Source organism: Lolium rigidum, chromosome 4, assembly GCF_022539505.1.
Source record: "Lolium rigidum isolate FL_2022 chromosome 4, APGP_CSIRO_Lrig_0.1, whole genome shotgun sequence".
Classification (NCBI taxonomy): Eukaryota; Viridiplantae; Streptophyta; class Magnoliopsida; order Poales; family Poaceae; genus Lolium; species Lolium rigidum.
In genome coordinates this window covers 205,664,242-205,726,408 of record NC_061511.1, presented here as the reverse complement: position 1 = coordinate 205,726,408, position 62,167 = coordinate 205,664,242, and the positions used below count along the sequence as shown (strand labels likewise).

Below are 62,167 nucleotides of genomic sequence, written 5' to 3'. Positions count from 1 at the left end.
ATTTATGAATCTTTGACACTTTGGGGACTCGTTGAAGGGGAGAAGGAATAACTCTTATTGATAACTCGGTTATAATTCCTAAGGGAATAGCCGAGGGTGTGCATACAACCATTCTTGGAAGAACAGTATCCACTGATTATCTTGTTATTGAATGTGTAGGAACGGGACAAATCACACTTGAAAGATCCCTGCTGAAACTATTGGGAGCAATCATAGATGTGGGAGAAGGCACCCTAAAATTCACCTCTACACCCGGAGGTAGACATGTATTCCCTAAACCAAAGAGTAAGAAAAATAATAAGAAGGGTATGCATAAAGCCCAAGGTAATGTTGATGCTTCATCTCTTGATAACACTTGATTCACACTTTCGCGCATAGGCGAAAGGCGTTAAGAAAAGCGCTTATGGGAGACAACCCATTATTTTACTTCTGCACTTTGTTTTATATTTGAGTCTTGGAAGTTTTTATTACTGTAGCAACCTCTCCTTATCTTTATTTTATTGCATTGTTGTGCCAAGTAAAGTCTTTGATAGTAAAGTCAATACTAGATTTGGATTACTAGCGCAGAAACAGATTTCTTCTTGTCACGAATTTGGGTATGGTTCTCTGTAGGTAACTCGGAAAAATCTGCCAATTTACGTGCGTGATCCTCGGATATGTACGCAACTTTCATTCAATTTGGGAATTTTCATCCGAGCAAGTCCGGTGCCTCTAAAAAATTCGTCTTTACGGACTGTTCGTTTTGACAGATTCTCGCTTTTTATTTCGCATTGCCTGTTTTGCTATGTTTGATGGATTTCTTTGTTCCATTAACTTTCAGTAGCTTTGTGCAATGTCCGGAAGTGTTAAGAATGATTATGTCACCTCTGAATATATGAATTATGCACTGACCCTCTAATGAGTTTGTTTTGAGTTTGGTGTGGAGGAAGTTTTCAAGGGTCAAGAGAGGAGGATGATACAATATGATCAAGAAGAGTGAAGAGTTTAAGCTTGGGGATGCCCCCGTGGTTCATCCCTGCATATTTTAAGAAGACCCAAGCGTCTAAGCTTGGGGATGCCCAAGGCATCCCTTCTTCATCGACAACTTATCAGGTCACCTCTAGTGAAACTATATTTTTATTCCGTCACATCTTATGTGCTTTACTTGGAGCGTCTGTTTGTTTTTATTTTTGTTTTGTTTGAATAAGATCGGATCCTAGCATTCTTTGTTTGGGAGAGAGACACGCTCCGTTGTTTCGTATGAACACATGTGTTCTTAGCTTTATCTTTAATGTTCATTGCGAAAGTTGGACTATTTCTTTCATTGCTATATGGTTGGAAACGGAAAATGCCGCATGTGGTAAATGGTATAATGTCTTGAATAATGTGATACTTGTCAATTGTTGTGCTCATATAGATCATGTTTAAGCTCTTGCATCATGTACCTTGTACCCATTAATGAAGAATTACATAGAGCTTGTTAAAATTTGGTTTGCATGATTGATCTCTAGAGTCTAGATATTTTACGGTTAAGGTGTTTGAACAACAAGGAGACAATGTAAAGTCTTATAATAGCTACAATATGTTCATATGTGAGCTTTGTCTGCACCTTTTATACTTGAGTTTGCTTCAAACAACCTTGCTAGCCTAGCCTTGTATTGAGAGGAATTCTTCTCGTGCATCCAAATCCTTGAGCCAAATACTATGCCATTTGTGTCCACCATACCTACCTACCACATGGTATTTCTCCGCCATTCCAAAGTATATTACTTGAGTGCTACCTTTAAATTTCTATTCTTTGCCTTTACAATACATAGCTCATGGGAAAATAGCCTTAAAAACTATTGTGGTGAAGAATATGTACTTATGTGTCTTATTTCTTAATAAGTTGCTTGTTGAGCGGTAACCATGTTTATGGGGACGCCATCAACTTTTACCTTTGTTGAATATCATGTGAGTTGCTATGCATGTTCGTCTTGTCTGAAGTAAGGGCGATTTTCATGATCAAATGGTTTGAGTATGCATACTGTTAGAGAAGAACATTGGGCCGCTAACTTAAGCCATGATTCATGGTGGAAGTTTCAGTTTGGACACAAATCCTCAATCTCTTATTAGAAAATTAACTGTTGTTGAATGCTTATGCATTAAAGAGGAGTCCATTATCTGTTGTCTATGTTGTCCCGGTATGGATGTCTAAGTTGAGAATAATCAAAAGCGAGAAATCCAATGCGAGCTTTCTCCTTAGACCTTTGTACGAGGCGGCATAGAGGTACCCCTTTGTGACACTTGGTTGAAACATATGCTATGCAATGATAATCCGTGTTAATCCAAGCTAATTAGGACAAGGTGCGAGCACTATTAGTATACTATGCATGAGGCTTGCAACTTATAAGATGTCTTATACATAACACATATGATTTATTACTACCGTTGACAAAATTGTTTCTTGTTTTCAAAATGAAAAGCTCTAGCACAAATATAGTAATCCATGCTTCCCTCTGCGAAGGGCCTATCTTTTACTTTATTGTTGAGTCAGTTTACCTACTTCTTTATATCTTAGAAGCAAACACTTGTGTAACTGTGTGCATTGATTCTTACATGTTTACTTATTGCACTTGTTATATTACTTTGTGTTGACAATTATCCATGAGATATATATGTTGAAGTTGAAAGCAACCGCTGAAACTTATATCTTCCTTTATGTTGCTTCAATGCCTTTACTTTGAATTTATTGCTTTATGAGTAACTCTTATGCAAGTCTTATTGATGCTTGTCTTCAAAGTATTATTCATGAAAAGTCTTTGCTATATGATTCATTTGTTTACTCATTATCTTCATCATTGCTTCGAATCGCTGCATTCATCTCATATGCTTACAATAGTATGATCAAGATTATGATAGCATGTCACTTCAGAAATTATCTTTGTTATCGTTTACCTACTCGAGGGCGAGTAGGAACTAAGCTTGGGGATGCTTGATACGTCCCAAACGTATCTATAATTTCTTATGTTCCATGCTACTTTTATGATGATACTCACATGTTTTATACACATTATATGTTATTATTATGCATTTTCCGGCACTAACCTATTGACAAGATGCCGAAGAGCCAGTTGCTGTTTTCTGCTGTTTTTGGTTTCATAAATCCTAGTAAGGAAATATTCTAGGAATTGGACGAAATCAATGCCCAGGGTCCTATTTTTCCACGAAGCTTCCAGAAGTCCGAAGAGGAAACGAAGTGGGGCCACGAGGTGGCGACACACCGAGGCGGCGCGGCCCAAGCCCCGGCCGCGCCGGCCCTCGTGTGGGCCCCTCGTGACTCTTCCCGACCTGCCCTTCCGCCTACATATAGTCTTCGTCGCGAAACCCCCAGTACCGAGAGCCACGATACGGAAAACCTTCCAGAGACGCCGCCGCCGCCAATCCCATCTCGGGGGATTCGGGAGATCGCCTCCGGACACCTGCCGGAGAGGGGAATCATCTCCCGGAGGTCTCTTCATCGCCATGATCGCCTCCGGATCGATGTGTGAGTAGTCCAACCCCGGACTATGGGTCCATAGCAGTAGCTAGATGGTTGTCTTCTCCTCATTGTGCTATCATGTTAGATCTTGTGAGCTACCTATCATGATCAAGATCATCTATTTGTAATGCTACATGTTGTGTTTGTTGGGATCCGATGAATATTGAATACTGTGTCAAATTGATTATCAATCTATCATATATGTTGTTTATGTTCTTGCATGCTCTCCGTTGCTAGTAGAGGCTCTGGCCAAGTTGATACTTGTGACTCCAAGAGGGAGTATTTATGCTCGATAGTGGGTTCATGCCTCCATTAAATGCGGGACGATGACGGAAAGTTCTAAGGTTGTGGATGTGTTGTTGCCACTAGGGATAAAACATCGATGCTTTGTCTAAGGATATTTGTGTTGATTACATTACGCACCATACTTAATGCAATTGTCCGTTGCTTGCAACTTAATACCGGAAGGGGTTCGGATGATAACCTGAAAGTGGACTTTTTAGGCATAGATGCATGCTGGATAGCGGTCTATGTACTTTGTCGTAATGCCCTGATTAAATCTCATAGTACTCATCATGATATATGTATGTGCATTGTTATGCCTTCTTTATTTGTCAATTGCCCAAGCCGTAATTTGTTCACCCAACATCTGTTTATCTTATGGGAGAGACACCGCTAGTAAACTGTGGACCCCGGTCCTATTCTTTACATCTGAAATACAATCTACTGCAATTGTTCTTTACTGTTCTTCGCAAACAATCATCATCATCCACACTATACATCTAATCCTTTGTTTACAGCAAGCCGGTGAGATTGACAACCTCGCCGTTACGTTGGGGCAAAGTACCGTGATTGTGTTGTGCGGGTTCCACGTTGGCGCCGGAATCCCTGGTGTTGCGCCGCACTACACTCCGCCACCAACAACCTTCAACGTGCTTCTTGGCTCCTACTGGTTCGATAAACCTTGGTTTCTTTCTGAGGGAAAACTTACTGCTGTGCACATCACACCTTCCTCTTGGGGTTCCCAACGGACGTGTGTCTCACGCGCATCAAAGGGCGGTGCATTAGCATAGGTTCACCCACACAACACTTATCAAAATAATGAATATTAATCAGCTATATGAAGCGAAAGCACTAGACTAAATTCCCGTGTGTCCTCAAGAACGTTTGGTCATTATAAGTAAACAAACCGGCTTGTCCTTTGTGCTAAAAAGGATTGGGCCACTCGCTGCAATTATTTCTCTCGCATTTTACTTACTCGTACTTTATTTATCTGCAATATCAAAACCCCCTGAATACTTGTCTGTGAGCATTTACAGTGAATCCTTCATCGAAACTGCTTGTCAACACCTTCTGCTCCTCGTTGGGTTCGACACTCTTATTTATCGAAAGTACTACGATACACCCCCTATACTTGTGGGTCATCATTGTGTACCTTTTCCTTTTGTCCATGTCTGGGAAAAATTTATTATAGTAGTCATCAATATGAAGACGGAAAAAATCCCTGCCTTACACCATCAATTAGGATTTCAAACTAAATATTTCTGCAGGGATGAACTCAACTTGCTTTTGGGATCTCTTATTTGGTGATGCCTTTGGAGAGATATTGGTACAAATGATAATCAAGTAAACTGGGATTTCTAAATCTTGGTAAGCTTAGTCTCTTGGCATTTTTGTGGTCATTATATAATGGTAGCAAGTCCAAATCCACTTGAGTTTGCCGACCTCTGTCATTACTATTTGTAGATATGATCCAAGTCATATATTATCTCCCATGTGTACGTCTCATTGCAAGAGACTAACTGCCGTTTGATGTAAATAGATCAATCTATCTTGTCTAATTTCTGTACATGTCCTGGTTGTAGTTGAAGAAGAGTGTTATATCCCTTTGGGCGTCCCTAAATTAGCTAGGAAATTAATTAGCTTTTGCTCAGTAAATAGTGATCATGTATGTTCCAGGAGTTGAAATTGTCATGTACATCCAACTATTTTTTATCGCAGGACATTTAATATAATTGCTTATGTAGCAGTGAACTAAGATATATGCTGAAGTAGGAGCAGCACATCCATCAGAATTCAAGGTGAGCAGAGCAGCATCTCCTGAGATTACTGTCCTAATTTAGTGAAGTTTTTTTAACCTTCTGGTAGTGATAGTTGGGTAACAGAAATACTGTCCCAACCACAATTTGATTGCACGAAGAGCTTTTTGCATCAATGAACTGGTACCGCAGATCGACCAAGGGCAATCCGGCAGCAGGTGGCAACCAGCATGGCAGTTTCATCCATGCTCTAGGTTCTTGTTGTCTGCTAAACCTTTGGTTTCTGCTATACCTTTGCTGGAGGTAATCAAAAGCATCACTCCTTGTGCTATTCCTTCATATTATTTGCTTTTCCTGCCTTGTAAAGTATAGGTGGAAAATGGCACTAGGATTTTGACTCCTTGTAAACTACATCTGGACCAAAGTAAGCACTAAGTAAATGGCTGCAAATTCCGAATTTCTGATACTAATTAACATGTGGTTTTATCTTTCAGCTAGACGGTATTAACGTGATCTGCCTTCCACCAACAAATTCTGATGATTAATATGTGGAAGGCCAGAGCATTTAACAACACCTCTAGATGTACGTACACACATGTACGTACACGCAGCTTCTTCTTCGGTCGACAATGCTAACTCATGGTGTGCCGATAGCTGGAGAGGGTGTTTTTGAAGATCTACGTGGATTCTTAGAGCTTGTCAATGTTCCGGTGCAAGTTAACTATCTTACACGTATTTAAATTTTGTGTAACTGATCTTCAACCTTCGCTTTGGAGTGATATGTCCCATGTAATACGCATGCTTTGTATTGTGCTTTGGTCGAATTTTATATGAGGTTTCACCTACAAAATGCTATATTGTATCTTGTACCTGCATGTTACTGCATATTCGTCGAAAATGTATTAATTTTTTTAATACCAAAATTCATACTAGTGATGGGCACAATAATAGACCAGTCACTAGAGAATCCAACATGGATGCGGTCTTTCATCATGCTAGTGACATGCATCTTTTCTGCCTGTCACTATAACACATACTAGTGACAGGCAATGTTCCTATCACTAGTGACAGGCGGTACCAGTGACTGCATACTAGTGACAGGCACCTTGCCTGTCACTGAAGAGCAAAATGTGTCTGTCACTAGTGAGGGTTTCTGCAGTAGTGTACCCTGGCGATGTTGAGGGCGAATCCACCCCAAGGAAGAGGGTTCCTGCGAAGGTGATGTGGTATGCTCCTATAATACCATGGTTGAAATGTTTGTTCCAAAATAAAGAGCATGCCAAGTTGTTGTGATGGCACAAAGAGGACCGTAAGAAAGATGTGATACTGAGACACCCCGCTGATGGGTCGCAGTGGAGATAAATCGACAGAGAATTCAAGTCATTTTCAGATGACGCAAGGAACTTAAGATTTGGTCTAAGTACAGATGGCTTTAATCCTTTCGGGGAGCAGAGCTCCAGTCATAGCACCTGGCTAGTGACTCTATGTATCTATAACCTTCCTCCTTGGTCGTGCATGAAGCGGAAGTTCATTATGATGCCAGTGCTCATCCAAGGCCCGAGGCAACCCGGCAACGATATTGATGTGTACCTGAGGCCATTGGTTGAAGAACTTTTACAGTTGTGGCGTGAAGAAGGTGTACATGTGTGGGATAAGCACGAACAAAAGGAATTTAACCTACGAGCGTTGTTGTTTGTAACCATCAATGATTGACCTGCTCTTAGTAACATTTCAGGGCATTCAAACGAGGGATACAATGCATGCACACACTGTTTAGGTGAGACTGACAGTATATATTTGGGAAACAAGAATCTGTACCTGGGGCATCGTCGATTTCTTCCAAAACAACATCACGTAAAAAAAAGAGGAAAGTATTTCAGAGGTGAGGCAGATAATCGAACGAAGCCTACCCGCCCTACTGGGGATGTTATATATGATATGGTCAAGGATTTAAAAGTGATCTTTGGAAAGGGTCCTGGCGAACAATCTGTTCCGCATGATGTTGACGGACACGTACCCATGTGGAAGAAGAAGTCTATATTTTGGGAGCTACCCTACTGGAAATTCCTAGAGGTTCACTCTGCAATCGACGTTATGCACGTGACAAAAAATCTTTGCGTGAACCTGCTAAACTTCTTGGGCGTGTATGGGAAGACAAAAGATACACCGGATGTACGGCAGGACCAGCGAAGTATCCACAAAGGAAAAAACCTAAATCTAGAGAAATATCAAGGTCCTGCCAGCTAGGCTTTTACCAACTGTTTACTGCTAGACGACTCCTAAGTTCGCTTGATGATATTTCAGCATATATAGAAAATGATATATTTTTCCAACATTGCAGATGGTAGGTTTGCTTATATCGTACTTGTAGAAAATCGAATCTGAAAACGGGACTCTAAGTTGCCATTGCACCTTTTTTTTCTGCGCTTCACGGACGGACAGGATGAGTTGATGGTCGTGTTTTTGATCGAGTTGTCTGTCGGTACCGTCGTTCGTAAACTCGACGAGATAGTGGTCGTCGGATCCGTAGTTGTTCTTTTTCATGGTGCCCGCCGTGTTGTTGAGTTGCCGAGAGAAGAAGCTGTACACGCTCTAGCCGTGGTTGGGGAATGGGGACCTGGCAGGTGCGAGAGGAGCAGCCGTCTAAAACTAGTTAATTAGGCATCTCTACCACCGACGAGTGGAAAATACCGGTTCAGAAGTCAGAACACCTGGAGAAAGGAAATAACGGCCGTAACATCCTCCAATGGAAGAGATCGAAAAGAAAAAAAATCCTCCCATGGAAGCCTAGAGGGGTCCCGACGTTGCTGCCCCTCATGTCTCGCCGCTCGCCCCAGCCACCCTCCGCTTACACTACAGCCGGAGCGCCTCCAAGTCATACACCCTCGTCCTTTCGGATCGCAAGGGAGGTACACCTCCTCGGAATAATTAGGGTTCCTTAGGATTTTCTTTGTTAAACAGATTAGGATAGACCTAACGCAGCAACAACAATCATCATAGTTAAACTAACAAGATTGTCCGCAGTGATAAACTTGCACACAAGTTCTTTTTTATTTATTTTGCGAATGAACTTGCACACAAGTTCTAGCTAACAGATCATAAAAAGTACCATAGTTACAATAACATAGTGCTGGGAAACAGGTTGACATCTGCCATCCTTGGTTCTCCCTCAAGAAAAAACCACCCGCTTCTCCTTCCCAGCCTTCTTCTCCTCTTTATGTTCCTTGAGAATCCGCTGTGAGAACTCCTCCAAGCTGAGCAGCACTTTAACAGAAGCACCACCTATAACCAAGCCAACGGCAATCCCAACTGACCTTATCACATTGTTAAAACGTTTTGCTGCACGCATGAAGCGCCTACAGGCAGGTCAAATGAGATTATTATAATGATCAGCTAATATATATATGAAGTCAAACACAAAAGTGGCAGAAAAAGGGAGGAAGCAGCAGAGCATTTCATCAATTTACACATGTCTATGCAAATGGAACATACAATCTGTGTATGTTCCGATGTTGTACCATTTAGGGTCAGCTGGTCTAGGCACGACTTGTGCAGAAAGTTCCCGGAGCAGGAGCCTGTTGTGATAGTCAGTAAGGGGATAATTCTCCGTCAGAGATATCAGATCATACAGCTCCTCCTTCCTCTCCTGGATTTCGTCCTCGTGCTGGAAACACGTAGAAAACGAGGATACTAATCACACCAACATTTCATGTCACGTCGACGACAAAAAGAGTCGGTTTTGGACGTTTACCTGCTTCGAGCTGCTCATGAGCCTTGCAAGGAAGGGGCGGCGCAGCGCATCCACACACGAGGCCTGCGATCGCTGGAGCACGGCATCGGCCGCCGGCGCTCGCTGTAGCAGGGCGGACCCAGCAAGCCTCCTCGCACCGGATCGAACAATCGCGGCCATCGATCTCCTCCGGTCTGCAAAATTGAGAGGTTAGGGGGAAGCAACACGGGCGACGACGGGGCAGGAAAGGAAACATCGACGGCGAGCGTATACCTCGCGGATCTAGGTTCCTTAGGGTTAGGGCATGTATAACCTCACACGTTTATATAGGGCACGTGATTTTTTTGGTACAGACTACCTCCGGCCCTAATAAATTGACGCACCCACCCGCTAAGCACATGCACGAGCAGCTCTTCCTCCGCGTCGATTAAATTCGACCGGAGTGAGTAGGTGCTATGCATCCTCCAAAATTCGTGGTAGTTTTAGATATTGAAAGATGATTAAGTATTATACTCGTATAAAAATATTTGGGCACGAAATGATTCTCATGATATTCGGGCAAAATAACATATAAGAGTGTCTCCACTAGGGGGACCCTTAAAGGGATATGGGGGGGTGCCGGCGCTAAATATCATGCCCAGCCCCCCCCCCCCCCCCAATTACCTTTTTGTGCCGGTGTGGCCCAAGAACTTAGGTTGAACCCAATTCCTCAGTGAGACTCAGTGTGTAACTGCCGCGGAAGAGCAAACGCTGGAAGGGCAACCGTGATCGAGGCGTCTTCCCCATCACAGCAGGGCTTGAGGCGGAGGAGACAGCAAAGGAGGTGGTGAAGAAGAAGAAGAAGAATAAGATGAAAGAGAAAGCCTAAGCGAAGGCGGAAGGATGACTCGTCGGAGGGGAAGACGGGCTTGTTGGAGGCGCCGGCAAGCAATTCATCCGAAGAGGTGATGAGTAGGAAGCGTCGCCAACACGATGACGCTTCAGGGCCGTCCAAGAAGAAGAAGTAGTAGTTATTTCTATAATTTGTTTAATGTTATAAATTAATTATTGGTCTACTAAAATTTGTGTTGCTTGAAATTTGTTTAATTTTATAACTGCTAGGTTCAGCCGGAAATAGCATAACTGCTACGATATTCACCCTGTAGTGTTGCGTCTGCCCTAAGAGCGCGCATTGCGGATACCCAGATCAGCAAGGTACGCTCGCCGTCGATACTTGCTCCGGTCTTTTTCCCCCGTCGCCGGTGTGTTGCTTCCCCTAAATCCCTCAATTTTGCAGACCGGAGGAGATGGCCGCGGTTGTTCGATCCGGTGCGAGGAGGCTTGCTGGGTCCGCCCTGCTCCTGCAAGCGCCAGCTGCCGGTGCCCTGATCCAGCCAAAGCCGGCGGCCGGTGGCCTGATCCAGCGATCACAGGCCTCGGGCGCCTGTCTTGCAAGGTTCATGAGCACCACGAAGCGGGTAAACGTCCAAAACCTACAATTTTCCGTGTCTCGACGTGAATGTTGGTGTGATTAGTAGCGCGTCATGTGTGATACCCTGGTTTTGTATTTCTATCCAGTATGTTCGTTGTGAACCACCTGAAACCCTGGCCAAAGCAAAGGAGGTAATCCTACTGAAGAAGGAGGAGTTGTATGATCTGCTAGCCAAGTCAGGGACTACTGACCGTCAGAACATACATCTGCTGAAGATTCTTTCTGTACAAATCAAGCCGAGGCCAAATGACTCTCAGTGGTTGGTACACTCTCAAACCTATGCAGTCCTGTGATGTGTTTTGACTTGACAGTAGTTGATCCATTCTTGTAATCTCATTTCACCTGCCACCTGTAGGCGTAAGACGTGGATATTCGAAGTGTTTCAGGATGTGGTAAAATCATCCATTCCCCTCACTGGTACCCTCCTAGTTGGTCTTGTTATGATTGAGCTGCACTTATTCAACGATGCTTGTAACAAGAGAAGACTGCAACAAGTGGCTGCTGCACAAGAGAAGGTGGCTCATGCTTGATTACCAACATCAGATTGTTTTCCCGTAATCGTTTGTCTTAATTTCTGGGACTGTTTATCATCTGTTAGCTAGAACTTGGCTGCTTGGGATTGTTTATTCTGTGTTGGCTAGAATTTGACTGCTGTCTCTGGGATTATTTATGCTATGTCAGCTAGAACTTGACTGATATCCCTGTGGTGCTGTGTATGTTATTCCATCTATCTATTTGATTGCATCTGAACAAATGAATGTGTGAGCTCTGGATTGCCTATCTTGTATGCTGCTGTACCTCTGAAGCTGCGTTTTCTAACTGCACATCCAGCCAATTTGTGTCTCTAGATTATCGTATATGTTTCTTTAGGCTCTATCTATGCATACTCTAGCTTTATGCTGATAATCAAATGCTACTCCATCTGTCCCATAATATAAGATGTTATTACATATTGCATATTGGTTGTAGTATCATCTTATATTATGTGACTGAAGGAGTAACACAGAGTAACTACCGAAACAAAAGGGTAAAAATGCTATCTTTTGAAGACTAGGAGTACTACCAACATCACGTGTTTTTGTTGTTTTTTTTCACTTGGAGTGGATCTCTGCATGAAGTTGTCCTCACTGGATCTCTTGAAGAGTGATCTTTTATGTTCCTGCAATGCTCTTTTATGTTCCTTCAACCAGATTTAGCATGGTGATGTCATTGACTCAGCTTCAACAAGATATACTTAGCAATAGGCTATTGGACCATTAGGTGATCAATGGTCTCAAGTTGTTGATCTCAGAGCATTTTTCTGACAACTGCCCTAGAAACAAAACTTAGGCAGGATGATGAACAAGCGCTCATTCTTGAAACAAACATGTTCCCGAATCCCGAGCAGCACAACTGCTTGAAAGTTGAAACACAGCTGGCAACGACTCGCGAGTTAGAAAGCCACCAGAGGCTTGGAACAGAACTGATAGTTTCAGATATTTGTTGGTTCAAGCTCTGGTCCAAAGGAACACACCGCTGGAGCTCACGCGAGCAAGATGGCCAACGGTGTATGGATGTACAGAAAGCCTGCAAGGACTAGTCGTCATGTGCTCGCTCCAGAGGCACGATGTGTCCGAAGCCGAGAGGAAGCTACTCTCGTAGCTACCAACCAAGATGATGTCTATCGCCCCCTTTTTGTTTCCAATAAATAGGCTAGAGTCGTTGTAACCCAGAGTGCCCTGCAACAATCAATCAACTGCTCCCCCAGTATTCTTCATATATCTATTCTGATGAGCCCATGTGTTTCATACTAGAGAATTACACAAGGACTAATATACCGGATTTGGACGATTATGACGTTGTCAGACAATAGAAAGCACCAACATCATCGCGGTTTCCCTTCCTATGCCTCCAGAGATGGCTCGATCTTACCCCTTTCTTTCGGGTATGGACCTATGAGCTTATCCAAAACCACATAGTTGACAGAAAACACCCCTGCCAACATGATAGAATCACTGAGCATTTTTCCTATCCGGTGTGTGCGCCTACATGTCAGATGGCATAATAAGAATTAAAACCATACAATCTGTCATAGATATAAAGGAAAAAAGAGAGTACAATGTGTAGATGTTCGAGGCTATACCAGCGGAAGTCATTGGTTCTAGGCTCGACTTGCCCAGAAAGATCCTCCAGCAGCTCAGCATTCTGTCGCGCTGTGCCATGAAAAATCTTCTTCTCCTGACACTCGTAGAGAACACTGTACATCTCCTCTTTCATCTTCTTGACTTTCCCTACCAAATCCTTTTCCCCATCAACAGCAAGGCCCTGCAGCAGCTCATGCATTAGCACAAAATGAGTTTGTATTGAGAATAGAGATTTGGTGCGCACAGGCACCAATGCTCTTGGTTACAAAAAATTCTGGAAAAAATGCGTATTTAGCTAATGATGTATCACACAAACGTGCAAAAAATCAATTTTCAATACTCCAGAAAAATGACGAAAGTGTAGATTTTCAAATCTCTAAAACATATCAGTTTTTTTCTTTTTTGTCCAGCACAACATAAAAATATGTTAGGGTTGAGATTTCGCATGATTGTGAGATGTAGCAATGACAAATCTCCAGAATTATTTTCAGATTTTTTTATATAACTTGCAAAAAATATTTTTTAAATGATGAGATCACTGGAGCTCAAGAGCCAAAAGCACTTCCCGTTGAAATTCAGATAACAAATACTAGGAGAAGATTCATGGATGTTGGGACATTCTAAGGGTCTGGTTGAACACATGACACAAAAATAAGATTGTAGACTTTAAACCATTGCCTAATACAGCAAAATTTAGATTTGTCAAAATTTAGATTAGGATTAGGGTAGTACAATTCTGGCTTGGTTGAACAACTCGGGATGATTTTTAACCCGTGTATATATGTGTGCCCTAAACTAAGCTCAGTTTCGATGGAAATCCAAAACGCTTGCTTCCTCTCGCACATCATGTGTCTCTACTTTGATTTGCCGCTAGTTTCTTTGTTCTGGTTCAGGCGAACAACAGCAGAGGAAAAAATCAAACCTTGGCGTCGCTGCTTCGTCCGGCGCTGAAGAGCCGCCGCTGCACCTCCGCCGGCGGGCGCTGCAGCGCGCGGCCGCCAATCCTCCTCGCCGCGTGTCGAAGGGCCGCTGACATGGCTGATTCTACGGATCCTCGCCGCGCCTTGCGTTCGTAGGTGTCTGTACAGGCACGGAGGGGGAGGGGTTAGCCTTATATGTGCCCGCGCGAGGCGGTCGACGGCACTCGGAGTCCGTCTCCGTCTCCGTCTCCGTCACCGGCCACCAAATCGGGAGATCGATCGAGATTCGTTACCTTGCAAGTATATCAGAGTTAGGGTTCGTACTCGCCGCCGTCCGGGGGATGCTGTACACCGACCTGGTCGGCGTGTACGGGGCACCGCACACCCCACCGACCAGGTCGGCTGGTTGGGCCGCGGCCCATTAAGAGTAGGTAAGTTTTTTCTTTTTTGCTGTTTCTTTTCTGTTAATATTTTCCTTTTTCAATATCTAACTTTAAAAAAAAATTCGGAGAACAAAATTTCAAAATCTGTTCAGATTCGAAATTTTAAAAATATTCAGATTTTGATTTAATTTTTTTTCGAAATTTGAACACTTTCGGGTATGGATATAATTTAAATTTGAACATTTTTAAATTTGTAAAATTTATTTTTTCCAAAAATTAACATTCTTAGTTATGAACATTTTTCGAATTTGAACATTTTTTCAAATTTGAACGCTTTATATATTTGAACGGATTTCAAATTTGAACGCTTTTATAATTTGAACTTATTTTTTTGAATATTTTTCAAATTTGAACGGATTTTAAATTTGAACGCTTTTATAATTTGAATATTTTTGTATTTGAATATTTTTCAAATTTCAATGGATTTCTAATTTGAACATTTTTTTGTATTTGAACGGTTTTCAAATTTGAATGTTTTTAAAGTTTGAACATTTTTTTAATTCTGAACTATTTGCAAATTTAAATTTTTTCTGAATTTAAACTATTTTCAAATTTGAACAAAAATAAAAATAAACAGAAAAGAAACTAATGAAGCTAGCATTCCTCAATAGATTCAGCTAGCTTCTGAATCGAATCCATTCACGGACATGCCTAGTACAGCTAGCACTCACGGACATGCCTAGTACACCTAGCTCCTGAATCGATTCACTTTGCTTGGTTGCTTTTTATAGCATCTCCAGTCGCGTCCCCAGAGCGTCGACGTGTTTTGTTCGTGCCGCGTTTGAGGGACGTTGCTCCCCAGCCGCGTCCCCCAAACGTCCCCAAATAAATATTGGTGCACGAAAATAAAAGTTTTCATTCAATTTTGATTATATATTACAAAGTTTGAATGAAAACTGCTAGCTTTCATCTAAACCTAGCCTACTGACCGCCCGACGGTGCGTTCGACGGCTCGCCTCGGCGTCGCCTGCCCTCCGCCGCAGCTCTTGCTGCGCGCGCCGCCTCTCCGTGCGTAGGGCGGTGGCCAGACGCCGCTGCTCCAGCACCGCGTCGACGTCGGCCCTCCCCTGCTGCATCGCCTGGAGGGAGAGCTCGACGGCGCGACGAATCTGCGCTTCTTCGCGGGCACGGGCGTCGTCCTGGAGCTTCTTCTCTGACTCGAACGACTCGACGAGCGTGCGTTGCTGATCGGCCGTTTCATCCGGGTGTGGCCCGTCGTCGTCGGACCACTCGAACTTGTCGTCGTCGTCCTCCACCTCGGTCTCCTCCGTGTCGGCCTCCTCCTCCTTCATTGGCGCCTCCTCCTCCACATCTGTTGGCGCCGCCATCATCGCCGCCGCCAACATGTCGGCCTCCGCCGCCAACTGGTCCGCCCTCCTCCCCCAGATCGCCGTCAGCGCCGCCTCCCGATGATGACGCTCCTCCGCCGCCAGCTGCTGCTGGCGCTCGATCGACTCCTGCCGCCGGCGCTCGATCGCCTCCCGCCGTTCACGGTACAGCGCATCCCGCTCATCGCGCTGGCGCTCTTCAGCCCACCGCTGCTCCATCTCCTCCCGGTACCGGCACCGTCGTGCCTCTTCTCCCGTCGAGGCGTCGAACGCCGCAACGGTGTCGCACTGCTGCTCGTGCCACGCTACTGCCGTCGCGGCCTTGTCAGCAGCGGGGCCATGGGCGCAGAACGCCGCTAGATCTGCCGCCTGCGCCGCCTCACGCTGCTGGTCGAGTGCCTCCCGCCGCTGCTGACGGTGTGCACGCCAGTTCTGTATCCCTCGCCGCCGCCGCTCTTTTCGGGTCGTAGGGTAGGTGTCGACCTGCGATTCCGGGACTGGAAGTGGAGGAGACGGCGGTTGAGGGAAGTGGCCAGCGCCGGGGCGGTTCGCCATTGCCACTGGTGGTGGAGGAGATGGCGGTGGAGCGACGAGGGTTGTGTTTGTGGCCGGCGGGGTGTGGTGGCTACCATTGAGCCGGGAGGCCTTTTTATAGACGCCGGCGTCGGGTAGAAAGCGCGGGAACAGGCGAGAAGAGGCGGGAAGATCGCGCGGGAACGGGCGGTGGCGTGCGAACGCCGGCGACGCGTGGAGGCTGCGCAGCACCGACGAGACGTCTCATCTGCCCCTCTGTCGCCATTAAGGCAAAGATGCCGCCGTGTGTCACTGCGCGCGAATAACTTCCGTCGCGAGGTAGGCGACGGTTAGGTTAAAATTAACTGTGCCGCTGCCGGGTCGGCCCCGCCACTCCCCGCCTCGCTTTTCGTTGTGTCCGGCGTGCCCGGAGCATCCCCTGTGGGACGGGGACGGGCTCGGGGCGCCGGACACCGTATCGGGCCGCGCCGGACAAAAATGGGCTTTGGGGGACGCGGCTGGAACGCATTTTTTGTCCGGCGCGCCCCAAATTGCTTTGGCGGACTGATGCGTGCAATTAACACACGTCCGTTAGGAACCCCAAGAGGAAGGTGTGATGCGTACAGTAGCAAGTTTTCCCTCAGAAAGAAACCAAGGTTTATCGAACCAGTTGGAGCCAAGAAGCACATTGAAGGTTGATGGCGGCGGAGTGTAGTACGGCGCAACACCATGGATTCCGGCGCCAACGTGGAACCTGCACAACACAATCACAGAACTTTGCCCCAACGTAACAGTGAGGTTGTCAATCTCACCGGCTTGCTGTAACAAAGGATTAAACGTATTGTGTGGAAGATGATGATTGTTTGCGAAGAACGAGTAAAGAACAATTGCGACAGATTGTATTTCAGATGTAAAGAATAGGACCGGGGTCCACAGTTCACTAGTGGTGTCTCTCCCATAAGATAAACAGATGTTGGGTGAACAAATTACGGTTGGGCAATTGACAAATAAAGAAGGCATAACAATGCACATACATATATCATGATGAGTACTATGAGATTCAATCAGGGCATTACGACAAAGTACATAGACCGCTATCCAGCATGCATCTATGCCTAAAAAGTCCACCTTCAGGTTATCATCCGAACCCCCTCCAGTATTAAGTTGTAAACAACAGGCAATTGCATTAAGTATGGTGCGTAATGTAATCAACGCAAATATCCTTAGACAAATTGACAAGGGATTAACTTATCAATGCCTACGGGTTGTAGACTAGGGTTTAGTTGGAAGTAGAGGGCAAGTAGATCTCGAAGGTTTCAGCCGAAAAGTACTCGACGATTATGAAACTAGGGTTTGAGAAACAATGATTCGATGCTTTCTTTGTCCCTCGACTCCCCCTTATATAGGAGGTGGAGCCGAGGGATTCGTATTGTACAAGTTACAGAGTCCGGGAAGGTTTCTAACTCCTCCCGCAAGATTACAAATAATGCTTCCTATTACAACTCTAGCTTTCCTTAACAATATCTTGGGCTTCCGAATCTTCTTATTCTTCGGGTAGTGGGCCTTCAATAAACCCCGGGTACTATCTTCGGCAGGCCCATTGGGGATGCCTATGTCGGTAGCCCCGAGATTTTGCTTGAATCGTAGAGTCGGGGAAAATCTCCACCGTTTATTTTTACTCGACAACTTAAAACTTTTCTATATTTCTTCACATAAATTTCTATATTGTACAGGGATAATGGTAGTTGGGGCTAGTTCATCCGACGGATCAGGTACTAGTTAACTGCTCTAGTGGCAATCCGCAAAAACCTACTTCAAAATCACGTCCCTGGACATGATCTCGGGATACTGGTGTAAACTTCGACAGGTGCCGCTTAAGGTCTTACCATTCTGTCGAGTCCCGGTCATATTTATCGGGTACCTAACGCGTCCGTTAGGATTTTTCTTCGTATCTGTTGATACGGATAAAAGTAGCAAACCGACGTCAGAGACGGCGCCACGCCTCACAGAACGGATCTGGGGTCTTACCTTCGCAAAGTTTTGCGGCATTCAGAAATTGATCGCAACTTTGGCGTTCTGAGAATATATTGTCGAGTGCTTATTCGGCTGTTGGAATGGCACATTTTATTGAGTCAAAGATGACTTATATTGCTCTCCCGATGGGAGTATATGCCGAGTTATTTATAACTCGAAATATACTCTTTTGCTCTTCTATCTTTCTTCTTTTCATTCATTCTTTCTTTTTTATAATTTCATCGGGCACGCGAACAGCGTTCCCGATGGGAGTAGCCCCGAGGCTACAGCCAAGGACTTGTGCTTGGTTGTAGGCTCCACGTCTTATGCCGCTATATTTTCTTTCTCTCCCGAAGTTTTATAATTTCTCGGGTGCGCGAACAGCGCTCCCGATGGGAGTAGCCCCGAGGCTATGAACAAATATTTGTATTTGATCATAGGCTCACGCCATTTCTATTTTGTCTTTCTTGATCTTTTCATTTTTTCAAAGTAGCCCCCGAGCATTTGACCAAAAACTTGTATTTGATCAAAGGCTCTCCAATATTTTTGCATGTCGCCTTTTGATGCAGCTGTTGAGTCGAATTTTTCTCTCTGCCAAGGTGACGTTATTGCTGACGATAGCCACGATTGCGAGTCCGAAAATCGCGAGAAGTTTTCTCCCGCTGCCTTGCGGGCCCAAATTATCCATTATCTTGACACGTCGTGTAAGTGGGGGACACACGTCCTCCGCTTTTCCTGGCGCACGTACCGTAACTTCTCCAGTGTTAAAATACTTTTTTACCCTTGTTTCCACGTGGTTATCATCTGCCGCACACTTTTTCCATCCAACGGTCCGCCGCTTCGCCGCACCTCTATATAAGATCTCCTTCTTCTTCCTCGAGCACTTCCGCTCGCGCCGTTCTCCTGCTCTCCTCTGCAAAACCTCCTCCTGCGCCCCACAACTTCCTAAGCTCATCTTCTCCAAGCTGCATTCCTGCGCCATTGTTGATGCCACCGCGTCGGTTGATCAAGCACAGCACGCCTGAATCGTCAATGGCTGCCGCAGATCTGGGAAGCGCGGAGTGGGAAAGGTCCAAAATTTCCACCCAGGACATCAATCTCTTGAAGAAGCTAGGGATTAGCAAGAAGCCCAAGGCGCTGTGCTTCCCTAGTGAAGAAAGCTACCCAACCCCTCCAATGGGGTATCGGGTAAGTTTCGTCGACCATCTCATCCGCGGTCTTTCCGCCCCCATTCATCCTTTCCTCCGTGGATTGCTTTTTGTTTATGGCCTTCAACTTCACCACCTCACGCCCAATTCTATCCTCCATATCTCCATTTTCATCACCCTCTGTGAGGCCTTCCTTGGCGTCCAGCCTAACTGGGCGCTATGGAAGCGCATTTTCTTTTGTCGCCGCAATGGCTCTCCCAATGTCGCCTATAATATAGGCGGCGTTGTTATTTCCGTTCGCCCCACAGTCGATTACTTCGACGTCAAACTCCCTGACTCAGTTCAAGGGTGGCGCAAGAAGTGGTTGTACATTAGGGAGGAAAACCATGGATGTGCTGAAGACAACATCCCTCCTTTCGATGGTGCCGAGAAAATCCTTCGCCGCCGCTCCTGGGATGCAGAGGCTACCGAGGAAGAAAAAACATCGACAGAGGCCTTGATGACTCGCATCCGTGAGTTGCAAAATACTCGCGGCAAAGAGTTGTCAGGTATCCAAATCACAGCGTATTTTCTTAGAACCAGAGTGCAGCCTCTTCAGGCTCGCAAATACCCTCTCTGGAAGTATGTTGGCGACAAGGACGCAGATCGGTTGTCAGCGGATTTGGAGGTCAAGGACTTAGAGAAGCTTGTCCGAAAAATCTCCTCTCTCAGCAAAAAAGATCCTGTCCCTTCTTCTTGTCGTGTAAAACCGTACAGCGCCACCAATGCGCTTCCCAAGGTAAACTTTGTCGATTGATTTGTTATTGCCTTGCTATCTTTTTGTAACTCCTTTTTTGACATCTTCCCCTGTTTTTGTATAGAACCATCCAAATCTTGTCTCGCTTCCTCCCCTTCCTGAAGGTGGAGAAGTCGAGGAAAGGGCCGTTGTCACCGACGACAACCAAGATGCCCCCTCTTTTGTGAATGAACCCGCAGATTCTCACAAATCTGCGGGATCTTCTGAAAAGGAGGCTGCCTCTGAAGGCACTGCATCGGCACAATCTCCTCCTCCTGCTGTTTCTCCAAAGAACAAAAGGAAAAGGAATGATGTCGAAGATTCCGGCACCTCCAAAGCCGAAGAAGCTGTTCCTTCACGTCAGAAGGCAACTTATGATCCATACCTTGAGGCCCTCATCAGTTCGTAAGTCACTTTTTTTATTTTTGTACTCGAAGATTTTTGTCTATCTTGCTTTTTATGCTGCCAACATTTAATCGCAGTGATGATGAGGGAGAAGTACCAGCTTTTGATGTGGCTGCTCGAACGAGTACGTCACATACTCTAGTTGTTTCGGAGACGCCAGTTGAAGGAGAGGAATCCTCGCCTCCTCAACAAAACGTCGGCGCTCCTACTCCTCCTTCAAGCCCCCTTGTCCCTTCACCGAAAAGGACAAGGATTGAAACAATCCCGGAGCCTACCCTCCAATTGAGTAGCTCCTCTAACCCTCTCTTGGATGATGTAAGTTCTTATTTTTCTTGTCACTGTCTATATTTCCTCTGTTTGCTTCTTTATGCCATCATATTTTTCCCATACCGACATTTTCTTTCTTTGTCCTTCTTTGACAGCCTATGATCAAAGAGCTTATTCGCATCGGTGCCCAATTCATTGGGTACCGTGAGTATGCCAGCAAGACTGAAGGTAATAATTCTTTGCTGGCTCTTGTTTATAACTTCTTGCTCCTGTTTTGTTGCAATTTTGACGATCCTTGACTATTTTGGCAGAAAAACTTGCGGAAGCCAACAAGCTTGTCGACACGCTTACTCAGAAATTAGAGCAAAGTGAAGCGGCTCGCAAGAAGGCTGAACTTGATGCTGGCAATGCTAAAGCGGAGGCTGATAAGGCCAAGGCAGAAGCTGCTGGTGTCAAAGATCTTCAAAAAAGACTTGATGATGCCGAAACTGCTTTGAACGAGCACAAAGCCGCGCAGGCTACTCGTGAAAAGGCGATCATCAAGCGCTTGAACGCGCAGAACCGGCGCTTTGTCGGTAATTTTGTCGATCCATTCTATTTTTCTTAGACCTGCTCTCTTTTTTTTTTTACTTTACTTACTGTCGACCAACATATATTTTTTGCGACAGGTAAAACAAACCAAGAATTTGAGCTTGAAGATCCTGACAACGATCCTCTTCTTGATGCGCTCTCTGTCCTTGAGTTTCATGGAACCGAAGCTCGCGAAGGCATTGAACATGCTGACGCAGGATTGTCACGGCTGTTCCCCTATTTCTTCCCGAAGAAAACGGAACCCAAGACTTTCCTTGCTCTTGCCAAGGACTTCAATCCACCAGAAGATCTTGGACTGAAGATGCGCCAGGAGAACATGAAGATTGCTGTCGAAAGCACTGTTGCCTTGGTCGCTGATAGCCAACAAACTATCGACTGGGCGAAAGTAGGCGACACAGAACAGATAGAGCAAACAAAATGGCGATCGTTGATCAAGGCGGCAAAGCCCAACACGAAGAAAATCCTGTCCTATCTCGGGATCAAGCCATCTTCAACTCCTAGCTCATCAAAGCCGGAGGTCTAGTTGAATGCCCCTTCTTTTTATTTTTTCTGTTTCTTTAGCTATTGTCGCCATATTAGCTTTGGCGACAATTATCTTAGTAGTCCTTTTGAAGAACTCCTTTGTAATATCCATGTAAATTTCTTGAAGATCAATGGAATTCTGTCTTGTGCAATCCTTTGATATTGGAATTTTCTTTTCCAGTTGGTATTTGATAACTACTCTGCCAATCCTCATTCTGCCGATACTTCTCCTGCTTCCTCCTTCTCGAAGAAAACACTAGTCAATGATAACCTCATCGAAGGTTCTTCAAGACAACATTTGTCGCAAGATTTGCAAGAACTGCGCCAACAACTCCAATCCATGAAGAAACAAACTCTTGCGATGATGGAACAATCTCGACAAGCATCCGAGAGAGAGAATATTGCTCTTCAACAAGCAAAAGAAGCCATTGCTGCAAAGGATGCTGCTGTTGCTGAGGCTACCGAAGCTTCTTCTCGAGAAAATTATATGCTTCAGCTAATGACTGACGCCAGCCTGGACATGACAGGTATGTTTCCTGTTCATAACCATGCTGGATGTTGTTTTTGCTATTTTTCCTTCCTTGACAATTTATTTGCTGTACCAGGCTCATTTTTGGATACTGCTGCCGAAGATCAACGTGTTGAAGCTCGAGCCAATGTTCTGCTCAGACTGGCTGCACAACATGGTTCTAACTTTTGGGTTACTCCTGAGCGTACCCGCCAAATTGTCAGATTCCAAGATCGCGCGGCTCAGGTCCGTGACTTCCTTGACTTCTGTACGAAGACTTTATTTTTAGTTTATGGAACCATGTTCCCTCGCAACAAGATGCCAGAAACTCTTCCTGCATTAATGGAAAAATTTCGAGATGCTCCTCGAATCCATGGCTTTGTGCGGGCTCAACTCTCTGCTGGCGCAAGATTTGCTATGATGATGATAAAGATTTGCTATCCAAAATTGCCCATGAATCAAATTGTTCCCACGTGCCTGGCTAAAATGTCGAAGAAAAAGAGAAACATGGGCAAGATTGATGATCTGGTGACTCCTGTAGCCGAAGATATGATGGATGAACTTCTTCGGATGGACGCTGAGTTCTTTGTGAAGGGTAGCTATGCCGAGCATAGTACTCGTCCTTCCAATGAACGAATAACCATAGACCATGTGCTAGGTATCCATTGAGGGTTCTTCCTTGTTCTTGCTGTAATTTCACCGTTGATACGTCTTTGTAAACATGATCTATATTGTAAAGCTGTCAACTCTGTAAATATGTATTGTTTCTATTTTTGATCGTCGAGCCCCCGAGCCTTTGGCTGGAGCTTATGCTGTTTTGTTATCCCGAAGATTTTTCTCTTATTGCGAGAAGATATATATATTTTGCTGTCGATGGGCACGAGCCCCCGAGTGTCTTGGTGGTGACGTTCTATATTTTTGTTGCGAGGTTTTTAGACCAAAGCAATAAAATTTTGACGAGTACACTATATTTATAATTGTTAGCTTCCGATGTTCTATTTGGCGAGGTATTCTTGTACCAAGGCGAAATATTTCGGTAAGTCTAGTTTATCTATATTGTATATATTTTGTAACTTGAAGGCATTGAGCCCCCGAGCGTGTCGAAGAATAAGAAGTATATCTCCACTATCTTTATTATATTGCAGCACCGCGAGCCCGCCTCATTAAAAACCTTTCCGGCCCCACTCGGTGCCCCGAAAAGGAAAAGAGTGCGTCCGAAAACTCGCGGGCGTTTCGGTACATTGTATTTTTACAAAGGAGGACTATATTTCGACTCTAAGCGTAGAACCGCCCGAGCTGCGCCACGTTCCGGGGTTTTTCTCGGGAACCCCTGTCTTCTTGTCCTTGATCCTGTACGCTCCTCCGTCGATGACTTCCGTGACGACGTAAGGTCCCAACCATGGTGACTCGAGCTTCTCAGTACTTTGCTGGTTGAGCCGTAAGACCAAATCGCCGACCTGGAAAGATCTGGGCCGCAATCGTCGACTGTGGTAATTCTTCAGGTCTTGTTGGTACTTGGTAACTCGTGATAGTACTTCATCTCGAGCTTCATCGAGTGCATCCATATCATCCTCCCGAGCTTTTCGTGATGTTTCCTCGTCATACTCTGTTACTCTTGGAGAATCGTGCTCTATTTCAATTGGTAATACTGCTTCGGCTCCGTGGACGAGGAAAAACGGAGTTTCTTGTGTCGCCGTATTTGGTGTTGTTCGGATGCTCCACAAAACACTTGGCAATTCTTCTGGCCAGGTATGTCGAGCCTTTTCAAGCGGTCCTAGCAGACGTTTTTTAATGCCGTTGCGAGATGATACCATTGGCTTTTTCGACTTGGCCATTGGTTTGTGGATGTCCTACTGACGCAAAGTGCAATTTAATGCCTACTTCTGCGCAGTATGCCTTGAACTCCTTAGCTGTAAAGTTAGTGCCGTTGTACGTGACAATGCTATGAGGCACTCCGAACCGAAAAACGAGGCCTTTCACAAACTTTATTGCCGATGCTGCATCTGGTGAATTTATTGGCTTCGCTTCTACCCACTTGGTGAATTTGTCGACAGCAACCAACAGGTACTCATATCCTCCTGGCGAAGCTTTGTGCAACTTGCCTACCATGTCGAGTCCCCATTGGGCAAAGGGCCACGACAATGGTATTGGCATCAGTTCTGCCGCCGGAGAGTGAGGTTTTGCGGCAAATCTCTGGCACGCGTCGCAGGTTCGTACTATCTCTTTTGCATCCTCGATTGCTGTCAACCGGTAAAATCCTGCCCGAAAAACCTTGGCTGCAATAGCTCGACTGCTTGCGTGGTGACCACATATTCCTTCATGCACATCCTTTAGGATTATCCTTCCTTCTTCGGGTGTGACGCACCTTTGCAGGACGCCTGAAATACTTCGCTTGTATAACTCCCCTTTGACCACTGTGAAAGCTTTGGATCGTCGAATAATTCGCCTTGCCGCAACTGGATCGTCGGGTATTTCCTTCCTGAGGATATACGATATGTACGCTTGCATCCAAGGAACTTCTACCATCATCACAAGCTCTTGGTCCTCTTCGTCCTCCACGGCTTCTTTGAGGGGCGCCGAAGTTTTTTCTTCCTTTGCTTTTTTCTGCGCCTTCTTCGGCTTTGTGGATCTCTCCGCTATTTCTTCCCAAAATACGCCTGGCGGGATTGGAAGGCACTGCGACCCGATGTTTGCGAGAACGTCGGCTTCATCATTGCTCAATCTACTGATGTGATTTACCTCGCATCCATCAAACAGCTTCTCAAGCTCATTGTACACCTCCTTGTATGCTATCATGCTATCATTGACTGCATCACATTGGTTCATAACTTGCTGAGCCACCAATTGTGAGTCGCCAAAGATTTTTAGTCGAGTTGCGCCGCAAGCTTTCGCCATCTTCATCCCGTGTATGAGGGCTTCGTATTCTGCTTCATTGTTGGATGCGTTTGGGAACGTCATCCGTAGGACATATTTTAACTTGTCGCCTTCAGGTGATATAAGTATCACTCCTGCGCCAGCTCCTTCTACTCTCTTGGATCCGTCAAAGTTCATGGTCCAAGTTCTCGACAAATCGGGGGGTCCCGTGTTTTGCAGCTCCATCCACTCTGCGATGAAATCTGGCAAAACTTGCGACTTGATTGCCTTTCTTTTTTCATACGTGATGTCCCGAGGGGAAAGTTCTATTCCCCAAAGGGAGACACGCCACGTAGCTTCTGGATTGTTCAGTATATTTGAGAGAGGTGCTTCATTGACTACTATTATCGGGTGTGCCGAAAAATAGTGGCGCAACTTTCTTGCCGTTGTAATCACTCCATATGCTAGTTTCTGGTACTGCGGGTACCGCTGTTTGGAAGGCGATAAAACTTCACTAATGAAATATACCGGCCTTTGCACTCCATGGAGTTTTCCTTCTTCTTCTCTTTCGACAACTAGCACCGTGCTAACCACCTGGGGTGTGGCTGCGATGTACAGCAGGAGAGGTTCCTTTTCCTTCGGCGCCACCAAGACTGGTGGTGTCGAGATTGTGCGTTTCAGATCCTCGAAAGCTCTATCGGCTTCTTCGTTCCACTGGAATTTCTCCCCTTGCTTTATTAAGGCGTAGAACGGTAATGCTTTTTCTCCCAGCCTGGCGACGAATCTGCTTAAAGCTGCGACTCGCCCAGTTAATTGTTGTATTTCTTTCAACTTTGTTGGCTTCCTCATTGTTACGATGGCTTGTATTTTGTCGGGATTTGCTTCAATCCCTCTTGCTGAAACTAGGAACCCAAGAAGTTCTCCTGCTGGGACGCCGAAGGAGCACTTCGTCGGGTTCAGCTTGAGGCAGAATTTGTCGAGGTTGTCAAAGGTTTCCTTGAGATCCTCGATCAGCGTCGTCCCCTTTTTTGACGTTATGACGACATCGTCGATGTATACTTGCACATTTTTTCCAATCTGTGTCGCCAAACACTTCTGCATCATCCTCTGATATGTTGCTCCCGCGTTTTTCAAACCAAAGGGCATTGTTCTATAGCAAAACACGCCGTAAGGTGTGATGAACGCTGTTTTTACTTCATCTTCTTCTTTTAATCTAATCTGGTTATAACCAGAATATGCGTCCAGGAAGGAAAGACGTTCACATCCTGCCGTGGAGTCGATAATTTGGTCGATCCTCGGGAGGGGAAAGTGATCCTTTGGACAATGTTTATTGAGACACGTAAAATCGACGCACATGCGAAGGACTTTAGTGTTTTTCTTTGGCACCAACACTGGGTTTGCCACCCATGTGGCCTCTGTATGCAGCTCTTTGATAAAACCAGCTTCTCTCAGTCGATCAATTTCTGACAGCATAGCCTTGCGATTTGGTTCCGAAAAACGTCGCAAAGGTTGTTTGATTGGTCTCGCTAGTGGATCCAAGTTTAGGTGGTGCTCGGCAAGTTCCCTGGGTACTCCTGGCATGTCAGCTGGACACCATGCGAAGATTTTCCAGTTCTCACGGAGGAACTCGACGAGCGCGCTTTCCTATGCGAGGTCCATGTCGTTTGCGATGGATGTCGTCTTTTTGGATCCGTCGGGTGAATCCGCACCTCCTTAGAATTTTTCTCGGTGTTGAAAGTTGATTCTTTATTTGGCCTTCCAACGTACGGCAGCACGTCGTAGTCAGTCATGAGCCTTGACGCCAAATACTCAGCTTGCATCCCGAAAGTTTCTGATATTCGATGAAAATCCTTATCACATTTATCGGCTAGGGCGAAGCTTCCTTTGACTGTGATTGGTCCCTTAGGTCCAGGCATCCTCCACAACAGGTACGTATAATGTGGTACCGCCATAAATCTAGCATATGCCGGTCGTCCCAACAGAGCGTGGTACTGTGACGGGAAATCTACGACTTCAAACTCCAACTTCTCGATTCTGTAATTTTCTCGGGTCCCAAACTGAACGTCGAGATTAATCTTCCCCAGCGGATAGCTTGGCTTCTCTGGTGTGATACCGTGGAATCTCGTGTCTGTTGGCTTCAAGTTTGCTAGGGATATGTTCATCTTCCTTAATGTATCTGCGTACATAAGGTTTAAGCTGCTGCCGCCATCTATAAACACGCGAGATACGTCAAATCCTGCGATGACCGCTGGTAGTATGAGTGCTGACTGCCCTGGTCGAGGAACTTGCTGTGGATGATCCGCTATAGTGAAGCCAATGTCTTGCCCTGACCAATTAAGGTACTCGACTGTTGGTGGAGGCATTTTCTCTGCCATGAACACCTGCCGCGAGATTACTTTCTGAGTTCTATTGGATGGCCTTCCCTTCTGAATCATCGAGACCGCTCCGTTAGAATTAGGATCAACGTAAGGCGGTGGTGCAGGTGCCGCCGCTATTCTGAGCTGATGTCGATTGTCGTCCGTAATCGCGGGAGGAGGTGGCAAGTGAACCTCACTTCTGGGTTCTCGAGGATTTCTTTGCGCTGCCTGAGCATTAGCATGCCCTGCATATCTCAGCATTGCCTGGAAATTGCGACAATCCTTCTGCAGATGTCCCGACTGTCTCTTTCCGTTGCTGTCGAGGAAAAAGTGCATCTGACACGGCCCGTTCATCATTTCTTCGGGAGACACGAAAGGCCTCTGGAACCTTGGCCCGCTATTTTGCCTATTGTTTCGAGATTCATCTCTATTGTCGCCTCGTTGCTCATTACTTCTCTGGTAATCATCTCTGTTGTTTCCTCCTGCACTTGCTCGGAAACCAGCCGAGATTTGTCCTGGAGCATCATAGCTCGAGTACTGCCGAGGAAATCGTCGCCTTGGTTGATAATTTCGACCGCGGTCTTCCTCTGGCGACCTATGCCGTTTGTTGTGGACAGCATCTTCTCCATCTGCCCATCTGTTTGCTATTTCCATTAATGCGGACACTGTCTTTGGATTGGTCCTTCCCAAATCCTCGACAAAATCTCCACGCCTGATCCCTGCGACAAATGCATCTATTGCTCTCTCGTCAGATATATTTTCTGCCGAGTTTTTGATGATGTTCCACCTTTGGATATATTTTCTCATTGGCTCGTCAGGCTTCTGTCGACACGCCCGTAATTCCTCTAGAGATGCGGGTTTCTTGCAGGTGGACCGGAAATTCTTGACGAATATGTCCTCGAAGCTATCCCAGCTGTCGATAGACCCTGGAGGAAGCTTTTTGATCCAAGATCGTGCGGCTCCACTTAAATGCACTTGGATGCTTTGCATAGCTGTTGCCCTGGTCCCTCCAGTTAGCTTCACCGTCTCGAGGTAATCAACTAGCCAATCCTCTGGATCTTGCAGGCCGTCGAATTTCTTGAAGTTATCAGGCAACTTAAATCCCGAAGGGACTCGAGTTTTTCGTACTCTCCTTGTGAAGCACGGCAAACCGCACATATCCTCGTCGTTTAATTCTGGGGAATGCCGATGTTCCCTTCTGCTTTGCCGTGCTCTGTCTACCCTTGCTTGTGCTGCCGTGTCTCTTGCTCCACTTGTTCCTTCGACAGTTGCTGCTGCTGCTGCCGCAGGTCGTGGACTATTTTGCCTTGCTGCTCCCTCTGGCGGTGTTGATGCAAACGCCGTTCCCATGGCTTCGGCTCCTGCCACTGCCATGTTGTATAGTGCCTCCCTTGGATCTCCTGGAGGTGGCCTAGACGCAAGGATAAAGGCTTGTGTCGCCATATACCCAGCTTCTGGTGTCTTGGGGATAATATTTCCTCTTGTGTCTATCGACATAAAAGACATGTCGAGGTTTTGAACCAGGTGCTCTCTTTCTCCTTCGGGTATATGTTGCAATCTTGACCTTGCTCTGTTCCGAGCTTCTCTGTGGCTATCTCCCGAAGTTCCAGATTGTCGACTTAACTCCGCTCTTCGCCTGCTTGAAGCGGAGGCTGCCTCCTTTCTTCTATTTAAAGCATCTGTCTGTTTTTGCAATTCCCTTGCGGCTCGTGCGAGCCTATATTGATATGCTTGCAACTCTGCTGGCGTGGCTGTTGTAGCCATTGGTTCTGAGCCATCCATAGCTCTTGCGGCTCTATCCCATGCTGCTTGCGGGAGTTGAACTCTATCGCGAGGCTCAGGTCCGACGTATTTACTGCCTAGACCTTGTCGCAGATTAGAGGGATCGACGTATGGATTTCCCAAATCGTCGAAAGCCTCAGATGTTTCCTCCTGGTCACGGCTTGGCTCTCCGATAACATAAATCTGATGATACTTTGTATTCAGATCTATGTTGGGTTTGGTGACACCATCATTAAGATTGGCGAAGACCTTGCCCACTGTGGTAGATTTGTCGATGAAGTTGTAGCTGTCGACACTGCTTGAGCCATCGCTTATATAGGAGTCCGCAGATGACTCAAACGACATGTCGCTGAAGATCTTGGCGAGTTTTTCTCTTGCCCTAGTGCTGATGAAGCGTGACGACGAAGTTTCTTCCTCTCTTGATTCGGTTGACGATGTATAGCTTGAAAAATCGGAATCGACCGCCGACGATCCCGATGAAATCGGAATTTCGACACGATACGATCCTTCTTTCTCGACGCGAAAGTGAAATCTTCCGAACGTCATCTCCATAGGCTCCTCCAGATATGCATATGCATCCAAACGGGAGGGCGGGTGAGGAACAAAATCGACAAGACCAGTTGCGATCTGTTTACCTCGATCCATTGCGTTGTTTGCGGTTGATGAAGTCGACGATCTTGAACGTGCCATCGAGATCGGATCCTTGACGCCTCTAATTCCCACAGACGGCGCCAATTGACAAGGGATTAACTTATCAATGCCTACGGGTTGTAGACTAGGGTTTAGTTGGAAGTAGAGGGCAAGTAGATCTCGAAGGTTTCAGCCGAAAAGTACTCGACGATTATGAAACTAGGGTTTGAGAAACAATGATTCGATGCTTTCTTTGTCCCTCGACTCCCCCTTATATAGGAGGTGGAGCCGAGGGATTCGTATTGTACAAGTTACAGAGTCCGGGAAGGTTTCTAACTCCTCCCGCAAGATTACAAATAATGCTTCCTATTACAACTCTAGCTTTCCTTAACAATATCTTGGGCTTCCGAATCTTCTTATTCTTCGGGTAGTGGGCCTTCAGTAAACCCCGGGTACTATCTTCGGCAGGCCCATTGGGGATGCCTATGTCACAAAGCATCGATGTTTTATCCCTAGTGGCAACAAAGACATCCACAACCTTAGAACTTTCTGTCACTGTCCCAGATTTAATGGAGGCATGAACCCACTATCGAGCATAAATACTCCCTCTTGGAGTCACAAGTATCAACTTGGCCGGAGCCTCTACTAGCAAAGGAGAGCATGCAAGAACATAAATAACATATATGATAGATTGATAATCAACTTGACATAGTATTCAATATTCATCGGATCCCAACAAACACAACATGAAGGATTACAAATAGATGATCTTGATCATGATAGGAAGCTCACAAGATCTAACATGATAGCACAATGAGGAGAAGACAACCATCTAGCTACTGCTATGGACCCATAGTCCAGGGGTGGACTACTCACACATCGATCCGGAGGCGATCATGGCGATGAAGAGACCTCCGGGAGATGATTCCCCTCTCCGGCAGGGTGCCGGAGGCGATCTCCTGAATCCCCCGAGATGGGATACCTGGTTTTTATATGGCAGCCATCAATACAAATAAATGGCCTGCAACCCTTCGGAAATCCTCTGATGCAAGCATCGTAGGACCAGTATAATGTTGAAAGATGTTCCTTTGCTTCTTCTTCTCCAGTAGCTTTACTTGGAGTTGTTGACAAAAAGAACTTTGAGCCAGGGTTAGAACTAGTTAGCTCCTTACCATAATCTCTTAGAGAACTGAATTGCACAGCTTCATCACCATGAATAATTGTCAGTGCCATGTTCCTAGCCCTGGTTAGCTTCCACCTATTTGGAGACATATTGAACTCTCTTTCAACTTTGGCAGCAAATGTTGCGAGATCCATTTTTTGATTATCCCTAAATTCATTGATGAAATATCTTGTAAGAAATAGAGCTGTCAAGGCCTTAAGCTCGAAAGTTCCCTCACAAGTGTGCTTTTCCGTATACTTTCTAACTGTTAGAGCTTCTTTTCTTGAATCAGTTGATGCATTTAGCCTCCATGTGCAACCTTCTTCACACACTGCATTTATCCTTCCAGCTTCATTTCTAGTTTTCCTCACTTTCACTCTATTTCTAATGCTATATGCAGCCAGAGCATGTCTTAACTCATTTGCATTACCAAAAATCATTCCAATTTTAAAAACTGGACTTTCCATGTCAACTTCTGAATTGAACTCACTGAACCTGTATTTCAAATATTCTTCTTCTTCTATTGTCAGCCTCAAATCTTCATCTCCCAAGATCTTGAACAGCAAGAGGCTCATTATTATCATTAACCTCTCTGTACACGACTCAAATATGTCATCATCCCCATCCTCTGCATCCTAGTCACTATCGTAGAATTCCGAGTCTGTCTCACCATCCTCGTCTCCATCTACCACTTCTTCACCATCTCCATGTACCACTGCTTCACCATCAATCTGAGTGCCCCCGCCTTCCTCTTCATCTGCAGCTAATCTTGTATGAGATGTGGTTGCTTCAGTTACCGATGTTGGTATATTTTGGAGGTTACTGATAGGACGTACTGCTGCTCCTCCATTGACAAGCACATCATCTCGGAGTTTCCTTAGGAAATTTGTGTGATCAACAATCAAACAAACTACCTTGTTGTTAGTTGATGCATTTATCATTTGCACTATATCTGCATCCTTTTCAATACACACTAACCCATCTGTGATATCCCTTCCAGGCAAACACCAATACACATGCACCCTCGCATTCAGTTCATGTCCTAGCTCTGACAGAATATGATGTATCCATAACAGCGACCATACTTCAGCACTACAGTTGTCAAACAAGTCTCTAGTTCCATCTACATACTCAGATTGCTACCAAGTCCACAGAAAAATCCATTGTGCTTAACCTCCACAGTAAACAGATCAGGATTTCCACCTACAAAGTTCAGATAACACAACAAAGTTCAGATAATGGATAACAAAATTCAGAAACCGTATGCAATTTTTTGCACAAAATTTTCTACTTTTCCATACAGATGCGATGCAACAACAGTAGTTCTTAGCCAGAACTAGATATACACACAAAAATCACAACCTTTACTCCCTGATGATCATGAACAATGGCAGAAACAGGGCACACATAGAACGGAAACATGGCACCAAACATCAATTCGAGCATGCCATAACACACATATATGGGGCCATATGAACATCTAGGGGCGCTGAATCTGCCATCCGACGAACCCTAATCGAGGTGATCATTTGCTACAGAAGAACCCTACCTAAACCTCACGCAATCCAACTACGCCGCCAGAGAGAACATACGAGATCGACGCAGCCGCGGAGGAAGGAAACGGCGTACCATAGTCCGGCGGATCTTCTCTCCAGAGGTGCAGCCGCGGAATCCCCTCCATGGATGATTTTGATCCCCTCCACGGATTCTCCTCCACGCGAGTCTGACACGACGTGAAGTGTACGAGGTGAGGACTATGCAGTTACGATCGGCCTGGAGGGAGATTCTTGTGTATTTACGTCCGCCTATGTGTGGATGATTTTGATCCCCTCCGCGGATTCTCCTCCACGCGAGTCCAACGCGACGTGAAGTGTACGAGGTGAGAACTATGCAGTTACGATCGGCCTGGAGGAAGATTCTTGTGTATTTACGTCCGCCTATGTGTGCAAGTGCTCTAGAAACAGTTCTCAAAACTTGGAAGGGGGTATCAGTAAAACAACAAGCGACGCGTCAATGCTTTCGTGGCCACCCAACAGCTGATTAGGACTAAACTGGGCCCTGTTCACGGACTAAACAACTATGTGTATCAGTCCATGACATTTTGCAACTAGTTGTATGAAAGTGCACCCGCAAGACAACTTCATGTACCTCCAGTGCTATTAACTCTTCAAAAAAGCCAAGAAAGGCCGAGCTGCAGCCTGCACAGTGCACACGCACCATAAGGAATCAATTCGTCGACCTTTGACTACTCCAATGATTATTCTCCTAATGCCTCCACTTTCCAGAATAACGCTGCAGCTCGTTGCCATATGAAGGTAGCGAGTATTAAGGCCGCACATGTACCTTTCTTTCTCCCATTCCAAACAATTATGTTCTCCCTATCGTCAACTACTTGAGACTGCATACGTTCTTCCCTCCTATTCTCAATTCTGCCTGGTAGCTCTTCTTTTCTCCTAACTTTTTTGCACGGAAAACTGATCAAGATGCTCACCTAGTTCTCCTTTTGTGCTTGATATCTAGAGGTACTAAGTAATTCGTGGGAGAGATAAGAGAAAGAGAAACAGGAAAGGATCATTCAAATTATTTTCAAAGTGTGAGATCTTTTTGTTCTTTCTACGGATCCAACCACCAACATCCAGATCAAAGTCATATGCAGGTGCATCCATTCCTTGTGATGCCATTTTTGGGCAATTTGTGTGATGATGTCTTCTAGAAAGACACAAATCTCAGGAATTGGTACATCTATTCAAGTGTTACAAGCGGGGCGGCAGAAGCCTCTCATTCTGCAGCTTCGCGAGCTCTTGCCTGCTAGCTCCTCTCTGTTCAAACACAAATCATAACTTCAGTTGATCATAACTTCAGTTGGGCTGAACAGTTGCTAATAGCCAAAGTCGTGTGAGAATCTTACCTCGATACTCAGTGAGTGATGGCGTTCTCTTCTGGATGAACAGATTCTTGCCCCACGAACTCCTCTTCACCAGGATCAGCTTCTTGCCCCACGAACTCCTCTTGCCCCATGAGCTGCTGGTCTCCAACTTGCTCTTCAAATCTGCAAACAGAAATGATTCATTTAAAAAGCATTCACTGACAGAATGTATAAGATGTAAAGCTATGGTTTATTACCAGCTTCCTCCAGTTCCTTCACCAAAGTTGCCTCCATGAAGGTATGCTTCTTGCCCCATGAGCTGCTGTTATCCCACTTGCTCTTAACATCTGCAAACAGAAATGATTCATTTAAATAACGTATACACATGTAAAAAATGTCATTTTGAAAAAAATCAAAAAAGGATATATAAGCAATGGTTCATTACAAGCTTCCTCCAAGTTAGTATTGACGTCCATGTATGGTTCTCCGAGCCAAGCAAAGGAAGACACGTTGGTCATCCTGCAAGACAGAAAGCCGAAATCAAGATTACCAGACTGTTAGAAGATTGTTCCTAAGACAACTAGAGCAATCGAGCTTCTGCAAATATAGTTGGCGGCAGCAAGAGATAACTAAATTTCCAGCTAGCAGCAATGGAGAAACGGACACACCAGATGAAACCTACCGCAATCAATAATACAATAATAACAGGAAAAAGCTAACAAATAAAACTAAAATTACTCTTTGTTGAAATTACAAATTTCGAGCCGCAGACTAGTTTCAGCATTATATTACTGTTGGACAAGTGTGCAGATGGATCGATTAAGAGTAACAGTCTGTTAGACAAGTAACTGTCAGTTCACGAATCAACCTGAATGTGGCAAATGTGAACTGTCGAATACCTGGGAGGTGCTGTGCTGGTACCAGTGCCATTGCCCTGTTGAGTTTCTGCCTTCGATTTCACAGTGAACAGGAATATGGAGACAACATCACTGTAGCCTGAACAGAAACAATGCATGCCAGGTCACAAAATACTATACAACATCAGGATGCAGAAACCACAATATTGGTATACGTACCTGAATACGGGCAGACAAAGTACGTGGTTCCATCAGCATACTTATCAACTAGAAATACTAACCACGTCGCAGCAGAGAGAGCAAAGATGCGGAAATCATTCAGAAGCTTGTAAGCAGATTTTAAAAGGGTGGCCTTCTTTTCCAGTTCTTGCAGCAACTCCCAAAGCTCTTCATGTTCATCCTTGTGCTTCCGCTTCTTCGCAACGACGTATTCCTTCGTACGCCGATCAACACGCCTAAGCATCCTAGTCAGAGCGCGAATTTGAGCACTGGACGCACCACGTCCAAACATACCCATAATCCTACAAGTAGAGAGAAACTGTAATAAGAAGCAGAAAAGCCAGTTGTTGGGTTGAGACTAAACCACCACCTAACTGAACAAGAAAAGACAAGTGCATTTGCAGATGGTGTTGAATGCGTGAGCAGCTACAACATACACGCAGACAGAGGAATCAAGATACTAAATCCGCATTGGAAACATTCTGATCCTAAATTCTATTATATTCTTCTTAGTATAGGTACCACACCTACAGGTAGGGTGGTGCATCGTAACACAAACAGAAGAATATAAATAATCTAAATAGTGGCAGATACAGCCTGAAATGGATCCATAGTCTCATGATTACTTTCTGTTCTTAGGTAAAGGTATGGCAGTGCAACAACCTTACAAGCAGAATACAGAAATCGAAATAGAAACGGACATGATTCTCCTCATTTCATTCAGTTCGATCCTTGCAACATATACAACTGGACAACTCCTATTCAGCTAGACTGACCATCAACATGGCAGGGACTCGTCCTATTCTATTGTCGCGAGATAGAGATACCACATGTAAAAGCAGGGTGGAGCAACTGAAATCATCAACCGAGTAGGAAAAGGTAAGGGATCAGTATCCAGCAGCGTACCACTTTTCAGCATCCCTGTCTTTCCGGTACTGCTTCAGAATCGCATCCAAGTCATCAGCCGCCTCTTCGTCGTCCAGATCGGGCAGCTCGTCAGGAGCTGCAGATGGAAATCATGTGAGACAAGAGCACGAGAGCTCTGTAGACAGGTATACCTAGAAGGAAATCGATCCGAACCGTTAGCGAAGATGATCCCCGCGGCCGCGAAGGCGGCGAGCGCGCTGTACCCCAGGAACCGAAATGGTCGGCGGCCGCGTCCACCGGCGCCCGCGACGCCCACCGGCGCGACGGAGGTCCCGAGCACGGCCGTGGAGGCGGCGGCAGCTGGGGAGGCGGAGAGGGCGGCGGCTGCTGGGGAGGCGGAGAGGGCGGCGGCGGCGGCTGGGGAGGCGGAGACGGCGGCGGCGTGGGAGGAGAACGCCCTGGCCGCGGTGAGGAGCACCAGCATCGCCCGCGCGCGCGCCATGGCGGAGAGGAGAGGGGGCTAGGGTTTCAGGGAGAAACCGCGCCGATCGATCGGGTTTGGCGGAGGCGGAGACGGGGGTTTTATGTGTGGGCTGAGCCCGCAGCTGTGGAATTCCGTCATGGGCCGTCCAACGGAATTGGGCCGGCGAAGCAGAATCGAATGGATGCTGCATTGTTTCCTTTTTTTTTTCCTGAAAGAAACGATACAGAGGGTTCAGCAATCAGCAGAGTAGGATCATCTGCTCGTCAGACAGGGGAAGGACGACTTGGGCTTACCGTCGGAGGACGACGGAGGCGCACCGGCGGAGGATGGCCGGAATCTTTCCTCCTCCTGGGGTGCTCCGGCTGCCCATGTAGCGCAGCGAATCGAGCTGGAGCAGCAGCCTTACTGAAGACCGTGGCCATCCTCTAGGACAGACTCAAGACAGGGAGACACAAGGAGGCTCGTCGTCGGCCTGTCCGCCGGAGGAGGCTCGTCGCCGGCCAAGACCAAGAACTACGAGATTTGAGATGAGTTTGGGGAGGAGAGGATAGTGAGACTCTGTCCTGGTCAAAGGACGGGCGGGCGGGCGGGCGTGTCTATATATTGGCCGCCCACCGCTCGACGCGGTAACAGCGTCAAGGTTTCCATCTGAAAATATACTCAACGCTTTCCTTTTAAAACTCGCGGATTAGCAGGCGTTTCCAACAAGACGAGAGATATTCGCGCGATCGTTTCCTTTTACAACTCTGATGATTGAAGACGATCCTGGTTTATGGTAACGGATCCGTTAACTTCCTCGAAATCCGGCGGGTGAATATCAAAACCGTATATAGCTCCTTTAAAACAAAAAAAAATCTGGCCACTTGGTGCTAGGTTCCAATTTTCAGATTAACAACTCTGGCCACTTGCACTACTCTCCTGGAGTAGATTCCAAGCTGAACAGCTCGACAGTGGCTCGGCAGTGTTCATCGACACGTCGACGCAACGTGGGGCGGCGCCCCTACCACGTGTTCACTCTTCCTATCTCGATTACTACTATGAAATGCATGCATGCCTTTGGCCATCCTCTAGTAGTTGCCTATTTTTGAAGCAATCCTTTGTTTAGTTTCCTATTATATACGGCAACTATTAATTTGATTCCAGATTCTTGGCAATCAGTCAGTAAACAGTAGTACTAATAATCCTTTGCGATTCTATTCTTGGCAGCAACGGCTAGCCACGGACAGACTCGCGATTCGCTTTGCCCACCTTCTGAATATAATATTTTAACGGTGTTCATTTTCTTCAGATAACTTGTGTCACTGACAGATAATAAGGAGAACATCTTCACATCCACCTGCAAGTATCTTCGTCTTCTCTAAAGGTTTTGATTGCACTGTAAACAGCGTGTACTCAAGATATACTGTGTGTTTAAGAGCATCTCTAGCAGATCTTTAATCCTTTAGAGGACGAAAGGTCTTCCTAAAAGTCAACTTCTCATATTTGCTTCTCTAAATTTTGTGCGCTAGAACCGAGACCCAATAACTTAGAGGCGCAAATTTCTTTTATAACATAATTTGCAAATTTAAACATATTCATACATAACAATATTAACCTAAGATGAGTCATAATGCATATAAAGTCACAAAAATTGATAGCGTCATCTAAACCTAACAAATTGGAAGTACTAATAATTCTTCGTTCCATAGACTGTATATATCGTGAGTTATTAGCACCGCGCATACAAGAAATGTAACGTATGTGCTTAATCCTCCACGAACTTGCAAAATGTGCTCCACTTGGCCATCAACTTCATAGTTGGGTTTATTTTAACCCAAACTGTATCAAGTGCCGACATGTGGTAGGCCACGCTGTCAAAGGCAGTTGACACCTTATTTAGCGGCACATGCCTGCTTCTGCGTTTCTAGAAAAAAAAAAAGCCCTTTGCAACTCCAACCCTATTTCCCAAATTGGCAGGGCCCAGCGGCAAGGACGGCGAAGGTTGAGTTGGGGCGGCCGGATTGAAAAATTGAAGGCGACGACGACTGCGAGGCTCGAGGTGTGTTTTGGGAGTAGATGTCGTACATGAGTTGGAGTGAAATATTTACTGATGTGTTGATCATAAATCTCTTATCACTATTTTATTTACTACACATGTGTACTTCATTTCTATATATATGCATAGGTGCAGGACAATCTTTAACCCTAGCCTATTTCCATCCATTGAACACAACCCAATAGTAAACTAGATATGTTCGGTAAATAAAAAATCAAATCAACTAGCAAAATCTTGTAGACGTTTTGTTTACACCATTTTAGCAGTGCTTTCCAAGATTCGATTAAACCTAGATCTTCTAGGGAAAAAAGCTTATCATACTACAATCCATAATCCGGATCGAAAATATCAGGATGTGCGCCATGGCAACACAAAGTCGACACCAATTGATACTTTCCAACTCACATGACTGAATCCCCACACCATGGCCTAACGTAGCTGAGGGGAAATCGAAAGAACTTGCTTTCTCCTATTGTTTTCATGTGCAAACGACACTAATCCACTACCTAGTCGACCCTCTTTTAGCCAATCAACAAGGCGCAAACCCTAACTTAAACCCTACCAAACCCGCACCAGGCAAACAGGGGAGACAAAATAGAGGAGATAAAACAGGGAGAGGAAGAGCGGCGTTGGCGTACTGTAGTCACAGGGCCCCGCCATGAACGGACGGAGGTGAGGGTCGGGCAGTATCGCGGCAGAATCGACGATGTCGTCACCGTCGCCGTGGAAGAGGAGCAGTCGAGGTATGTGAGGGCATGTCGGATATTTCAACAAACAAGGGTGACCTTACTGTCTATTTAGGGCGGCCAGCAGTTCCGGGGGCTAAAACCGCTACTACTTCTTCCTGCAAGGGTTGTTTTGTAGAAAAAAACATTGTCCACCGAGCCAGTGTGTCCTCCACATGTCCAATTCGGAATGTTCGGTTCAGATTTGCACCCGCCTGTCAAGTTAATGGAAAGTGGAGCACATTTTGCAAATTTGTGGAGGACTATGCACATGCGAGACAAGTTCGTGTATGCGCGGTGCTAATAACTCATCAATATATCTTGCATGGTAATGTAGTCCTAGCAAATCCTTTGCGATTCTATTCTTGGCTTGACCCAATCGCACCAGAGTTTCCGCCTGAATTTCGGTGGGCAGCAACGGCTAGCCAGGGACAGACTCGGGATTCGCTTTGCCCATCTTCTGAATATTTCGACGGTGTTCCTTTCTTCAGATAACTTGCGTCACTGACAGGTAATAAGGAGAACATCTTCACATCCACCTGCAAGTATCTTCGTCTTCTCTCCAGGTATTGATTGCACTGTAACAGTGTGTACTAAAGATATACCGTGTTTATGAAGTTCCTCGTTCTGTCATCATATACCTCTGCGTTGTACGAGTCCAAGCTTGTGCGGTCAACATGTGCAGCACTGACGATGTTTCAGCTACCTGAATTGAGGTGCTAGAAATGCCTCCGCCTCGCGGCCATGGCCTACCGAGCTGGCCATGGACGGCTACCCTCGACGTGCCCTTCGCGGCGCAAGACGAGCGAGGCCGAGGCCGCCGCCCGCGCAGCGCGAGGAGGCCAGGTCAACTTGGAGCTCAGCGAGGCGGAGGCCAGGTTGAGGTCGGTGTGCGAGGCCACGGCCATGAGGGAGGCGAGCCCCACGCCCAGGAGGGCCACGCTGCCACGGCGCCACTGAGGGCATCGAGCTAGCGATGCCACGCACCCGTCCCCGTCAACCCTGCCAGCAGCACGCTGGCTGGCTCCCTCTCGGTGGCGAGCACGCCAGCAACGGCGTCTTGCCGTCGGCAGCCTCATGCGGGCGGGAACCCTGTGGTTGTTGAGCGCGGCCTCGCCCTGCCTGGAGCCATGGTGCCTAAGGATGGCAATTTTACCCACGGGTACGGGTACCGCGGCACTGCGTACTCATATGGGCAGGGTATGCGGACGACTTTTACGCCTACGGTAGTACTCCATACCCTGTCCACTAAGTCATGGGTAGGGCATGGGTATAGCCTCGTACCCGCGGATATGCCCATACCCTGCCCGTTTATTATCAATTTCTTATGTGATACGTCTAATTTTGTTGACTTATGAGTTAAAATATGAGAATGTGCTTTTTATATTTTGTTATTTTTTTATGTACTTAACTACCTGTTATTGAGTTGAGATAATTCATTTTTTCAATAAAATTTGTTGTCAAGAAATGTAAAATTGCGAGTGACTTGCATACAATTTGACCTACCCACCGGGTACCCAATGGGTACGAGTACCCGCCGGGTATGGGTATGGGTAAAGTTTTATACCCGCGGGTACGGGTATGGGTGGAAGTTTGTACCCATTGACTATACGGGCATGGGTATGGTATTGCTCTACCCTGCCCATACCCGGCCCATTGCCATCCTTAATGGTGCCGGTCATGCTCTATTACTAGTAACGAGAAGCAGCAACCATGACGCGGTCCCGCTCCGGCATCTAAATTTCCTCGCCGGGAACTTTCACCCCGGCGATGCGAATGCGCCGGGCACGCGAGGCACCAGCGCACTCGTTGGATGTACTCGCGTATCCATCCCTTTCCCCACGTGCGCCGGCGCGGCCAAGTCCAAGCTTCTGAATATTTCGACACTGCTCCTTCTCTTCAGGAAAGGAGAACGTCTTCACGTTCACCACCACGCCACCACCTGGCACCTGCCATTCTTTTCTTCACATAGTATGACGCCAAGATTATTATGGTCGCTGTACATCCTTTTCTTTTAAAAACGTCATTTTCTCTTTAGCACATCTCCAGCGGGCCGACACAAGTCGCCGAGGGTCTATTGGTCTGTGCGGTCAAAAATACGGCTGTATTCTACCCCAGCAACACGACACATAGTGTTCGTCCTTCTAAAGACAAACGCGGCCCAAGTATGTGGCATGATTCCGTCTGCGCGGACAACACGGTCGTCCGCACGTTTCTCGCACGATCCCGCCTAGCAGCGGCATACATGCTTCGTCTTCAGCGCAACATAACTTACGGGCGGGGCGTTGCAGCTTTTCTGCGCCGTGTTAATGCGTGCGTCGCTGGTGGACGGCGTCACAACGGCTTATGGCAGGGCATTGAAGGCGAGGTGGCGTCCGAGCCTTTTTAAGGTCCATTGGCGGCGCCAATTTTCTCGACCACACCATTGCCAGAGCTCGTCGTATCCACACGACCGACGCCATGGGGAAGGGTTGGCCGTACCGCAAGACGAAGAATGACCACGAGCCTAGTGGCTTGCAGTCCGGCAAGAAGCCGCATGTTGCCTTTCCTCCTCCATTGTCGGTGTACCAGCTCCCATGTCGGAGTTCATCAATCTCGTAACAGTAGTCCGTAGCTAGGTTTTAGCTTTTTGATGTACTTTTAGAATTATATGTGAATTATGGGTTTTCAATGAAAAAAAATTATGCGTCGGGCTATTGAGGACACTCTAGACGCAAACGGACGCGATGTCTATTTCAACCATTCAAACGCAAACAGACAATTTGCATCCATTTTAAAATCCGATTTACGTCGGACTGTTGGAGGTGACTTAAGAAAGAAGACCCCGACGTTGTCTCCCTTGTCTACAGTTTAGCTTGCGATCGTTGTTTGATGCCTGTCGCAATGGATTTGTAAAGAATTTATGGTGGGGTTGCATTTTTTTGAAACATCTTGTAGCTTGTGGTTTCTTTAATGGGACTAGAGGTAACTGTGCGAGATATGCCCAAGAAGCAATAATAAAATGGTTATTATAATATATCTTTGTGTTTATGATAAATGTTTGCATACCATGCTATAATTGTATTAACCGAAACATTGATACATGTGTGTTATGTAAACAACAAGGAGTCCCTAGTAGGCCTCTTGTATAACTAGCTTGTTGATTAATAGATGATCATGGTTTCGTGATCATGAACATTGGATGTTATTAATAACAAGGTTATATCATTAGATGAATGATATAATGGACACACACCCAAATAAGCGTAGCATAAGATCACGTCATTAAGTTCAACTTGCTATTAGCTTCCGATACATAGTTACCTAGTCCTTCGACCATGAGATCATGTAAATCACTTATACCGGAAGGGTACTTTGATTACATCAAACACCACTGCGTAAATGGGTGGTTATAAAGATGGGATTAAGTATTCGGAAAGTGTGAGTTGAGGCATATGGATCAAGAGTGAGATTTGTCCATCCCGATGACAGATAGATATACTCTGGGCCCTCTCGGTGGAATGTCGTCTGATTAGCTTGCAAGCATGTGACTGGTTCACAAGAGATGACATACCACGGTACGAGTAAAGAGTACTTGTCGGTGACGAGGTTGAACAAGGTATCGTGATACCAATGATCGAACCTCGGACAAGTAGAGTATCGCGTGACAAAGGGAATCGGTATCGTATGTAAATGGTTCAATCGATCACTAAGTTATCATTAAATATGTGGGAGCCATTATGGATCTTCAGATCTCGCTATTGGTTATTGGTCGGAGAGAAGTCTCAACCATATCTGCATAGTTCACGAACCGTACGCACAGATCATGCAAGTTTGGCACATCTGCAAAATCAGCGTTTGCATACTCCATGGCAACACAAAGTGTTTACCAAGTTAATGGGCTTGCAATATTGCATTGTGTACAAAAAGGGTTGTGAAAATCGCGTTGCTGATGCTTTATCTCGCAGACCTCATCCAGAAGAAGAAACAATGGCAATCTCTAGCTGCCAACCTCAGTGGATTATGACCATTATTGATGCCTATCAACACGATGCTGCTGCTCAGGAATTGTTGCAGCGTCTGTCAGTAATAATGACACCAGATGACCGTTATACCTTGAAAAATGGAATTATTCGCAAGGATGGAAAGATTTGGATTACAAATAACAGCGAACTCCAGAATTCAATCATTAGAGAACTGCATAAGAGTCCTATGGGTGGACATTCGGGCATCCCAGTAACCTTAAGACGTTTGAAACAATTGTTCTCTTGGAAGGGTATGCCTAAGACTGTTCATAAGTATGAACAGAGCTGTATTGTGTGTCAGCAAGCGAAGCCGGATCGTTCTCGTTACCCTGGTCTGCTTCAACCCCTCCCCGTTCCTAAATCTGCTTGGCAAGTGGTGTCAATGGACTTCATAGAAGGTTTGCCCCGCTCTGGTCGTTTCAACTGTATACTGGTTGTGGTTGACAAATTCAGTAGATATGCCCACTTTATTCCTCTAGCCCATCCGTTTTCAGCTGCGGATGTAGCCGCGGCCTTCATGGACAATGTATTCAAATTGTACAGTTGCCTGAGCAGATCATTTCTGACAGACACCGTGTGTTCAACAGCCTGTTCTGGCGACAATTGTTTTCCCTCACTTAGCATGAGTTCTTCTTATCACCCCCAGACCGACGGCCAAACAGAACGAGTGAATCAATGTTTGGAAGGTTATCTTCGTTGTTTCGCCCATGCATGCCCTTCTAAATGGATTCAGTGGATATCTTTGGCAGAATTTTGGTATAATACCAGTTTTCACTCAGCTTTGGGCAAGTCTCCGTTTGAGGTCTTGTATGGCCAATCTCCTCGACAACTGGGTATTACATCTGATAGTACTTGCACAGTTCCTGATCGGGAAGCATGGTTAGCTGAAAGACAATTGATGCAAGAATTGCTTCGTCAACATTTGGAGCGTGTTCGTCTTCGAATGAAGCACCAGACTGATAAGAACAGAACTGAGAGAATCTTCTCGGTGGGTGAGGCAGTTTACTTAAAATTGCAACCATATGTTCAGTCATCCGAAGCGCCCAGGGCACATCACAAGCTGCTATTCAAGTATTATGGTCCGTATCTGGTTTTGGAGCGTGTGGGTGAAGTGGCTTATCGTCTGGACCTGCCGTCGACAAGTCGCATTCATCCTGTGATCCATGTCTCACAGCTCAAGAAAGCTGTCGGCGCTAATGTTCAGGTACAAGCTGCACTTCCTTCTCCATTGGATATACTGCATGTTCCTACTCGTATTCTTCAGCGACGTCTCCGACAACAAGGTCGAGTGGCTGTCAGTCAAACCTTGGTCCAGTGGTCAGGACAGCCAGAATCACTGGCCACCTGGGAGGATATGGATGAGCTGAAGCAGCGATTCCCGCGTTCACCGGCTTGGGGACAAGCCGGATTTCAAGGGGAGGCAAATGTTAGCAACGTGTACCTGCCAACAGGGATCAATCTGCAGCAGCTATGCGTGAACGCCGTGATCGACAGGAGAGCACTCGCTATCCGTCAAGTACGTGGGCCCGCAAGTGAGCTGGCGGCCTGGGATTGGAGGACTCTACAAGTATTGCGTCGACAGGAAGAATCGGTGGCGAATAGTTGACGGCTTCGGCCAAGCCTTAGCTCTCTCTCTCTCTCTGCTCTCCCGGCCCTGGCCTGTAATTGATTTGCTATTCCTTCCCCAAATTCGACTGTAATAGAGATACTAGATACAATCCTGGAGTAATCTGAGAGAGAACCTAACACAAGAGCACTGAGCACCTGGCCGACGCTGCCTCGACGCGCTGACTTTCCCCAAGTGCGCGGTGCCTTCGACCACTACCTCGTCGAGCTGACGGACGACGGTATGGACACACGCATGTCTTAGGGAGTGCGAGGAAACCAGCACCGAGAACTGAATCGTGAAGCGCAAAATTGGTGCGATGACAACTACTTAAGGATCCAACACAGAAGCTTACTTTTTTTGAAAGCATAATATATTAAGCTAGCAAGCCGCCTCATTAAAAACCTTGCAGTCCCCTTCGGTACTCTGGTAAGGAAAAGAGTGCGTCTGAAACTTGCTGCTCTGAGATCACATATTCGTTACATCGTTTATGAGCGTACTCATGAGAAAGCTAGGGGGTTCATCGACCCAAGTACAAGAATTTCTATTTAAAAAACTAATCTTAGCTATCTCATGGGCGACTTGATTTGCTTCCCTTGGACAGAGCTTGAATTCCAGCATATCAAACTCCGATGCCAAATCCACACAATCAGCAAAAACCGCGGCTGATTCATTCCACCAAATTTCCTCACCTGTACAGCCTCAATCGTCTCAATAGAATCAGATTCAATGATTATATTGTTGCAACTTCTACTCATGGCATAGGAGAGCCCTTCTTTCATTGCGAGAGATTCACCCATAGCTGCTGAGTACACATATGGAAGATAACTACATTTTGCAGCAAGAAAATTGCCTTGGTAATCACGTACACCACCAAGAGCACTGAGCACCTGGCCGACGCTGCCTCGACGCGCTGATTTTCCCCAAGTGCGCGGTGCCTTCGACCACTACCTCGTCGAGCTGACGGACGACGGTATGGACACACGCATGTCCTAGGGAGTGCGAGGAAACCAGCACCGAGAACTGAATCGTGAAGCGCAAAATTGGAGCGATGACAACTACTTAAGGATCCAACACAGAAGCTTACTTGGTGCTTAAACTGGAGCACTTTCATCGGCTTCCAGCTAATTAGTTAAGCAAAGATAAAGAATGCACACTCCGAGGAGCCAAATATACCGGAATGAATCACACTGCAAAGGGTTCAGACCCTTTTTTGCAGCAACTGCGGCCCCAGTATATTCATATATCTACTCTGATGTGCCCATGTGTTTCATAGCAGCAACTGAAGTTTCATAACAGCAACTGGGGAAAAAATGAAGGGTATTGACATATACTGTCATACTTATAGTTTTGAAATTCTAACACGAATCTGAGGTGGGCGCATTTGATCATTGGGTGAATGATTAAGGTCTCCGGGGTAGCATGGAGGTGGACTTCCTAAGTCAGCTCTAATATTTTGTACTCTGTAGTAACCAATATAGTACACATTTTCGTGCATCTGTGATTTTTGTAGGAAGAGATAGATAGATAGAGGATGAGTTTATCATCTAATATTGGGGCACTTAACTAAAATACTGTCAGCATGGAGCCTTATCTCTGTTACTATAGTTATGATGTTATCCAAATTCTAAGTATTAATAATGAGTGCAGAGTTTGTGATCCAAGCTCTAGTGAACTCAGGATTTCAAAAATTCAAAAATGTTTTTAATGTTTTAAAAAGTCCCTAGAATTATTACATGGGTACATGAACATACTGTCTACATGTCTGCAGAGTTATGCCCAATAATACTTTGTACTTTTTGCTACGCAAAATCCACGAAATCGTGGCTTTGAAAAGCCCCGAAATAACTCTATTTTGCTTTTTTATACAGACCACAAAAGAAAAATAAATTCGATGAAAATTTTGTCTTACATACTAGACATGTATACGTACTTGTATATTTTTTTGTCAGATTTTTTTCAATGCAAAAATGGAGCTCGGGAGCCAAAGCCACAGTTCAATATATTTGCAATAAAGTAAGCATCTTCCCCAAGATTCCTACCTACTACTAGCAACCAAGAGGCCAATGCTGGAAGATGACACAACCAACTACTTCTGTCACAGTCGCCAACACATCACAAAGCGTCTTAAAAAACTCAAACAAGGGGGATCAACATAGCACAGAATCCATTATAGAACGAAATATAGAGCAAGGATTCACACAACGACTAACATACCGTAGACTTACATGGATTTCACAACCCTCTCTCACACACACACATATGTATAATTTTGGACGATTATGATGTTGTCAGCTGATTCCAATAACACACAATAGATAGCACCAACATCATCATGGTATCCCTCCCTATGCCTCCAGAGATGGCTCGATCTTACCTCTTTCTTTCGGGTATGGACCTATGAGCTTGTCCAAAACCACATAGGTGACAGAAAACACCCCTGCCAACATGACAGAATCACTGAGCATTTTTCCTACCCGGTGCATGCGCCTACATGTCAGATGGCATAATAAGAATTAAAACCATACAATCTGACATAGATATAAAGGAAAAAAGAGAATGCAAGGTGTAGATGTTGGAGGCTATACCAGCGGAAGTCATTGGTTCTAGGCTCGACTTGCCCAGAAAGATCCTCCAGCAGCTCAGCATTCTCTCGCGCTGTGCCATGAAAAATCTTCTTCTCCTGACACTCGTAGAGAACACTGTACATCTCCTCTTTCATCTTCCTTGACTTTCGCTACCAAATCCTTTTCCCCGTCAACGGCAAGGCCCTGCAGCAGCTCATGCATTAGCACAAAATGAGTTTAAAATTCAGATAACAAATACTACAAGAAGATTCATGGATGTTGGGATATTCTAAAGATCTGGTGGAACACATGACACAAAAATAAGATTGTAGAATTTAAAATATTGCCTAATACAACTACTACCTCTGTCCATACATATATGTATTAGATTTGTCAAAATTTGGATGTATATAGACACTGTTTCCAAATTTTGACAAATCTAAGACATCTATTTTATGGGGAGGGAGTACAATTCTGACAAATCTAATACATGATGATTTTTAATCCGTGTATATATGTGTGCCCTAAACTAAGCAGTCCGTCTGAAAACAAATCCGCAGATTTTCCGGCTAGTTCTTTTGTTCTTGTTCAAGCGAACAACAGTGAAGGAAAAAAAATCATACCTTGGCGTCGCTGCTTCGTCCGGCGCTGAAGAGCCGCCGCTGCACCTCCACCGGCGGGTGCTGCAGCGCGCGGCCGCCAATCCTCCTCGCCGCGTGTCGAAGGGCCGCTGACATGGCTGATTCTACGGATCCTCGCCGCGCCTTGCGTTCGTAGGTGTCTGTACAGGCACGGAGGGGGAGGGGTTAGCCTTATATGTGCCCGCGCGAGGCGATCGACGGCACTCGGAGTCCAAATCGGGAGATCAATCGAGAATCGTTACCACCTTGTATGAGAGTTAGGGTTCGTCCTCGCCGCCGTCCGACTCTGGCATGAATACGCAGGAAAATTCCCTTCCTTCCTTGTCGATGCGCGAGCGGCCCGGCCCAGCCGGCCCAGTTCTCCACACTTCGAAAATGCCAAATTGCCTTTTTTTCCTTCAAAAAGCGCGCGCGGGGCGCGTTGCATTTAGCCCATGAACCTGGCCCGGGCGGCCCACAGGAGTGTGGTGGGTGAACCTTATTTGACGCTTCACGCGAAGCATGGCTAAGTAACGCGTAACTTCTCAGTCGCTAGTAGGGCTAGACTTAAAGCTCGAAGGTCGAAAAACTAAATCAGCGTTTGTCAGCTTGACTTGTTAAGCTCGGTTCTTAGAGTAACAAACATAACCAAACATCGATTTTAGCATGATATCATCAATGAGCTAAACGAGCGAGCTGACGAGCATCGGGAGCAGCTCGTTAAGCCCGTTAATTATGACCCTATCTAAATTGCTAGCTTGAAACACGACAACATCACGTGCATAGTTTCCTTTGCTAGCCGAATCCGACACTTACATGGAGTAACTATTTAGAATCATCATTCAAACCATTATATAATAGATGCTAAATAACATATTTTGAATAATTATTTAGAATCATCATTCAAACCATTATATAATAGATGCTAAATAACATATTCTGAATAGCCATCACTGGGGGCACATTTATTGAGATCTTTAAACCTCCCTCAAGTTTGGGCAAAACTTTCCCTTGATCTTCTGAATAAAATTTTCTATATCCTTCCTAGATTGCATCATCATCCCGTAAGGGGTAAACTACTACAAAAAGAAAGCAACACACTTGTTCCAATCACTTTATATCTATGTGGTAGTGACTGCAACCAGGCAAGAGCCTTGCCCTTCAAGGACCAACGAAATATTTTCAGAAAAATTTCCATGAACTCCTGACGTCTTTCGTCAGGCACTCGCTCCAAATTTCCAAGAAAATAAGTCTTCCCCGAGCAATTCGACCCTCTATCATGAAAAATGAGCATTGGCGGTCCCAACACTTGTGTCAAGAAACAACACTTAAAACTTAGCTGCCCGGCAATGACATCAGAAAATAGCTTGATGGCCTGCAAGACCGCAGGTTCATCAGAAAATAGCTTGATGGCCTGACAATGTCATCAGAAAATAGCTTGAAAAGAGCATAAGAAATTTCTTGTTATAGGCGTTTCGATGGCACCAAAGGTGCCACTAGTCTTGAGTGAATTGAATGCACATATTAGAGGTGAAAGTGGTGAAATGAGAAATTATTTGCTAGAAAGAGTATTAAACGTAAAATAGAAAGTAAATAAGATAAATGAAGCAACGAAGTTTGGTTGGAATTTTTGCAAAAAAGAGGTTAGACGCGAAGAGACTCGGTCCATGGTGATAGTGAGTGTACCTCATGGAGTAATGACGAATGAAATAAGTATATAGTGAGTGTACCTCATGGAGTAATGACCAATGAAATAAGTATATGACTACAACTCCTCTTATTGTGATACAAGTAGGCGGAGTAACGTAGTAATTAGTCTCATGCATTCCAGGATCAACTGATACTATTGTCTTATTGCGTTAGTTGGGCGAAAACCATTGAAACCAAATCAAACTCAATAAAAACACCTAGGATAACACTACATAAAACCGGGCTATCTGTTATTTCTTAACTGAAACTTCTTACACTTGGTGGAATGAACGTTCGCGGAGAAAGGTAGTGATTGTCTTGTCTTTTAGTTAGGACTCACACCATTTTGGATTGTGTGAACGGGGACATACTGTCAGTTGAGCCCCAAGGCGTAAAATCGTTTTGTGGAAAAAGTAGACACATCTCGAGAGTGCAGAGAACGTGTCATGATACTCGCCGTTCTTGGGTAAATAACTATGACCGCGAAGGGAAATGAACTCAGTGAACAACAGACATAGTTTCTTTTAATCTAAAACTTATCTTTTCTTAAAACCGATTATCAAAAACCTCCACATGCCCAGGATCTCCTGATGCATGGCTATACACATCAGACAACTAGTATGCTAGTGTACGCAATCTATTACTTCTTAATCCTTACTTAGAGTATGATAAGAATGAGGAAACTACTGACGAACCCGAAGAAGAAGGGTCTACTATTCAGAGTCAGATCTGTTCGGAGGCATCGATTGAATAGACTATAATATAGTTTATGGGATATATAGAAGAGGAGTAACTAGAGACACAAACTTAGAACTCTTAGACTAAGATATATGAGCCGAGCAGTGTAGCACTTTAATAAATAAGTTGCTGAGCTCAGATGACGATAAACCTAGCTATGTCATCTTGCTTCAAGACCATTGATTCAAAGTTCTCATTTTATTTGACTCTACATTGGACCGAGGAGGATCACTACAATTTTTTTGCCATAGGCGACTAATTTCAGAGCCGAACGTGGTCAATCATGAACCATCCCGACGATTTTTTCTCTTTCCTTGGTAGATCGCAAAACAATCTCGTTTTTGAGACCATTTAGCGTGACGGATTCGGGAAAAACATCTCGCATGGCCGTAAGGTACGTAATAGATGATGAATTTTCGGGTGCGCGTGCCAAGCCAACCCAATTCGGCACCCCCGCGAACTGTGGAGCCATGATGGCATCGTCTCTGACGCTATTCTTCGGTTGCGCCCTCTGTTTCAAACTGGTTGACGTTCCCCGATCATGCCATTTAGGCTCCTAGTTGATAGGTCCCCGATGTTAGCCTCCCTCGATAATAAATGTTTCCATTTTTATTATTTTTAGCCATGATTTCTAACTACTTGACTTTTTATTTCAATTTCTAGCCGTCTTGGTCACGTTGAGGGATGCCACCTTGATAACTTTACTGTTCAGGATTCGTTGCTAGTAGGAGGCGTTGTCCAACAAACAACGAAATCCCTTTAAACTAGTAATAACTGAATTTACATCGGTTGTTCTCCAGTCTAAATAGGGAGGGGTGCATGCGACCCGGAGGATTGGAACCTGGGTACGCGCGCACCCGACGAAAAGTTCAAAAAAATGCTATTTAAAAGTTTCCAAAAAATGTGAAGTAAAATTTTGCATATACATATTATGTTGATACTTACTCGTGTGAGTTTTCACGAAAAAATACCATTGTGTGTGGCCTGTATAAAAATGACAAAATGTCCAAATGAGAATAGTGAACAGGAATTGTACTATTCACAGGAATATGAATTTGCATTTTGTCATTTTTGTGTAGGTCACACACAATGGTATTTTTCCGTGAAAACACACATGAGTAAGTACCAACATAATATCTACATGCAAAAAATTACTTCACATTTTTTGGAAACTTTTACATAGTATTTTTTTGAACTTTTCGTAAACGGGTGCGCGCGTACCCAGGTTCCATTCACCATTTTCGGGGGTGCATGACACTAACGTATTTGGCACTAGGAACAAACGAACCAAGCCAGTGCCTTAAGTAGCCTAAAAAGGGTAAAAGAGAAATAATGAGGGGTTGGGAGGCAAAAGACTAAAAATTAAGTCCCTCCCAAAAAAAAAATCCTTCACGGGGAGGGTGCCGCCTACCCCCGCCGACTTGCATTGCATTGTAAGCTACTAGCTAGTACGCCTCAAACTAGCTTGCAAAAGATGAAAAGAGAGGAGTTGTCTCTATACGCAGGGGCAGGACGACTTCCATTCAAGGGTATTCAGGGTATTCAGTTGAATACCCAAATATTTTGACAAATCTAGTGATATATGAAATGTTCTAAGGACGAATAATAAAAGTAAACTATCATGTCATAACGGATGAGTAGCTCAGTTGGCTTGAATCATTTGGTTCAGAGTACAAATCCCATCTCTTTTTCCTTTTTCCTTATTAATTATTTTCCCTTATTTTTGTTATAGAAAGCTGATGCAACGTTGTCATGTCAATTTCATTAGTCCTAAATTTGTATAGATTTATATATTTGGTACTTTTATTTTTAGTTTCTCAAGCATAAATATCTCCCTTTTGCATAAAAACACAAATACCTTCTACTCTTATGCTTCCATGTTAACTTCATTAGTTATAAATTATACAAAGTTACATATTCGATACTTCTGAAAGTTTTTCAAGCACAAGTATCTTTTATTGTGAGGGTTTGTCAAGCACATAGGTGTGAACGTAGTTCATACAAAATATAGTTAAATCTAGCACAAACTGCGAGTGTATTAAATGATTTACATTGCAAATATGTAACAAGGATGCTACAACGTAATCCGTATTTAAAAAATTTATGTGACAAATATAATTTAAATCTAGCATAAAGAAAGTGTATGTTCCAATGATTTCCATTATATTGGTATGAAAATAGTGCTACAAAAAATATATTTAGCTTTTTCTATGTGGTTAACTATGTAAAATAAAAATAATAAAAATATACTCGTTCAGACACTATAAAATGCGAGAATTTGTAAGAAAGTATAAAAGCTTAGTACAAAGTTATATTTCCACGGTTGTTGGTATTCCTATTTGTGTGTGGATGAAATCTATCCGGTGCGAGGAGTCTTGCTAGGTCCGCTCTGTTGCACCGTCCGTCGCACGACGCCTAGCCAATTTCGGTTGCATGGTGTGCCCCGCTCCCCCAGAATTAGCCCTTGGATGTCGACGTGTTGCGTTGGCCGTTCTTTGCAAGGTTCATGAGCAGCAAGAGCACCGTAAGGCCAAAATCTGGTGTACGCGGCAGCATACCACATTTGCTCGGGGGATACGGAGCGCTCACCGCAGTTAAGCCGTTTTCCTCCCTAGCCTCCGCCGCCTCGGCCTCGCCAGCTGTCGATTCCAAGGACATGGTAGAGACCTTGAGCCCATGGTCGTCGGTGGGACCGATCCACGCCGTCGACCAATTCGCCCACTGGGATACGCCGCGCTCGCCGCCTTCGCGGCCGCTAGCATCTGCATGGCCTATGGTCAGTTTCGATGGTCTTCTGCCTATCCTTCTACCTTTCCTTCTGCATTTCTTTGAAAGTATTTGACCAAATATCGCGTTTCTCTCTGCAGCTCCGGATGAGGAAGAAATCCTCAAAGACATGCGCGAAAGAATGATGAAACAATATGTTTGTTACTGCACTTGCTAAGTTTTTATTATACTGTCCACTGTGACCTATACTTTATTTATGCCTTTTTGATGCATGATTTATTCACCCGTCAAATTTATAGTTACACCTGAAATGTATTACAGTAATAGAAAAAAGTGTGTAGTTGAACCTGCATTTGGAGTATATATACGATAGAGGTGCTGCTATCCGGTACAATCCTTAAATTGGATACTGCTCAAATTACGATATGTCGTTTTAGTGGCCATGCTAATAGGCACTCTCTGCTTGGGTATGTGACGTCCTCCACTGAAATGAACTGTCCTTCTTGATTGAATGCACTCAACTTTGATTCTCTGACGCTCATATGCTCAAAACGCCAATTACTGTACTTTGTTTTCCTTGATTTTTCCACCCACTTGGCTTTTCTTCACTTTTGAGAGTGCAAGAGTTTATTCCCATTTCACTCACTTGTAATAATTTCCTCATGTCCCTCTTCTGTTTATTATCTGTCTAGTAACTCCTCAGTCCGCTAGTTTGAGTTCTGCATTGTCGATGACAAATGTCCATACAGCCTTGCTACTACATAATTTCTCAACTAATTCTGCAAATGCACAGTTTCAAATTTTCTTTTGGTTGGATGTTATTGCTTTGTTTGTACAGTATGTGGTAGGATTTGTGCTTCCTCATGTTGAGACATGTTAGCGTCTAATTCAGTTTACTTAGGCGAAATCACAAAGTCGTGGGTTTAAACTACCGGTTAATGTCGTAAAGTGTCAAATTGGAACTCTGTATATATGTATTTCATCTTTTCTGTGACATGCATAGCATCTGTATCTTAGTAAGAGTTATGTTCTCTGATTCTCTCATGGTGAGACATTTTACCATCTACATCAGTTTGCTTAGTGAAATTTCAAAATTGTGGGGATTTAGTTAACTGGTTAATGGTGTAAGTGTCAGACTGAAACTTGTGCATCGGTTACCCTTTTTTTGACTGTGCCTCTGCATTTTTATCAATTTAAGAATTCATAATTTGTCTATCCTGTCTTATTTCTTTGTAGCTGGAATTCTCCTAGACGCCCTCCATCCGGCAAATAAGTAAGAGCAATGACTAAGATGATGAGGCGTCTTGATCGCCGAATGAAGAAGTTTATGGAGATGCAGAACAAGGAAAAAGAGAAGTTTTGGTCATTCCTTGAAGACATCATCAAGAAAGGCCAAACACTTCTCTTTGCTGGAAACCTTCTGATAGATGTGTATGCCTTTGTGGAAGCGACCGTCGCAAGTTCCATAATTCTAATCGAAAAACTTGGCGACCATGTTCAGTACTTTGTGTGCCCATACTCAGGTATGTATGCCAGAATCCGTTTCTCCGCATCGTCATGTTGCTATAGCATGATGTGACTCAGTGTATTGTTTCTGTTCAGGTTATAGTGATGTTGTTGATATTTTCCTCTTCACTGTCACCCCCAAGGGTGAAACCCATCAGGGCAAAGGTGCTGGTGGCAGTACATCACACCTCAGGTATTCTACAATTCACCTTTTCTTATATTCCGTGCCCTAGCTATCTTTACTTCTTGTTCATGCATTACACCTTCCCAACAATCTTATAACAGTCTAGCAATCGTGTTTTGCCATTTTGGTTATTCAGGATCAACAATGTTTCTTTCTTTGCTGGGCTGGAAGCCATGGGCATCACCTTACGGCAGGTGAGTTTCGTTTTGTAAGTGCTTAATGTATATTCTTTGATGTGATAACTTCCACTTAATGGAAGAAGCTGATTGACATCACCGTATACCAGATGGACTTGCAATGTCTTTCGCTGATTGACATCAAGATTGGCATCATGCCTGAGTTGGAGGGAGCTGGTAATGAACCATCGCTTATACCTTTCTTTATAACCATACATTTTGTTAGTGGACGTTGATGAAGTGATCTATATCTGTTTGCAGTTGTGGAGAACAAGTGGGAGAACAGCTCATGGGGAAAGAAGCCTAGTCCTACTGAGGCAACTTTTACCATTACTCTGGAGGAAGCTGGTAATTAACCATAACTTTACATCTATACACATTCTGTTATTGAATGTTGTTTAAATGAATTATTTTTGTTTGCAGATGTAAAGATCAAGTGGAAGAACTTCTCATGGGGCAAGAGGCTCATCCTAGAGAAGGGGAGCTCATGGGGCGAGAAGATGATCACCCACGATAGAAGATCATAGATGTCTTCAAAACCGATGTTCAAAAGTTGTATCCATGACAATGATGTCTGCCTTGGAGGCTGTCCAATGGGGCACATCTCCCCCGGCTTATGTGGTTTAGAAATGCATGATCGATACATCGAAGAGAACTAAAAGGAAGAATATTGTTTTGGATATATGCGTAGACATTGCTTCCTTTTTTTTGTATAGTGAATTCTGAGCTGTTTTGACATTCTCTGTTCTTTATGCACCATGCCGATCAGGACATGCGCATAGCAGCGCACAGTGCACAGAAATGAGTGTTTTGGTGTGAATTTAAAATAGTGTTTCTGCATGCAGTATCTAAGTTTTGCTATAGCCGCATGCTCTAAAAGACAGTATATTCTGATAGACTCTTCGTCTCCTAAGTGTTGAGCCGTTTCACTAGCACACTGGCCTACAAAAATCAACTTTATTAGAAATAGGTATATTGTGTACCTCTCGGAAAAAAAAGGTTCTCCATCCATAATTTTTCTATTTAGTTGCATAAATTACTTAATAGTGTTGTAACAATTTGTCGGTCTAGAGTAGGCAGTGGACTAAGAAAATCGATTTAAGAAAATTCGTTATGACCTTTGTTTTTTTAATGTAGTAAAATGTTTTTGCAAACTAAATTTGTCGGTCTAGAGTAGGCAGTGGACTAAGAAATAAAAGAGTGTTTCTGCAGTACCTAAGTTTTGTTGTAGCCGCATACTCTAAAAGATAGACTCTTCGCCTGCTAAGTGTTGAGCCGTTTCACTAGCACACTGGCCTTCGAAAATCAACTCTATTAAAAAAAATAGGTATATCATCTACCTCTAGGGGAAAAAACTACTCCATCCATACATTTGCTATTTAGATGTATGAATTACTTAGTAGTGTTGTAACAATTTCTCGGTCTAGAGTAGACAGTGGACTAAGAAAATTGATTTAAGAAAATTCGTTATGACCTTTGTTTTTTTAATAACCAAAATACCACTAGTGAAAACCGAACATGCCAAAATACCACTAGTGAAAACTAACTTGCCAAAATAACACTCACTCAGTTTTTTGTAGCCAAAATACCACTAGTGGCTAACTGGGACTAACATCATCCAAGAAAGACACATATACTCTTATCTCTTCAGAACGTTTCAACAACAAATCAACACAAAACAATGACAATCTGATACAACACTATCTCAGCTTACTTTGACAGCATTTCAACACAACCTGACAACATTCATCATAACTTGACAGCATTGCAGCAACATTTTGACATCATTTCAAGTCACTTTGACAACATCTCAACAATTCAACTATATACATGGTTGGGAATAAGATAGCATCAACAAAAGCTAGCAGCAACACGTTATGGCTTAGACCACTACCCACAAAAGATTATGGTTCTCGTGATTATCACAGCCATAAGAGCATGGTTCTAATGATATCACAGCCATAAGAGAATGGTTCTCATAGCCAAATACACTAAATTTGTCGAAGAGGGCTAGGACCGAAACTTTTACTCCTTGTAGATGCACTTGGAGGTGAAGAGGCAATTGCAATAGCTGCAGCCCTCTGCCTTGTCATTGGACTTGTAGGAGTAGCAACTTGAGTACCTTGCTTAGTTGGTGTCTTAGGAGAAGAAGTTGTTGCAATGCTTGCTTCACCCTTTGATTTTTTCCTACAAGTCAATACACATTGTTAGAAAGGAAATATGCAAGGCAATTGAAAGAAATTTGGACACGTGAAATAATTACCGTGGAGAAGGTGTAGCATCTCGGTCGGCATCACTTTCAATCTCTCGCTCTGTGCATGTCTTCAGAAGATGGCCTATGGCTCCACACCTTTTGCATTTATGTTTTCTACCGGTTCCACCCTCAGTGTAATTTTTTATCCTTCTGGTTCTTGGACGGCCAGCACTCTTGGTAAGTTTGGGAGGAATCATATCAAACCCAGGATTTACCTTGGGCCATTGCGACCTGCCCCTAATTGGCACTAGAACTCCCTTGTACGCCGCTTGAAATCTTGCCACCGAGAAGTACTCGTCAACATATTCCTCTAGCTTTGCTTGTTTAGAGAAAATGAACCGAAGAGCATGTGTGCATGGCTTACCACAAATCTGCCATCTCCTACAAGAGCACTCTTTTTTCTCCAAGTCAACAGTGTGCCTCCAACCATTTCCTGAAATCTCAGCTAGATTTGGCGATGCTCTTGCTTCCAAGTAATGCAGCCCCTTGCTTTTCAGATTCAACTCTTTTATCACACTAGGTAGTATGTGACCAATCTTCTCTAATGGCTACTTGTCTTAATGCAACTTTAAATGCTTGAGAGTCCGGAAATGTTGCTCCAACTTCGATTCGAGGATTATTCTTATCATGGATGTAAGTGGGAGACACATTGTTTGCAAGTAAAGACTCGTCATCCCCTTTCACGTGCTGCGGATCATAAGAATTGTCAACATCTAGTGTTCCCAATGGAACTCTTTTAGCAACTACCTCTGGCTCCATATTATTCGGTGGCTTGGCATCATCATTCTCCTCCCCCAAATAAGTGCTCTCTCCATTGCATCCAACAGGCTCGTCATCCTCGTACTCCCCTGCATAGGCTTGCTTCGGACAAGCAAAGAATGGTGCATGAACCGGCTGATCATCATCCTTCTCGGACATGATAGGAGGTTGGACATCATCCTTCTCGGAAATAATAGGAGCAGGTTCTGTGTGTTGTTGTTTACTCTCAATGGTCACACCAAACCGTACAATTTTTGTGTCAGAACATCTATCAAACAACTCAACACTGATTCAGAAATTAGCTGGACAGTCTCATCTGCAGCAGATCCATACCAAATGGTCATTCTATGATCATTAGACCACTGGAACTTCTCCTCAACGACAGCCTTTATTTGCGCCACCGACAAGTTCCGACCTGCCATAAAATTCCATGTTTTTCCTCTTGTATACACTTTCCTTCCCTCTTTAATTGTCAAATAAGATTAAACGTCTATTTCTACTTTGAAATCATCCATCAAATCAACTCTGCAACACATAAACACAGCAAATTCTAAATTTGCTGTAGTTGGAATGATACTGGGAGCAAACAGGGGAAAAGAGAGTGGCGGCTCACCAGGGGAGGGTTCCTGTGGAGGTGTGCCGGAGCTTCGCCACAGGGCCACGGTCGCGGGCGGCGGACGACGGGCGGAGGGCGTGGAGCCACGCGGCCACGGTCGGACGGCAGCAGGCGATGGGCGGAGGGTGCCGGACGGAGCGTGGCGGGCGACGGGCGACAGGGAGAGGGCGCCGGTCGGAGCACGCCGGGCGACGGGCGTAGGGCGACGGGCGGAGGGCGTGGAGCCCCGCGGCCACGGTCGGGACGGCGGCGGGCGATGGGCGGAGGGCGCCGATCGGAGCGTGGCGGGCGGAGCGTGGCGGCCGACGGGCAGAGGGCGCCGGTCGGAGCACGGCGGGCGACGGGTGGAGGGTGCTCGACGGACACAGGGAGAGGGCGTCGAGCGGAGGATGGCTGGGCTACCGCGGATGAGGCCGAGCTCGCCCCGCCATGGATGGATGAACCTGTGCGGGAGGTGAAAAAGGATAAGGCAGGGGTAGTTTTGGAATAGGAACAAATCTGAGAAGAAACAAACGGGTTGACTAACGGTGTTTCTTTGACATCTAACGGGAGTGTTGTTTTGGGCTGAAAAGCTAACAGAGGAGTGTTAGAGCATCTCCAGTCGCGTCCCCCAAAGCGTTCCCCAAAGGGATTTGGGGCGCGCCGGACAGAAAATGCGTTCCAGCCGCGTCCCCCAAAGCCCTTTTTTGTCCGGCGCGCCCCTATGCGGTGTCCGGCGCCCGAGCCCGTCCCACGGGGACGCACCGGGGACGCCGGACACAACGAAAGCGAGGCGGAGTGGCGGGGCCGACCCGTCAGCGGCACAATTAATTTAAACCTAACTGTCGCCTACCTCGCGACGGAAGTTATTGGCGCGCAGCGACGGTGCAGTTCCCGCAGAGGGCGCAGCGACGCGTCCCGTCGCGCCTAGCTCTGCGTGCCGGCGTTAATGAGTGATACGTCTCCGACGTATCGATAATTTCTTATGTTCCATGCCATATTATTGATGATACCTACATGTTTTATGCACACTTTATGTCATATTCGTGCATTTTCTGGAACTAACCTATTAACAAGATGCCGAAGAGCCGATTCTTTGTTTCTGCTGTTTTTGGTTTCAGAAATCCTAGTAACGAAATATTCTCGGAATTGGACGAAATCAACGCCCGGGGTCCTATTTTGCCACGAAGCTTCCGGAAGACCGAAGAGGAGTCGAAGTGGGGCCACGAGCGCCGCCACCATAGGGCGGCGCGGCCCAGGACTCCGGCCGCGCCGACCTGTGGTGTCGGGCCCTCGTGTGGCCCCCGCGTTGCCCTTCCGCCTACTTAAAGCCTCCGTCGCGAAACCCCCGATGCGAGAGCCACGATACGGAAAACCTTCCGGAGACGCTGCCGCCGCCAATCCCATCTCGGGGGATTACGGAGATCTCCTCCGGCACCCTGCCGGAGAGGGATTCATCTCCCGGAGGACTCTTCACCGCCATGGTCGCCTCCGGAGTGATGAGTGAGTAGTTCACCCCTGGACTATGGGTCCATAGCGGTAGCTAGATGGTTGTCTTCTCCTCATTGTGCTTCATTGTTGGATCTTGTGAGCTGCCTAACATGATCAAGATCATCTATCTGTAATACTATATGTTGTGTTTGTCGGGATCCGATGGATAGAGAATACTATGTTATGTTAATTATCAAGTTATTACCTATGTGTTGTTTATGATCTTGCATGCTCTCCAGTTATTAGTAGAGGCTGCGGCCAAGTTTTTGCTCTTAACTCCAAGAGGGAGTATTTATGCTCGATAGTGGGTTCATGCCTCCATTGATATCTGGGACGAGTGACGAGAAAGTTCTAAGGTTGTGGATGTGTTGTTGCCACTAGGGATAAAACATTGATGCTATGTCTAAGGATGTAGTTGTTGATTACATTACGCACCATACTTAATGCAATTGTACATTTGCTTAGCAACTTAATACTTGGAAGGGGTTCGGATGATAACTCTGAAGGTGGACTTTTTAGGCATAGATGCGAGTTGGATGGCGGTCTATGTACTTTGTCGTAATGCCCAATTAAATCTCACTATATTTATCATGACATGTATGTGCATTGTTATGCCCTCTCTATTTGTCAATTGCCCGGTCGTAATTTGTTCACCCAACATGCTTTTATCTTATGGGAGAGACACCTCTAGTGAGCTGTGGACCCCGGTCCATTCTTTTATCTTGAAATACAAATCTGCCGCAATACTTGTTTTCTTGTTTTCTTGCAAACAATCATCTTCCACACAATACGGTTAATCCTTTGTTACGGCAAGCCGGTGAGATTGACAACCTCAGCTATTTCGTTGGGGCAAAGTACTTTGGTTGTGTTGTGCGGGTTCCACGTTGGCGCCGGAATCTGCGGTGTTGCGCCGCACTACATCCCGCCGCCATCAACCTTCAACGTGCTTCTTGGCTCCTCCTGGTTCGATAAACCTTGGTTTCTTTACGAGGAAAACTTGTTGTTGTGCGCATCATACCTTCCTCTTGGGGTTCCCAACGAACGTGTGAGTTACACGCCATCAAGCTCTTTTTCTGGCGCCGTTACCGGGGAGATCAAGACACGCTGCAAGGGGAGTCTCCACTTCCCAATCTCTTTACTTTGTTTTTGTCTTGCTTTATTTTATTTACTACTTTGTTTGCTGCATTATATCAAAACACAAAAAAATTAGTTGCTAGCTTTACTTTATTTACTGTCTTGCACTCTATATCAAAAACACAAAAAAATTAGTTACTTGTATTTACTTTATCTAGTTTGTTTTATTTACTACTGCTAAAATGGCCACCCCTGAAAATACTAAGTTGTGTGACTTCACAACCACAAATAATAATGATTTCCTATGCACACCTATTGCTCCACCTGCTACTACGGCGGAATTCTTTGAAATTAAACACCTTTACTTGAATCTTGTTATGCGAGAGCAATTTTGCAGTGTTAGTTCGATGATGTTGCTGCCCATCTCAATAATTTTGTTGAATTGTGTGAAATGCAAAAGTATAAAGATGTAGATGGTGATATTATTAAATTGAAATTGTTTCCTTTCTCATTAAGAGGAAGAGCTAAAGATTGGTTGCTATCTCTTGCCTAAGAATAGTATTGATTCCTGGACTAAATGCAAGGATGCTTTTATTGGTAGATATTATCCCCCTGCTAAAATTATATCTTTGAGGAGTAGCATAATGAATTTTAAACAATTGGATAATGAACATGTTGCTCAAGCTTGGGAAAGAATGAAATCTTTGGTTAAAAATTGCCCAACCCATGGAGTGACTACTTGGATGATCATCCAAACCTTCTATGCGGGACTAAATTTTTCTTCGCGGAATTTATTGGATTCAGTCTGCTGGAGGTACCTTTATGTCCATCACTCTTGGGGCGGCTACAAAGCTTCTTGATGATATGATGATTAATTACTCTGAATGGCACACGGAAAGAGCTCCACAAGGTAAGAAGGTAAATTCTGTAGAAGAATCATCTTCCTTGAATGATAAGGTTGATGCTATTATGTCTATGCTTGTGAATGATAGGACTAATGTTGATCCTAATAATGTTTCGTTAGCTTCATTGGTTGCCTAAGAAG

General features: G+C 45.0%; 5 protein-coding genes and 1 long non-coding RNA gene across 7 annotated transcripts; 2 read left to right on the top strand and 4 right to left on the bottom strand.

The window, feature by feature from the left end:
* Nucleotides 1-8,635: 8,635 nt before the first annotated feature.
* Nucleotides 8,636-9,333, bottom strand: LOC124708030. The gene is made up of 3 exons (XM_047239721.1): nt 9,290-9,333; nt 9,057-9,202; nt 8,636-8,894 (listed from the first exon to the last, which is right to left on the bottom strand). The coding sequence occupies exons 1-3, from the start codon at nt 9,305-9,307 to the stop codon at nt 8,708-8,710; spliced, it is 351 nt and encodes a 116-aa protein (XP_047095677.1). The 5' UTR covers nt 9,308-9,333; the 3' UTR covers nt 8,636-8,707.
* Nucleotides 9,334-10,554: 1,221 nt separating this feature from the next.
* Nucleotides 10,555-11,459, top strand: LOC124648087. Its single transcript, XM_047187910.1, has 3 exons — nt 10,555-10,725; nt 10,826-10,998; nt 11,095-11,459. The coding sequence occupies exons 1-3, from the start codon at nt 10,555-10,557 to the stop codon at nt 11,267-11,269; spliced, it is 519 nt and encodes a 172-aa protein (XP_047043866.1). The 3' UTR covers nt 11,270-11,459.
* A 1,011-nt stretch (nt 11,460-12,470) lies between these two features.
* Nucleotides 12,471-14,159, bottom strand: LOC124706911. 2 transcript variants are annotated; one of them, XM_047238587.1, is made up of 4 exons: nt 14,076-14,159; nt 13,785-13,942; nt 12,862-13,043; nt 12,471-12,763 (listed from the first exon to the last, which is right to left on the bottom strand). In XM_047238587.1, exons 2-4 carry the CDS (start codon nt 13,896-13,898, stop codon nt 12,622-12,624), a joined length of 438 nt encoding a protein of 145 aa, XP_047094543.1. In that variant the 5' UTR covers nt 13,899-13,942; nt 14,076-14,159; the 3' UTR covers nt 12,471-12,621. The 2 variants fall into 2 exon arrangements, with proteins under 2 accessions (XP_047094543.1, XP_047094542.1); XM_047238586.1 differs by lacking the exon at nt 14,076-14,159 and having other exon boundaries at nt 13,785-14,069.
* Nucleotides 14,160-33,638: 19,479 nt separating this feature from the next.
* LOC124706910 lies at nt 33,639-36,247 on the bottom strand. Its single transcript, XM_047238585.1, has 8 exons — nt 36,102-36,247; nt 35,928-36,024; nt 35,022-35,323; nt 34,845-34,941; nt 34,391-34,464; nt 34,203-34,292; nt 33,988-34,128; nt 33,639-33,898 (listed from the first exon to the last, which is right to left on the bottom strand). Exons 3-8 carry the CDS (start codon nt 35,317-35,319, stop codon nt 33,888-33,890), a joined length of 711 nt encoding a protein of 236 aa, XP_047094541.1. The 5' UTR covers nt 35,320-35,323; nt 35,928-36,024; nt 36,102-36,247; the 3' UTR covers nt 33,639-33,887.
* A 4,015-nt stretch (nt 36,248-40,262) lies between these two features.
* Nucleotides 40,263-44,879, top strand: LOC124648086. Its single transcript, XM_047187909.1, has 2 exons — nt 40,263-40,332; nt 43,916-44,879. The coding sequence occupies exons 1-2, from the start codon at nt 40,263-40,265 to the stop codon at nt 44,740-44,742; spliced, it is 897 nt and encodes a 298-aa protein (XP_047043865.1). The 3' UTR covers nt 44,743-44,879.
* Nucleotides 44,880-46,835: 1,956 nt separating this feature from the next.
* LOC124706912 lies at nt 46,836-47,462 on the bottom strand. The gene is made up of 2 exons (XR_007004615.1): nt 47,331-47,462; nt 46,836-47,232 (listed from the first exon to the last, which is right to left on the bottom strand). It is a non-coding gene; the product is annotated as an uncharacterized LOC124706912 (long non-coding RNA).
* Nucleotides 47,463-62,167: the final 14,705 nt, after the last annotated feature.

Bases quoted from the DNA above. Each gene is read 5' to 3' on its own strand.
- LOC124708030 (XM_047239721.1), bottom strand. The intron at 8,895-9,056 runs GTACAACATCGG...ACCTGCCTGTAG, and splicing joins AGACCAGCTGACCCTAAATG to GCGCTTCATGCGTGCAGCAA.
- LOC124648087 (XM_047187910.1), top strand. From the start codon at position 10,555: ATGGCCGCGGTTGTTCGATCCGGTGCGAGGAGGCTTGCTGGGTCCGCC. The intron at 10,726-10,825 runs GTAAACGTCCAA...ATTTCTATCCAG, and splicing joins TCATGAGCACCACGAAGCGG to TATGTTCGTTGTGAACCACC. The intron at 10,999-11,094 runs GTTGGTACACTC...TGCCACCTGTAG, and splicing joins AGGCCAAATGACTCTCAGTG to GCGTAAGACGTGGATATTCG.
- LOC124706911 (XM_047238587.1), bottom strand. From the start codon at position 13,898: ATGTCAGCGGCCCTTCGACACGCGGCGAGGAGGATTGGCGGCCGCGCG. The intron at 13,044-13,784 runs GTTTGATTTTTT...GAGCTGCTGCAG, and splicing joins GACGAAGCAGCGACGCCAAG to GGCCTTGCTGTTGATGGGGA. The intron at 12,764-12,861 runs GTATAGCCTCGA...TCTGACATGTAG, and splicing joins AGAACCAATGACTTCCGCTG to GCGCACACACCGGATAGGAA.
- LOC124706910 (XM_047238585.1), bottom strand. From the start codon at position 35,319: ATGGGTATGTTTGGACGTGGTGCGTCCAGTGCTCAAATTCGCGCTCTG. The intron at 34,942-35,021 runs GTACGTATACCA...GTTTCTGTTCAG, and splicing joins CTTTGTCTGCCCGTATTCAG to GCTACAGTGATGTTGTCTCC. The intron at 34,129-34,202 runs GTAATAAACCAT...TTCTGTTTGCAG, and splicing joins GAAGGAACTGGAGGAAGCTG to ATTTGAAGAGCAAGTTGGAG.
- LOC124648086 (XM_047187909.1), top strand. From the start codon at position 40,263: ATGGTGCCTAAGGATGGCAATTTTACCCACGGGTACGGGTACCGCGGC. The intron at 40,333-43,915 runs GTATGCGGACGA...GTTTTCACTCAG, and splicing joins TGCGTACTCATATGGGCAGG to CTTTGGGCAAGTCTCCGTTT.